Source organism: Lissotriton helveticus, chromosome 1_1, assembly GCF_964261635.1.
Source record: "Lissotriton helveticus chromosome 1_1, aLisHel1.1, whole genome shotgun sequence".
NCBI classification, from domain to species: Eukaryota; Metazoa; Chordata; class Amphibia; order Caudata; family Salamandridae; genus Lissotriton; species Lissotriton helveticus.
In genome coordinates, this window is record NC_136057.1 from 1,420,128,584 (window position 1) to 1,420,200,672 (window position 72,089).

The 72,089-nt window shown below is 44.1% G+C and overlaps 1 pseudogene across 1 annotated transcript; it reads left to right on the top strand.

Annotated features, from left to right (window-relative positions):
- Positions 1 to 21,712: 21,712 nt before the first annotated feature.
- On the top strand, positions 21,713 to 37,154 carry LOC144773217 (beta-1,3-galactosyltransferase 2-like; annotated as a pseudogene). The gene is made up of 2 exons (XR_013599929.1): positions 21,713 to 21,819; positions 32,946 to 37,154. The product of XR_013599929.1 is annotated as a beta-1,3-galactosyltransferase 2-like (transcript).
- The last annotated feature ends 34,935 nt before the right edge of the window (positions 37,155 to 72,089 follow it).

The following is a 72,089-nucleotide window of genomic DNA, read 5'->3' on the forward strand; positions in this document are numbered from 1 at the left end:
ACTGTTGTGGTCTATGTAGTGTGTTGCTGCAATGTGATTGCAAGGTGTGGTGATCCCCATGTGGATTTGGGCATCTCCTTTACTGCATTGATATGATTGCTTTCTCCTGATTATGACACTATCACAACCCTGCATCTGTCTCTCATGCAGAATCTCCAGTGGACACGGAGGAACAGGAGCCGGAAACCAGTGGTGGCGAGAGTAGCACCACAGCTGTACCGGAGGCAAGTGACACAGAGCTCACCAGCACATCTGAGGGGGACCCTAGTATGCAGGCGGAATCCGTGGCTGAAACACAGAGTACTACATCATCTGATGCCAGTGGTGATGCTTCCATGTTCGCAGGGACAGGGGATGGGGAGTCCGCAACATCATCTACCACACGGCGGCCAGTGCCCAGCCTCCCATCCACTTCATCTGGTGTTGCCCATGTCCGTGTCAGTAAGAGGGGACGAGTTACATTCACACCTGGCACCGCTGAGCCTGCACTTGTCCCCCCTGCTGCCCTCAGTGCAGAGTGTATAGAGATCCTGCGCCAGCTTTGTGTGGGCCAGACAGCCCTGCTCAATGCCTTCAGTGACCATGACAAGAAATTAGACCAGGTGGTTGCCTACATGGAGGGCATATACTCTGATGTGGGTGGGCTACACCATACAGTCCATGCTTTGTCATCCGCGGTGACGTCTGCCCTTCAACAGTCACATGCTCCCATTCCTGCTCAGGTGCCTTTGTCCACCCCCCAGTCAGTGGCCACATCAGATGACAGTGACCATGGTTCGAATGCGTCACAGACACGATACAGCACAAGGAGCACACAGCAGACACAACCCAAGCGGTCATGGCCACAGACACCATCCCCACAGAAGAGCAGAGCCACCCCAGAATGCAAAGACAAGAGCCTATCAGGGAAGAGCAAGGGTGAAAAAGCAATGAGGCTGACATCAGGCTCACATGCCTCAGAGGCATCACCCGCAAAGGACTCTACTGCCCCAAAAACTTCACGCAGAGCTAGGCGTGCAGTGTCTGTGCCCACTGAGGAGGTGTTGTATGGCAAGGGTACACCTAGGAATTGCACAGGGCCACATCCCCCACCACATCAACTCCAATTCCAAGCCAAATGAAGCAGGTGGAGGAGGGCACTGTAGGGGCTAGCCCTGGCAAAGTGGCAAAGGAGGGCAATGTAAGTGGGACACCTGGTAAAGCGGCAAAGGAGGGCACTGTAAGTGGGACACCTGGCAAAGAGGCAAATGAGGGCACTGTAAGTGGGAAACCTGGCAAGCTGGGGAAGGTGGTCCAGAGGCGTAGCCTGACAAAGCGTTCCACAGGATCCAGCACGTCACCAGAGAGAATGCCAGTGTCTGCACCTGATGCGGGACAGTTGGTGTGTGTGCCTGTTGTCTCATCCCCAGTTCCCATTAACCCCAAGACAGGGAAGCCATTTCGTAGTCCCAAGAAGTGGACGGGCACCCCTCCAACCTCTCCCACCCACACTGTGTCACAGGTCTGCCTGACTCCACCTCCACGTGCCACTATACCACCTGGTCCAAACAGACCTCCAGCTTGCCAATCCACTGCTATCCCTACATCACCTGGGCCTCTGTCTCCCCAGTCAAGTGTTCCTGCTGTCCCCGACACACAGCCAACTCCAAGTCCGCCTGACAGCCAATTGTGAGTGGCAGCCCCCCTCATACACCTGTCTCTCATACTGGTGTGCTAGTCCTGCACATTGTTTGCCACCTGGGTGTGTTGCTGTTCAGGGAAGGGTACGGTCAAACACACTCACTGTGCAACTGCTCATGTCCTGACTCCGTATTTGTCCCTGGCAACTTAAATTGTCATTCACTGCTTTGTTGTACTCTCCCCTGTGCCATGGACACTGGCCCTGTTGCTCTGCTGTGTTGTACTCTCCCCTGTGCCATGGCATGGATACTGGCCTTGTTGCTCTGCTGTGTTGTACTCTCACCTGTGCCATGGACACTGGCCCTGTTGCTCTGCTGTGTTGTACTCTCACCTGTGCATCCTCTCATGTAGTTGCTGTGCCACCTGCCATGGACACTGGCCCTGTTGCTCTGCTGTGTTGTACTCTCACCTGTGCCATGGCCACTGGCCCTGTTGCTTTGTTGTGTTGTACTCTCACCTGTGCAGCCTCTCATGTAGTTGCTGTGCCACCTGCCATGGACACTGGCCTTCCTGTTTGTACTTTGCCTGTGCAGATTATCTTGCATATGATCAGCATGTAGTGCCTTGCTCTTTTGTTCTGTTGTTCTACTGTCACATTTGTGCAATATGTAAATAAAGACAGTTACTCCTGTTGTCTGTATTATCAGTGGGCTTGCTGATTAAAGTTATTTTGGTGTGTGCATTTGTTTGCCTGTGCCCCATGCTCTATGTGTTACTTCAGCATTGCCAAGCTCTTTGGTCACATCACATTTGTAAACCGGGGTGACAGGGTCTTCAGTCCATTCAGACACTGATACTAATATCATCTGTGATGGCTATTTTACCTGTGATGCAGTTCACTTTTTAGTGGTTTGCTATTGTTGGTTACATTGTTGCCATGTCAGGTTGGGGGACACTGCCAGCACAGGGTGTGATGCTGTGCACAGTTGTACATGCTGGCTGGGCAATGTTATGATGTATGTGTGTTATTCATGTATATGTGCCCAGCTGTGTATGTGTATGGTCATTTTGTGTTGGCCCTTTATCCTGGTCCCCTGGCCTACATGAGATGTGTGCTCTTGGGTGGTGAGGAGGTGTGCAGTGTGAAGGGTGTGACTTTGTAGTGGTTGTGGATGTGTGTGTGCCTCTGGATTGTGATAGACACACATGTGTCACCCAGGAGTCGTGTACCTGTTGTTTGGATTGTCCTGCCCTATGTAAATAATGGTATGCACTTGTGTGATTTGTCTGTTGTGCACTGTGCAGCGTGTTGGTGTGTCCATGCAGTTCTGTGTGACTCTTCCTTGTTGATTTGGTCACTTATGAGTGTGCAATGTGTGTGACTTACACATCAGTTTTGTGTTTGTTTGATCATCAATGTGTCTTGAGTGTGTTTGTGTAGACTGTGTGGCCCTGCTGCTCCTCATTGGCATTGTGTTTGTGTTTGTCATGCATTGCAGGCACATGGTGCCTTTTCTCCTCCTGTATGTCATGGTGTGTGTGGTGTGATGCCATCACCTATGTGTGCCACTTGTGCCTACGCATTGTGGGTCTGCACTCCCTCTATTTTTGTATGGTACACCCCTTACATGTATACTACTGACATGCTAGTCAGTTGACTTGGATGTCAGCTGTCCCCTTGGTTTACATATGTATGTGCCTCCCCATCACTTCATTTGTGAGACTGTGCCTTGTGGTGCAATTCTTGGGCCAAGAGTGATGTTCCACTCTGGACATTGCCCCAGTGGTTTATGTGTGATGTTCTTGTGGTATTTATCAGTGAGGATTGCTCATGTGTACTTCAGCTGTGTGTGCTGCCCAGTGATCTGGTGAAGATGGTTCTGCTCTGGTATCGCAGAGTGGTGCATCCTGTTGTTGTTATTGTGTTGGATGTAAGTGTGTTGGATGTGGTATTGCTTGACTTCCTGTCTGTGCTGTTGTATTTGTGCAGTGCTGATTTGTGGTGTGTGTGTTGAGGTTGTATCAGTCATGTCTGTGTGTAGCTGTTGTGCTTGGTGTGCACAGACTGCTTGTTGTGCATACAGTGCTGTGTGTGTGTGGGCTTGGCATTGACTGATGTGCATCCCCTGATGTCCTGTGGTGTTTGTAGATTTTGTCTTTCATGTGCATGTGTGGTTGGTTTGATGTGGCAGTGTGGTTCTGTGCTGGTGCTGTTCTCGTGTGATTTGTGGTATGTTGTGTGTGTTTTGTTCTTGAGGGATGATGTTGTGCACTCATGTTGTGTTTGTGCTCCCATTGCCTTTCCACAGTTTGGCTGACAGGGTATGTCTGTTTCTGATGGGGTTTTGTGTGTGTTCCTGTGGTGTTTGTGTGTTGTTTTTGGTCAGGCATCTGTTCAGGCTTCCCTGTGTGTGTGTTCTGTTTGTGGCTACACCCAGGGTGTGTGTTTGTTTGTGTGTATATGTGCTGGTGAAGTAATGGCAGCCCACAGTGTGTGAGGCACTGGTGTTGTGTGTTCCTTGTCAGCCACTCCTGCAGTGGCTATCTCTCTAGTTGTTTGTTGTGTGGTGCAGGGTGTGGATTGTGCATGTTTGTTGCTGTGCTTGTTGCTTGTTGCTGTGCATGGGGGTGCACAGGATGGCCACCTGGCCTGTGACTTGATGGGGTGTGGTTGTGTTGTTGGGGGTTTTGTATCCCTGTGGCCTTTGTGACCTGCCCATGCTTTGGAGTGGCCCTGCCTTCTGCATTGTGCGCATGTGTTGACCGCGGCGGTGAAGTGACCGGGAACGGGACGTTGCTGCTAGTTCGCGGTCGATGTGTGTACCGGATGCAGAGGGGTGGCTTGGTGGCAGGTGGGTGATGTGTGGGTGCCCTTGTGTATGTGTTGTAACCCCCAGAGGGATGTCTGTTATGGTTTTGGACCCTGTGTCAGCCCGTGTGTTGTGTGTTGTATTTGTGTATTTGCGTACCTGGGGCGTCGTCTGCGGTGGCCCATTTGATGATAGTGCTGTAGCAGGTACATCACCGGATGCATATATAGGGCTGGGTCCATGGCGTTCATGGCCGGGTGGAGAGGACCGGGTCTCTGCTCTCGCGGTCCGCTGTCGAGTTACCGCCGTCTCCGGTTGGGCGGTGTCTCCACTGCGGTGCGTCTGCCTGTTTTGGCCATCCTAATTTGTAGAGCGGGGCGGACGTCATTCCGCACGGCGGTGAGTCTCGATTAGCTCCCACCGCCGCGTTGGCGGATGCACTTTGATGGCGGTGCGCGTCGCTCCACGGCGGACGGGAAATTACCTATGTTTTGCTATACTAATATGGCGGACGTGAGTACTGCAGTTCGCAGGCGGAAAAAGGCGTTTTTCCGCCCCGCCAGCACCACGGAGGTGCCACCGCCCGACATCCTAATGGACCCCTAAGAGTCTTAAAATTGCTAAAAATATTCTCCACTTTGAGGTGAAAAGAATCTGCCAGAGCTTCACAAAATGACTGAGAGCAATCCTTTAGAGAGTAAGTGTATGCACAAACGTGAATTGCACTTTGTCACAAAATTGCTATCATTTGCTAGTTGCTACAGAAAGGGGTCAGGAGCATTGCCTCCACTTGTGTCATTTGCAATGGTATACATACGTTCTTTTCAACTATTCTTGCACTTACCAAACATGGATTAGTGGGGTTCATTCAGCCGTTACATTCATCTGACTAATATTCTCGGTTTGGGGTACCATCCAGTCCCAGAAAAAGAGAATATCTTTCTCTCTCTTTCCCTTCACATGGGAACCTAACTAAAACCATCAAACCACCTGCCCTGACTGCTCTTTAAATGATGTGCGTCACTGCAGCCTACTAGACTTAACTGATGCAGAGTATGGCGCTGCAAGATAGTGATGGTTAGAGTCTTGGGGTATATTTACTAGTTTCACCCAACCCGGTTCAGCAGGAAAACATGCTGCACTGTGCTGCGTAGCGTGACAGGGACGAAGCAGGAGAGCACTATATCTACAGAGATATGAATATTCTCCCCTCTCCCTAGCGAAGGCACATCATTTTGCTGCTTTGCGCCACGCACCCACCTTTGCGTCATAGTGCAAGTGTGTTTGTGAGAGTCTGTCGCAGATTGTTTTCCTGGAGAGGTTCCCTTCCAGTACAAAATACAATGCCTAGACAACTTTTAAAACTTTTCCTACTTTGTATGTACAGTACATGCAAAGTCAGAAAAGAAAGGTGAAATGAAATAATTTCTCCTTTTTATGCCTGTTTTCAAACGGCGTTAATTTTTTATGCAAAACCCTGTCTCACATTTTTGGTAGATAGGGTGTTGCGTTAACAAGCATGGGTAGTTGCATGAAAACCTTCATGCTAAAAAATGCAAAGCAGTGATACTTTGCCTATTTGTATGCAATTTAAATGTACTTTCTAGCACAAAACATTGTGTGCTGGTTTATTTCACTGTTGTGATGCAAACACGGCGCAAAATGTTGGAAAATCTGCCCCTTGGTGTCCCATCTGGAAGGGTAGAGCCGCAGTAAGGCAGTTACAGAGATGCCAAATACAGTAGGAGAAGAATAACAGAGGTGGGCATGGCGGTGCAGGGACCCTTACGGAGGAGAGAACAGTAAAGGAAACTGGCCCCTACTATATAGTGAGGCAAATATGCCACTGCCCGCTGTGCCTGAGACAAATGGCCAAACTGTGATGTGAGCAGTGTCATCAAATGGACTGGATTACCAGAGACCAACAGATAGTAGCCAGAATAGAGAAATGGGACCCTGGTAATAATGTCAGTGCATAATTTGCTCAAAAAATAATAATAAGTGCCTGGGCCTTACTCAGGAGGCCAGTGCTGCTTGCACCACCCATTGCCCTGCCAGTGCTGCCAATGACAGTACCAAGACAACTACTAACCCTCACACTTCTACAAGTGTGACAATTCAGACTATTCAAGGCCCTCGAAGCTATGAAAATGGCTTGGGTGGCAGGTATAAGGCATTTGTTTTGCATATTGAAATAATCAGCAACAGTTGCATCTATAAATTAGACACACAGCACCACCCTGTGGCAGAGTGTCCGGTGAGCAGTCAATATATCGAACATAAAATATCGCCCTACATTAATATCGAGGTGACAATATCGAAGGGACATAAAATCGATGTTAAGAATATTGACGGACAGAATATCGACCCTAAGGTAAGTAATATCGATTTTTTTTATATCGAAGTTAGTAATATCGATATAAAAAATATCAATGTTACTAATATCGATGTTACTAATATCGATATTTATAATATTGTAATGTATTTTATTATGTATTTAATGTGTATGTGTTATATGTGTTTTTTTGTAAGTGTTCTACTTGTTTTAAAATATATGTATACAATTTTTATATATTTATAATGTTTTTTAAGCTATTTTAGTTTTTTAGTACCGTGGCAGGTTGTGGGCTTATAGGGGAATAGGATGAGAAGTAATTTAGTTATATTAAATTAAATATTAATTTTTAGGAATTATAAATTAATTATGCGTTTAAGTTCTGTAGCGGGTTGTGAGTTTATAGGGGAATAGGTTGTGAAGTAATTTAATTGTACTTAAGTAATACTTTATTTTAAATAATTGGTATTGATAATTATATTATTGTTAATTAATTAATAATTGGTAATTATTTTTTAATATTTGGTAATTAATTTTGATTACTTAATTAATTGATAATTATGGCAAGTGTATTATTTTATTATTGGAGTGTGTTGTGCATTTATAGGGGAATAGTGTTGGAAGTAATTGAAATCTAATTAAGTAATTTTTACATTTATTGTTGGTATTGATAATTAATTTATTGGACATTCATTATTAATTGGTAATTATTTTAAAATATACTTTTTTGGATATGAAAATTAATTTACTGTTGTTTTATCAATAATTGGTCATTAAATATTATTTATCGATACAGTTAATTAATATATGAATCAGTAAATATTAATTGGTAAATAATGTTTAATAATTAATATTGTTGGTATAAAAATCATTTAATTGTTCAATATTTGTTAATCAATAATTAATTTGTATTCGTTATTATTTATTGGTATTTATTATTACTTTATTGTTGATTCATTATTCATCGGTAATTATGTTTTTAATTATTATTTATTGGTATCTGTGAATAGTTTAGAGTTATTTAATAATTAATTCATTGATTATTTTTAAAATGTATTTTATTTATAAGTATGTTATTTTTAAATTCTACGCTATCCAACATTTTCCGTACAGTTGCACTCTCTGGAGTTAGAATAGTAATTTTTACGCCTATGGTATCCAAAACTTTCCCTACTGTTGCACTCACTGGAGTGGGAATAGCAATTTTTACCCCTACTCTGTCCAATACTTTCCCTACTGTTGCACTCTCTGGAGTTGGAATAGTAATTTTAAGCCCTACGCTATCCAATATTTTCCTTAATGTTGTTTTTTTTGCAGTTGGAATAGTAGTTTCATTCCCTCTGCTATTTAATATTGTTTGTATTATTTTAGTTAATGTACTATATAATTAATAAAGAAATATATTAAAAGTAAATTAGATTTTTTACATTTGTTATACATAATTGTTTAATTTTTATTTATGTTATTGTTTTGTGTATAGATATATTTGTAATTTATAATATTTTTTAATAATGTATACGTTATTAAAATAATTATGACAAATTATTATTAAGTATATATATATTATATTATATGTATTTATATTTTTTTAAATAATGCTTTATTAAATTATATATATTACTTATTAATTTTAAACATGATAAAACATTCTTAACTGTCTTTATTTTTTTTATAACTAATATTTAGTTTATTTTGCATATTTTTTTAATAAAAAACCCGATATTTTAATAACAATATTTTTGACGTCGATATTTTGTTTTCGATATTTTTGTACTTACCATGTTGTAGATAGAATATCGATATTCTTGACATCGATATTCTTGCTCCGATATTTTTGTATGTCGATTTTTTTACCTTCGATATTATGTAAGTGATCCAGAGTGTCCTAAGTGCTGGTGTTAACAATAACTACCCAGTGCTGAGCACTGGAAATTACCGGCTCAAATTAAGCACTGTTTAATGTACAGCTCCAAATGAACATGTTCAAATAGTTGGGCTGGCATGGCAGCAACAGCTGATATGGACACAGGAAGGCCATAAGCAGTATTAAACCACTCTGTCAGAGACTCCATTCCCTGATCCTAATTAATGAGGTACATGTGACGCTAACATAACAGTATTAAAAACTTGCTGAACAATTGGGAGCATGCAGTGTTATCGGGGGTTGGCGATGACAAGGTATCCATATGGTGGGGGTGAAGAGGGCGAGGGTTGCTAGCCAAGCATAACATAACATAACATGTGCATTTGTAAAGCGCACGTTCACCCCAGCAACGAGGCAACTTGGCGCTGAAATAACAGATGTATATTGTTACCCAACTCAATATTACTCAGGTAAGCAGGTGCAATACTTTGCATCCGTTACTTTCAATACGCACAAAGGCCAATTTTTGCCCAATGAACTTTGTCTGCTAGTCCTGCTCCTCCTTTCTCTCTCTTTCTTTCCTACCTCTATTACTTTCTCTTTTTGACGGTTCTATTGTTCCCTTGTCCTTCTTTCTATTTCCTTATCTTCTCATATCTTCTTATCAATTTTTTTTCAATTGTTCACTATATTCAACTTGATGTCTGTGTATATTGGTACTGGGTGTTTTTTTTTTTTGCAATGTTCTCTTTGTATGTATCTCATGTGTGCTGTTTTTTTTTTGTAGCTGTACTCCTGATGTGTATCAACTCCGTCTATATCTTTCCCATCTAACCCTCCATTATGTATAAGTTTGTCACATGGAAGGTTCGTGGTCTTGGAAACCCCGTCAAAAGACAAAAGGTACTGTCTCATTTATCCAAACTTGAATCTCAAGTTTCCTTTCTCCAAGAAACTCATTGTACTGATGTAGAATCACTTAAGTTGAAAAGGCATTGGGTGGGGCAAATTGTTTTTTCTCCTGCATCTAATAAAAAAGGGGGTGTTGCCATATTATTTCATAAGTCATTATCTGCACAAATTTTGTCTACACAGAGTGATAATATTGGACGTTGGGTAATGGCAAAGGTTGTTATACACAACAAGACTCTAGTTTTGTTGAATATTTATGGTCCTGTTAAACCAGATCCTAAGTTTTGAAATGACATTAAAATTTTAATCTCTTCTATTGATTGCCCTAATATTGTTGTCGCTGGTGATCTTAACCAATGGATAGACCCTTTTTCTGATAGATTATCTAAATGCAAGTTTAATCCTGATAAATCTCATAAAGCTTTTCAATCGGCCATTACCTCTCCTCCACTTTATGATGTTTGGAAGACATGTAATCCTGACTTACTTGAATATACTTATTTTTTCCAATGTCCATCATACTCGCTCTAGGATTGATTATGTTCTGGTTAGTAAATCCCTGCTCCCTTCTATTCAATCCTCAGAAATTGGTTCAATTTTTATCTCAGACCATGCTCCCGTACATGCTATCCTTGACCTTTCACTTACCTCTCCTCAATTTAGCCGCTGGAAACTTAATGTTTTTTTATTATCTGACACTGTTTACATTAAAGAAGCCACCACTTTTTGTTAATGAATTTTTTTAATTTAATAGTCCATTGGATACATCTGTTTCTAATAATTGGGATGCCTTTAAGGCCTCTTTTCGTGCTTTCCCTGTTTCATATGTTTCAACTAAAAAGAAGGCAATGCAGAAAAAATATGCTGATCAATTACATTACCTTAAATTACTAGATCACAAGTACTTCACCTCAAGATCACCTTCTACTCTCCATGAATTAATTAAGGCCAAATCTGAACTCGACAAATTAGCAACGTTTGAAGCTTGTAATATTCTTCTCAAAATTAAATCCAAATATCATGGTGGTCAAAATAAAGCGGGTAAAATGCTTGCCAATTATTTGAAAATTAAATATGAACGTAAAGCTATTGGTCCCATCTTTAATGAGTCTACTAAAAAAATGGTGTCATCCGATGAAGATATTGCAGAAGTTTTTCATGAGCTTTAGAGATCTCTCTATTCTGATGACACATTTCCCTCTAATCAAAATTTAAATACCTTTTTCTCGGGCCTCCCCTCCCTCCCATCTCTTCCTGATGAATTTAATGCATTGGAAAGTGAGATCACAACTCAGGAGATAGTCAATGCTATTAATTCTTTAAAAAAATCCAAAGCTCCTGGCCCTAATGGTCTATCTGTTGAATTTTATGCTACTTTTACCTCCATTTTTGTCCCTCACCTCTTAGCACTTCTTAACTCTTTTATTAAGGATGCCAAAGCCTCTGGCTCCTTTATGGATGCCTTAATTATTATCATCCCCAAACCAGATGAAGATCACTCTCAGTGTAAAAATGTCCGTCCTATATCTTTAATGAATTATGATTGTAAAATATTTGCCAAGATTCTAGCGTCAAGACTTGAAACAGTTATTCCTTTATTGGTGAAAACTGATCAAGTCGGATTTGTAAAGGGTAGATTGGCATCAGATAAAACACGAATATTCGCAAATATTATTTCATATGCTAAAAAATATAAATCTCCCCTTGCAGCATTGTCATTGGATGTCGAAAAGACATTTGATCGCATTAACTGGCAATTTATGTTTAAAACTCTTCAATGGTTTGGTTTTGGCCCTACTTTTATTTTGTTTAGTAAACTGTTATACTCCTGTCCTCGAGCTAGTATCTTTGTTAATAATCATTTTTCAAAATGTTTTCCTTTATCCAGAGGTACAAGACAGGGATGCCCCCTTTCACCTTTACTTTTTGTCTTATTCCTTGAACCTTTCCTGGAGCGTATCCGTATTAACTCACAAATTTCTGGCTTTATTCATAATTCCATTGAAACCAAAATATCTGCCTATGCAGATGAAATCTTAATTTACATGTCGAACCCTACAGATTCCCTCCCACCTTTTCTGGAAGAGGTCCAATTATATTCCAGTATTTCCGGTTATAAATTAAACCTCCCAAAGACAGAAGTTCTACCTTTAAACTCCATACGTTTTCAGTTTATGTTTAATGATACTAATTTTACCTGGTGTCCTACTAAAATCAAATACCTTGGTATTTAGTTTTCCTCCTCGCTGCACGCTACAGTTAAATATACGTTTAATGCATTACTCACTAAAATCCAATCGCTTCTTCATACTTGGTCTCCCCTATATCTTTCCTGGTGGGGTAGGTTCGATACTATTAAAATGATGATTGAACCTCATGTTCTCTACATAATATCTATTTTACCTTTTCGGATTCCCATCTCCTTTTTTTCTCAAATTAACTCCACTTGTATACCATTTTTGTGGAACAAGAAGCACCCGCGTATTGCTCTTACCAGGCTTATTTGGCCTAAATCTGATGGTGGTGTTCACTTTCCTAATTTTAGAGCATATCATTCAGCATTTTTAATAAAGCAAGCCTTTGCTTTATCTCATGATTTTGCTGACATCCCTATTCCCAGATGGATTGTCTTTGAACGCTCCCTACTAAAAGACTTTTAATTTCAAAATGTACTTTTTATGTTTTTACTCCCCCTGTTTTTTATCCTCCACAATTTGGTATAACAAATATCTTAAATATAAAGGCAAATCAATCTACTACAAATTTTGGAAAGAGAAGGGAATTATTTTTGTTCACCAATTGGTTTCCCAAAACTCTGTTATCCCTTTTTCTACTTTACAAGTACAATATCATTTGCCTGACTCTTGTATTCAAGAATATAATATAATTACCAACGTCTTGCAATTACAATTAAATACTTTTGACCTTCCAGATGTTACACCTTCTCTTACCCCATCCTCTCATTTATATCTTTTATTTCCCACACACAGACCTAAAGCTGCTCTTGTATGTAAGTTATTGTTGTCAAATGTTATTGAGAGACCTAAATCCCCTTCTGAAATTGCATGGGAAACTGACTTGTCCGTTTCTTTTCCACTTACAATCTGGGATAAATTGTGGTCTAAATTGTTTAAAGTTTCTGCTGCTGCTCGTAGTACCCAAACTTTATATTTCTTATATAATAGAGCTGTTATAACTCCTGTTGGTATTTCTAAGTTTTGTCACTCTTCTTCTCCTCTATGCTGGTCTTATTCTACTCATACTGGCACATTGGAGCATCAACTTTATGAATGCTCTAATGTATTTACGTTTTGGAACTCTGTTTGGTCTATTTCCATTACAAAATGTATTTTTAGGTTCTTTATCACCTGATGTTGATGTCTCATCTCCTATCTCCTTGTTATTTGATCTTTTTATTGCATTAGCTTTTAAAGTTATCTTATCATCTTGGAAAGAGAATTCTACACTATCTTCATTAACCTGGTGGAATTTTATTTGTGACGAGCATAGAATTGCTACTGTTTCCTCTATTTCTAGCTCTCAAAATGTAAAATCTGATCTTCTTTGGCTTCCCTTTTCGTTATATCTATCTACTCATACTCCTGTGCATTAAGTCTTTCTTTTCTTTCTCTTTTCTTTTATATTATTCTTCTGCAACTTTTTGGACCTTTCCTACCTTTCTGTTTCTCTTTCTTTGTTTTCTATCTTTCCCATCTCTTTCTTCTTCTTTCCTTTTTCTTATCTCCTCCAGGTTGTGCTTATATTAAACCATTATAGTATTTCTTTTATCTTATGTTTCATAATATGCTCTATATATTTTGACTTTTTTTTGTCTTATTGTTTTTGATTTTTTCTTGTATTTCTTGTAATTGAAATTCCAATAAAAACTTCTTAAAAAACAACAACAGGTGGCCAAGATGGCGACGTGATCGTACGCGTCTTGCCGGAGCTCCCGCCGACAGCCTGATTTAGCACCGGCCTTGGGCCCCATAAAGCAGTCATCGGCGCCCGAGTATACGGGGAACAGCGGGAAACTGGTGGTCGGCGAGTTTGTGAGGATTGGCTCGGCCGGCTGCTGACGAGTCGACGGTGGAGGCGGAGGCCTGCGTGTGCGGCTGGTTCCACGGAGCAGAGAAGGAGGCCTGACCTGGTGCCTGCCTGGGTGACAGACCGGAGGCACCACCGAGAGCGGGGGACTGCGAAGAGGCACCTGCTGGTGCGACCCGCGACCAGTCGCCGGACTCCGGTTGCGGAGGGATCGGCACACCGGCTGCCCACCATCTTAGGTGTGTAGGAGGCGGCGGAAGGAGAGGCGGCATTGATCACGCCGGGGCAGCAGCACGGGCTCCGGCTGGCGGCCCCCCAGTGGTGAAGCAGATCGCGGCTGCGACCCAGCAGGTTGGGAGTCCTCGGGGGCAAAACGGAAACTCCTGCGGCAAGACGGAGGTGAGCCGCCATTTTGTGACGGGCAGGCCGGTGATCGTCAGCTCCGGGGGGGGGCTGGCAGAGACTTGAGGCATCCCGGATCGTCTGCGGCTTCGGCCCCGTGGTGGCGGTCAGTGACTGGCGGGTGGCTGAAGCTGGAGGGGAGTGCCGGAGGACACGGAAAGGAGCTCTTTCGCTTTGACGACCGGGGAGCCTGGGGCGCCTGGATTCACCCGCGGGGAGACATCCCACAGCAGAGTCCCACAGAACAACGCCGGCGGTCGTGGCGGGGAATAGAGGCTGACCCCCTGGTCCTCGAGGGTCGGAATTAGATTGCTTGTGACTGTGGCCACTGGCAGACGGCAGGGGTGGCTTGGAGAGCGGACGTGAGCGCGGCTGCCTGGAGTTACGGGACCACGCACGGCGGCCTGGTGGGCCGGAGGAGCTGGGCGCCGGTGGAGGCCCCTGGGGTAACCCTAGGAAGAACATTACATGGGCCCACGCCCGCAGACCTAGCATCTAAAGTGCTCCCCCTGTGAGCAGGCGGCTGCAGATCGCCCGCCGTGACGGTGGTTTGGTGAGTGTAGGAGAAGGGCCGCATTGCCCAGTGGACCTGGACGGCGGACCAGGTGCCTGAGGTTGCCCGGGAGCACAGGGATGTCCACCGCGAGGGTGCAGAAGGAGAAAATGGTCAAAGACCTATTCGCTAAGGCCCAGGCAGGTCAGCAGGCCAAGGACATGCCCGCCAACACAGCATCGAAGACATCGGAGCAGGCGGTAGGCTTGGAGCTGATCACTGAGGCGTTCCTGGAGTCGCTCTTTACCACCCTGCGAGAGGACATACATGCCCTTCAGAAGGAGTTCGCAGAGGAAATCAAGGTGGTTCGAAGGGACGTGGATGAGATAAGAGAAAGGGTGGCGGACCTGGAGACGAAGAGCGATTCCAGAGATACAGAAATAGAGGCGCTTCGTCAGGAGATAGTTCGGATTCAGGATCAACAAGTGGACCTCCAATCACATGTGGAAGACTTGGAAACCGCTCTCGTTGCCATAATGTTCATATCCGGGGGGTCATGATGACCGAGGACACCAGGGACCTCTTCGGCTTCACCGGAGCGTTGTTCCGCCACATCCTGGGCTGCCCAGCCGAAACAGACATAAGGATTGACCACGTGCACAGGGTGGGCCTCCCGCGCGCCTCTTCAAGCCAACCGCCGGACATTCTTGCATGCGGGCAGGACTTTCGCACCAAAGAAGAGATACTGTTGAAGGCGCGACAGAAGCACCCTTTGTCCTTCCAGGGGCAGTCCCCTGTCCTGTTTCAAGATTTGTCCGCTCTTACCCTGCAGAAAAGACGTTGCTTTAAACCAGTCACGTCCTACCTTCAGCAGCAGAACATCTCTTACAGCTGGGGCCATCCCTTCTGTCTAATTTTCAAAAAAGATAACAAACTGCATCAACTCCGGTCTCTGACGGAAGCATGTCGTTTACTAGGTCTCGATCCGCCAGCTGAACCAGTAGAGATAGAGGGGCCTGAAACTGAGATGGATGATGGGAAACCACGTTAGCGCCAACAGTCCAGAAGACATCGGGTCCTAAAACCGCTAGCAGCAGAGATCAAAGACGGCCAGAGGGCTGCGGTGGAGGCAGTGTCATCTGGTGCCGAGGCGCCTCACCCCAGTTGACTTTGGGGTTAGCTAAATCTGGTGGGGTCTTCTATGTTCTAGGTAGTATGCTGTCGGCGGGAGGGAGGGCACTCCTCGATCTGACAGTCTACCCCAGTGTTGTCTTTTACCACTCATCTCCAGATGATGGACATTGTTATGGACTATACCCTTTTTGTTAGAGGGGATTTTTTTGCTGCTCACATGCGAGGATTTGGGGGTTGGTTACGGGGGAGAGGGGGGTGGGGGGTTCCAGGTCCACGAATGAATGTATGTGTGTGTGACAAGCGGCACCTGATGGTGGGTGTCCGTTGGAGGACAGATGCATCTATCCGCAAGGCCACAGGGAGTCCGGGATTGACGAGTGATCATGCCAGTAACTGAATTGCGTCTTCTTACTCTGAATGTTCGGGGCCTAAACAACCCCGTGAAGCGGCGGGTGGTCCTCTCTTTCCTGGAGAATTCAAAGGCTGACATTTGTCTTCTTAAGGAAACGCACCTCCTTGCCAAGGATTGCTTCAGGGTGAAATTGCGCTGCTTTCCGCTTCAGTTCTTCTCCTCGGGACCCAATAAGACTGCTGGGGTGGCGATTCTAGTGGCCCAACACTTTCGGGGGAGGGTTGAGAGGAAGGTGGCGGAAATACGAGGCAGACTGCTTTCCTATAGCTTTTCTCTGGGGGGTTCCTCCTTCACTGTTAGCTCAGTCTATGCGCCCAACGAGGGACAGGAGGAATTTTTTCATCAGGCACTTACTGAGGCAGCGGCTGCGCCAGACAGGCATGTTTTGATCGGGGGGGATCTGAACCTAGTGTTTGACAATCTATTGGATAGGTCCAGGCAGCGCACTACGCAGGCAGGTACATTATCCCGAGAGAGGCTGACTAGAATGGGCGAGTTGGGGTTTGTTGACTTGTGGCGCAGCTTTCACCCTGGGACCCGGGACTATTCCTATTATTCTAATGCCCACAAAACTTATGCGAGACTGGATTATTTCCTATCCTCCGCATCACTCAAAGCGCTGGCGACAGGGGTAGAGATCGGCGCGGCGGCGCTCTCAGACCATGCACCGCTATCGGTAGTGTCCTTCCCCCCTGTGACTAGAGCTGCATGTTGCTGGAGGTTGCGTGATACATTGCTACACCGCAAAGACACCATAGAGAGAATCAAAGAGGCTAATAAGGACTACTTATCACACAACCACACCGCAGACCCATCTCTGGCTACACACTGGGCAGCGCTTAAGGCGGTTCTTCGCGGGGAATTTATAGCGGTTTCCGCAGCGGAAAACCTAGAGAGGGCGCGCAAGCGCGAGGAACTGACGTTAAGGATGAGGGAACTGGAGCAGATGCCCCAGAGGACGGGGGCACCCCGGGTGTGGAGACAAGTCCGCTAGGTACGACAGCAGCTGGCGGCCTTAGATCAGGACAGGGCAGAATTTGCTGCGCTCAGGACACAACACATGTACTACACCGGGGGGATAGATGCGGGCGTCTGCTTGGAAGAGCGCTCTGGGATATTCAACAGCGGCATAAGGTACAAGAGATTGCAACACGAGACGGGGCGTGCACGAGTGACGATGGCGACATAGCAAGGGCTTTCTGCGACTTCTATACTTCCCTCTATGCGGGGGCATGGCTCGATCCGGCAGACAGCTAGGCCTTTCTAGAGTCAATCCCTCTACCGGCCCTTACCCGGGATCAAGCAGAACAGTTGGACGGTAAAATCCGACCTGAAGAGGTAATTTCGGCGATCTCACGCCTTAAGTTAGCAAAGGTTCCGGGCCCGGGCGGGCTCACTGCTCTTTTCTACAAATCCTTCTGCCACCAAGTAGCAGCATTATTGATGGCCTTATGTAACTCGTTTGAAGAACCCGGGGCGATCCCGCGGGATATGCTCGATGCCACCATCTCGGTCATCCCCAAACCGGGGAAGGACCGTACACAATGTGGGTCATATCGCACCATATCCCTCCTTAATGTCGACCTCAAAATCTACACCGGCATTCTGGCTGCACAGCTGGCTCCACTTATGCAAGGGCTGATAGAGCCGGACCAAACGGGATTTATCCCAGAGCGCCAGTCAGTTGATAACACTAAAAGGGCCCTACATCTGCTTGAGAAGGCAACACGTACTAGCGGGGAATACATGCTACTCGGGATTGATGCAGATGAAGCCTTTGACCGAGTTCATTGGCCTTATTTGGAACGAGTCCTGATAAAAGCCGGGATTGGTGTGAAGTTCAGAACCTGGGTGCTGAATTGCTATACCTGCCCCACGGCGGCGGTGAGGGTCAACGGCTGCTCTTCTCTGCATTTTCCTATTGAGCGGGGGACGTGGCAGGGATGCACACTGTCGCCTCTGTTATTCGCACTCTATATGGAGCCGTTGGCTCAGGCCTTGCAATTGGACCCGAGGGTGCACGGGATTAAATTTGGTGCGTACACGCACACGATAAGCTTGTATGCGGATGATGTCCTTCTATCCCTGGGTTCCCCCCCGAGTCCTCATTGCCGGCGTGTGTGGAGGTCCTGGAGAGATTTGCCGGAGCGGCAGGCTTTAAGGTTAACATGTCAAAAACGGAGGCTCTCGACCTCTCGCTTGACGGGCAGGCTCGAGCCTACCTACAGGCACATTTCCCCTTCCGGTGGGCGCCGGAGGCTTTCCCATACCTGGGAATCCAACTGGTGAATACTCTGCAAAACACAGTACGTCTCCACTATGCGAGGGTACGTCAGACGCTCCGCACGGAGCTCGGCAGATGGAGGCATCTTCCTCTGTCCTGGCTAGGCCGGGTGGCTGGCATGAAAATGACCATTCTGCCACAAATTTTGTATGTCATTCGCGTTATCCCGCTCCGTCCCCCGGAAGGATGGAACCGACAGACGCAATCGGAACTCGCCCAATTCATTTGGAATGGCAAACACCCGAGAATGAAACTCAGGCTCGCCATGCTGCCGCCAGAGAAGGGGGGGCCTAGGTCTCCCAGATCTGCAGCTCTACTACCAGGCAACCCAACTCCGGACCTTGGTGGAATGGAGCAGGTGGGAGTCAGAAAAACACTGGCTCTTCCAAGACCAGGTGGTGGCAGGCCGACCACTGCAGGAAGTTCCTTTCCTCCGTAGGGTGCATCGCCCTGCTAATTTATATGCCTTATTTATCACTCGAGTGCCCTTGGAAGTCTGGGATCAGACGAACACGAAGCACGAGCTGACCACCTTCCCATCCCCACTTACTCCGCTGATAGAAAACCCAGACTTTGGACTGGGAAGAGACACTCACGCCTTTGCCAGGTGGCGTCCGGCGGGAAGCAGATCCTTGTTTCACTTATATACGAGAGAGGGTATAGCCCCCTTTGAGCACATGCGGCGGGAGTACGGTCTGCCAGAGACGGAACGGCTCAGCTATCTGCAAGTGCGGCACTGGTCACTCAATCCGCAGGTACGGATGGAAGCGGATCGCAAACTTAGCCCTTAATATTGGCTTATCACTCGGACGGCGGACAAGTGGCTTATCTCAGACTTATACCGTATGTTGATGGAGCGGTTCACCCACGTGTATAATCCATGCAGAGCCCGCTGGAGAGGGACTTGGGTAGGGCGCTCAGTAACAAAGAATGGGAGAGCATTTACTACCGCACAAGACATTCAGCTTACCACATGGGCCTGACTGACACCTTCACTAAACTAGTGACGTACTGGTATTACACACCGGAGAGGTTACACGAAAAAGATCCCTTAAAAGATGCCACCTGCTGGAGGGGCTGTGGCGGGAAAGGTACGTTAGTTCACCTATTATGGGAATGTGCCCAGCTCCAGGGTTATTGGAAACTGGTTCTAGACGAGGTGGATGCCCACTTTGATACTGAAATCCCGAGATTCCCCGTTTACGTTTTGCTGGGACTACCGAGTGCCCTGACCTATCCGTTAAAATCGCGTAGGGTAGACTGATTGCCATCGCGTTGGGTTCTGAAGTTCAGAACGTTTTATCTTTTTGGTGCACCACACACATTCCTACATTCCAGGGGTGGCTGTTTCGCCTGTGGTCAGTGCTAGGCATGGAAAAATTATCGCTAATTCAATCGGGGGAGGTGGCCAAGTACGCAGAGTTGTGGCAACCATTCCTATCCCTGTTAGCCACGGAATTCAGAGAGGTAACGTATCCCCGATATTTGCGCTTATTGCGCCTGTCACAGGTTGACCCTTGAGATATTCTGGTGTGAATGGTTGTTTGAGTGCATGTGGATTCTGGACCTGGAACGGGGTGGTGGGTGGGTAGGTCAGGGGGCAGATGGGGGGTGGGGGTTGGGGGTTGGTTCGGGGCTTTGTTTTTTCCTCTCCTTGCTGATTTGGCTCTACAGTTCCCCTGGGAAGAGGTGGGCTTTGCAGGGCCTTGGGCTGTTCAATCGTACTGTCATTGCACTCTACTGCCTCTTCCGTTGTACTGCATACTCCTGATTTGTGGAGTACTATTGTTTATATGCCGTACAAAAGGGGGTGGTGATGGACGGAGCATCTGAATCAATCAAACACTCGCACCCAGTCAAAAGATCTGGGTTTAATCCATCACCGTTCTTTAGCCCACTCTGCCACCCCAGTTCAGACATGGCTATATGCAAATCAGTCTGACCCTGTGCCTCATGGGAACAGTCCAGCCCGAACTGACAAGCCATGTCTTCCCTGGGATGGAAACAAGCTTCCGAGGACCGGTTTCTGGCATTCCAGCCATCTTCGGCCCGGCTTGCTTGAATCCAGTGGCAAAGTGAGCAAGGGACTCACGTCTGAGCATACCCTGCCACACTTATGGCGGCCAAAAGCGGTAAAAAAGGAGGTGTTGATGGACGGAGCATCTGAATCAATCAAACACTCGCACCCAGTCAAAAGATCTGTGTTTAATCCATCACTGTTCTTTTGTTTATATGCCAACTGCTTTTTCAATAAAAAGATTTAATACTAAAAAACAACAACATAGTAGAGGGTATTTTTTCATTATAATTCATAGCAACACCATTACCGTTACTCAAAACAAATCTTCCAACCGTGATCTCGTATCCCTTCCCATGAAAGAGAAAGTATGACTGCACAAAGGTACAATAAAGGTGAAATCTGCAGTACAAAAGTTAACACACCAATATGCCACTAGTAACATGTTACCAAAACACATTTCCTGGAGTACAATATAAATCACTTTCAGAAAGGACTGTAGTTTGTAACGTGTGGTAACATGCACAAGGAACCCTGCTTTCGAGTAATGTATTCGTCCATGTAAAAAAAGTGTCACCTTTCTGCTAGTTACTGACATGCCAGGGAAACATGTTCAGAGAAGCGGAGAAGCTAGTTCTCCATTTCTTTGTTTAAAGATCATCTGTCCTGCCTTTGCATTCTCTCTTTTAAGAAATGATTGAGTTACTTTTCTAAACGAAAAATGTTAGACATCATAGCAGGCACAGCCCATGCAGGTAAGAGCGATGGGGCGGGGTGGGGTCGGGGTATACGACGGACAACAACGAGGGAAAATTAATTATTTATTTAATTTTCCCTCTGCGTCATCTGTCGGATCTCCCCATCCCGCCCCACTGCTCCTACCTGCACGAGCCGCTCCTGCATCATAGTGCTATATGCAAGGATTAACGATGTGGTTTGAAAAAGAGATTGAACAGCAGCCTTAATACATATAGGAATCAAGTTGAGCAAGGAAGATTGGGAGTTGACTTTTGTGAGGTTAGATCCAGAACAGGAATCTAAAGAAACAATGGAACATCACTTCTGGGAAATAGGAAGGTCTGATAGGTGGAGTTTCAGCAGAACAACTTTAGTTTTTGAATCATATGCTCATCCAGGTCAAATTGGACTTCGAGCAAGGAAATAGCTCATTAAGTATGTATTATTTATATCCCTCAAATGTGATTGGCTGAGTAAAATCAAAGGTATTTCATTGAGAATGTGGGTTTGTAGAAACATGTCAATGCTTGTGTAATTAATCCAGTGAGCACAGCAGTTAATAATTAAGTATTTCGTGTTGATTCCAGAGGACTCCTGAAATTTGTTGAGAAATGAAGACATTATTTTCTAGCACAATTTTGAAAGCCTGTACAGGGATAGCACCTGGATCTGATAGCTGGAGGAAGGAGCTTAGGGGGAACCAATGAGGGAGCGGCTCTTCATACAAGACTCCTAAGGGACACCAAATAAGGTGAGAGAATTTCCTTATGGGCTCTTGCATTTTAAGGAGATCGTTGTCATCCTCAGGTCAGTTTTGTCAACACCTGTCTAATTTGGTGTTCATGACTCTGGGAACAACGTGAAAAGGTGAAGCAGGGTTTTTGACTTTTGGGTTACATATTTAGAATGTTTAATGGAATGTTGACTTATGAATGACTAGTCAGTTGCAGCGGTGCTCTTTGCTCTGCCGGTAGCTTTCTTCACAGCTTGAATAAAATACTCAAAGATCCCTTGCCTGAGTCTTCTTTCAAATCCTAAAAGTGTGCTGCAGGTCAAGTTGTGTGTTGTAATGCTTGAAGATGGGAAATGGTGTATGAAGAAGAACTGTCTCTTCAAATCACAGTATCTGGATTGGAAGGTAATTAGATCTTGGAACCTCAGAACATTGCTGATAGGTCCTAGACAACCTCATCAGGCAGGAGACCCTCCCGTGAAGTTTCGTGATTATGGGTAATCTTTTTAGTAAATATTAGTTACATGGCATATCTTATATTACTATTTTTCCTATTATTTCTTTTTGTTTTCTGTTGATCTATTCATTGGGTATGTTTTATTTAGGAACCATAATTATGTAGGGGGATGATGTGTTAGGTTGCAATTCTAGAACTACTAATGGAATGTTGACTTATGAATGGGTAAGCAGTGCTCTCTCATTCAGCTTGAGTAAAATACTCAAATATCCTTGCCTAATTCTTTCATGAGGAGAAGGACCTGTCAGATGTGATTGCTGTGTCAGCTTGTTTTTCTATGGTGCCACTTCATTAGAAGTGTTAGAAGCGTGGATAGCATATTTTATGGAGCGAATCAATTTTCTCCTCTGGTAACCTCATTTGTATGTTGCAAACCTCCCCCTAAAAACTGTGAGGCATATTTACAAGAACTGACCCTGCAGCAACGATGCGTCAGATTTCTGGTGCCTGCCACAAATGCCCTAACGGCACCATAGATTGGCTGAATTTACAATACAGTGCTCCATGGCTCACTGATTCACGGATGCGTTGAAAATTCTGATGCATCTTTTGGTGCTAGAGTGACTCATTGTTGGAGTTGGTCGTAAGACTGACGCAACTCCAGCAATGCGTCAGAACACAGAGGCGAGTCCCATGTTAAAAACCCTGCGTCAATTCCTAAGCCTGGTTTGAGAAGGCATAAGGATGTTGATGCAGTTAAGTCGCAGAGTGACGCAGTGACAAGTTGTAAATTTCACTGCATCAGTTCTACATGGCTTTTAACGTGGGGATGTGTACACTACATTCCTATATACCTGGCGCAGGTATAATGTGATGCAGGCCTCTATAAGCTGATGCATTGAGCCCAATGCATCAGTTTGTAAATATGGAGCAGTGTGGAGCACTGATTGTGCCCGCCGCTGCGTCAAAACAATTATGCTGCGGAAGTGATAGCCGCCCCATTGTGTTTTTTCCATGGGCAGTTTCATTAGGAATTTGGGGCCAGATGTACAAACATTAGGAATACCATTTTCCTGATTTCAGGTTTCTCCTAATTGCAATTAGGAAATCGGTATTCCTAATGTATTCATTTTTGTATTCACAAATAGTGATTCTTAGTAGGTAACAACTCAACCAACCTCATGATTATTAATGATCCCAATTTACAACTCATTAGTAACTGACCCCATCACAGGGATGGAGCACTTTTGGGGTCATCAGACCACCATGTCTGTGATTGCTTTTTAAATAAAGCAATCTTTTTTTTTTAATGCAGCCCATTTCCCATAAAGGAAAATGGGATCTGTTTATAAAAAGATAATGAAATGTTTTTATAACATTTGCAAAGGAGAATGGGCCCAATGAGATCTCTTCCCATTTGCGAATGTTTTACCACAACTTTTAACCTGGTAATAAGGTATTACAATTTTGCGACCGGAATTAGTATAGTGTGCATTACTGTTTTGCACCTTGAATCGGGTCACAATACAGTAATGTACACTATACTAATTCGGTATTTGGAAGGTGCACCCTTAGCACGCTGCTCTCCAATAACAAGTCTCAAATGCAAATAGCAATTTGGAAACAATTTACCAAATTACATTTTGCCTTTTGTACATTTGAAAAGCATTTTTGCAAAAATGCTTTGTACATGTGACCCCTTTTATCCTTTCCTTACACTGTGCTTGCTACTTATTTTATAACCTCAGTGGCTTCCCCACACCAATGTATAATGCAGGGTGTCTGTGCCACAATGAGTCACTAGATGCTAAGTGCTCACACTGAAACTGTGTTGGTGTGGTTTCACAAGTTCCTTTTACTATTCCCTTCACGTTAATGTGCATATTGTTTTCTGGTCTTCATGTCTCTGAGACTTCATCATCCAAAAATGTATTTCGGGTGTCATAGACACACATAAAAAGGACAAACAGATTTAAAAAACAAATATACAAAATCTTTTAAAATAACAGAGTTTCAACAAGGAACTGCAGGTTTTAAATATGGAGGGACTGCAGAGCAAATAAATTATTCAGCAAGCATCTGAAAAAAAATCACAAGACAGCACAACATTTTTTATAATTGTACTTTCTCAATAAGGGTCCTAAAGACACATTGAAAAAAGCTTATAAAATTCGAAAAAGAAGGTAAAGTGCAACAAAGTTTGGGTGGAAACACCATCACAAGGACAAGAGCAAGTATAATAACAAGTCAAAATTGAACTAAGGGGAAGCATATTACACTCCGTATGGACCTAAATCTAACCAACAGAGTTTGGGCTAGATATATTTGGGCCAGTTAGCATTTTGAGATTCCGTAATTGCGAATCACAAGGATTCGCAATTAGGGAATCGCAAAATGCAATGCATGAAGGTGTATAGTACACCTTTTGTGATTCCTAGGGGGTCGCAAATGACCAACCGCATGAATATTAATGAGGCAGGTTGCGACTTGGGACCCCCTAGGAATCGCAAAAATCACGAGGATGGTGGCCTGCTGAGAACAGCAGATCACCATGTCTGTGATTGCTTTTAATTAAAGCAATCGTTTGTTTGTAATGCAGTCTGTTTTCCTTAAGGGAAAAGGAGATGCTTTACAAAAAGAAAAATGAAAAGTTTTCTTTTCATTCTTTAAGAGCAGGCAGTGGTCCGTGGAACCACTGCCTGCTCTTAAAAATGGTTTTACAAATATTCATAAAAAGGGGAAGGGGTCCCCTAGGGACCCCTTCCCATTCGCGAATGGGATACCACCTACTTGAAATAGGTGTAAAAAATGCAAATGTTTTGGGAACGCAATTGCAGTCACAAAACATTCATACATACGATGCAATTCGGTAATAGAAAGGGACGCCCTAAACACGCCCCTTCCTAATACCGAATGGCAAACCCATTTTGCGATTCAGTAACAGGTTACCGAATCGCAAAATTAGGTTTGCTTCATCGGAAAAGCAATTTTTGCTTCTACAAACGCATAAAGGCTTGATACATCTGGCCCTTCGTTACCAATGTCCTGATACCAATGTGAGATTGGGTTCAAGACCAGTACATGACTGTAAAATCACAGTTGTCTTTTGCAGTTCAGTGTTTTCTCTATTAAGACAGAAACACTCAAAAAAACTCTGCGTCCCAGTTTCGATTGTAAAGCAGGGTAGGTAACAGTGGGTTATGGGTGTATAAGGTGCAGCAGAGAAGCACTGCCTTCATGATCTTGCCTGTGAGTTGGTTAGAGGAAGGTATTTTGTTTAGTTGGATGTGTAGGTCATGGGCAGGTGAGTAAAAGGAGAAATCCCTTTGGGTGCAGTTATGCGCCCTCCCGGCGTCCCACACTGAGATATCCAGGTTCTAAAATCATGTGCCAGTCGGGTTACCCCAGATTCACGGATCAGCGGGGTGGATCCTTTTCAAAAACAGTTGGTCTTTCTTCGTTATGGAGGTTCTGCTCTCAAACACCGACATGCAACCCAACTTTTGTAAGTTAGGTTTAACCTAGGGCTACCAGGAAATAGAGAATCCTTTATTAAAAAATGAAACAATCCTTTATAATTTAAATGGTTCTAGGTCACATGGGGAGTCAGCCAGATGGAAATCCATAACATTCGGGTTCCAAATTTGTTATAATTCTTGAGATAGTTGAGGCCAAGTTCCCCATGAAAGAGGTAATGCAAAGCACAAGGATGTACAGATGGAAGGCGCATGCAAAAAAGAGCAGCTGATCTCGAAGCAGGTGAACCGGGTTCGAATCTCAGCAGGGACACTCAACATCCTGTGATTCTGGGCAAATCACTTAATCTCCCCGTGTCTAACAAAATTAGCGTTTCCATCTGTAACGCAGCTGGTGCTCATGCAAAGCGCTTTAAAAACATTCGGGTCGAGTTTACACTATATGAGAACTCCAAAATAAAAAAATGATCTTCAAATGATAGGATTGATGAATTAACATAGCCCCGAACACCTACCCTATGCATTATAGTTTTGCATGCATTGTGCAATTTACACATTTCTAACATAGCAACAATGGGCTTTCCTCCCTACTCGGTGGACAGTTTTCATAATGTGTCTGTTGACTGAATACATTTCTAGCGCTACAAAGAAACATTAGACTTCCAGGATATGAAAGCAATAAAACAAGTCCCAGATATGAAAAATTACTGACTTTCCCTAATGGGTTATTACCTGATTTTATATTACACAGATTGGCACTACCACAGCCACAGGACATAATTTGTGATTTAGAGACGTTGGTACTTAAATCCAAACCTGACATAAAATCAGTGAAAGATATTACTAACTTCTTCCGTGCCCTTGAGGTGTAGGCCAGTATCACTGCATCACCTGCATATCAAAGCACAGGAATACCAACCCCCTCAATCTTTGGGACATCAGTACACACTTCAGAAGATAAGAATAAATATTGTTTATGTATAAAATGAATAAAAGTGGAGCTAAAATACATCATGGCCGAACGCCCCCTTTCAAACCGAAAGGTTTTGTCAGTTTCCCATTTGGCCTAAACCTTGGCCAAGCCATCAGATTAAAATGTTAATGAACTCTGCTGTATACGTAGTGAAACAACTTCAACTGTAGATTGGTACTTCCGATTCAACAATATTAATATGACAGACAATAGGGAAACATATAGAGTCATAGTTGTAGCTATGAATCATCTGAAAAGGTGATACTGACTACTCGCATCTAATGTGGGTGCTTAGAATACTACGATTAATTCATTATCTTTATTACAGTTGATCACCTGCCAAAAATGTTTGGAGTTGGTTTAGCCGCTGTCACAGCTGCTCCCAATGCAATTGTTGGAGTTCCCTCTTTCTAATTTTCAAAGTAGATCTGTAAAGTGACTGGCATGCTGGAGCCTGTTCTCTAATTCCTAGTTTTCTAGCCAAGGCCTCGCGAAGTTGCCTAATAGCAGAGGAACAGGATGTGCCAACAGGGCTGTCTTAACAGCACTAAAGGCCCCCGGGCAAAGCAGTGCACTGGGCCCTGCCTACACAACCTCTCACAGGAATAAAAATGTGTAATAGAAAATCAGTGTTCAATTCTGGTCTGCATGGAGCCCTTATGCTCGGTGCCCCCCCTCCCCCGCCGGGTAACTGCCGAGCTTGCCAATGTGTTAAGATGGCACTGAGCACCAAACTAACCCAGGGCTACTGCCTACAAAGGGGCTTGTGCTCTTAACAGAAGAATGAAACAGTATATGACTCCATAACTTGATCAGGACTAATAGCAGCAAAGAAGGGTTAGAAAGATGCCACTAGTCTCAGACAGTTATGCTGAGGATCTGGCTGATGTGTAGAATATTGTTCCTTACAATATATTTCAAAAGACCACGTGATAGAAAAAACAACCGATAGTAGAAGCACAACCACGCCCAAAATAGGCAGGTAAAGTGGTAGTTGTGGAGTGGGCTGTTTCTTGTGCATTGACTAACTCCTGGCTCAGTATAAAATGACAGAATGATTCCCCTTGGCAAACTGTTCATATGCCAGGTGCTGGAATGTCACTGTGGTTGGACAACATGCACAAACACATGTACACATTCGTATTTCAGCATTATAATCACCACACATTATTATATTAGAAACATTCTTATGGGACAATAATGTGTCCACAATGTGGCACAAGAGTACAATGTTTGGATTATTTTGGTATTCAAAAACATTTTTATAGAAGTTAATTAAATAGAAATGAACTTCATACATACCCCTCACCAAAAATATTTGACATACATTTCTACTGAACTCAATGGGAGCAATTTTCGTGTTCAGAGAAAGCTTGATCCAAGTTGTGAGCTCTCTCTTTACTGGCCCTGAAGCTGAAGAAACAGCAGTCAGAGAAGCATAAAAAGCCATCATTAAACACAGGATTAGTGCACGCGTCTCCTAAATCAGGATCATATCAAAACGAGCAGTAAGCAGAAAATATAATCGTCACATCGCATTGAGCTCAATATCATGAGCTCCAAAGCATGGACGTTTTAAATAAAGAATACATTGTCAGTAATATATTGCACTGACATCCTTGAGGTATACGTCAAGATCTCAATAGCATCATCATATTAGTGTTCCCAGGTATACCCAACATGAAATACTGTGCTGCAACAATACTGGACTCAGCACAGGGACATTGGACATAAACCGGATATATCTGTTGAAGCTTTGTGGCCCTCTTTTCCTGACGAAGGCACTTTCCTGTGCCGAAACGCGCGTAGAAGATCACTGTCAAATATAAATTGTGCTACACCATTTTGTCCACAGAAACGATAACCTAACATAAATGATCATGAACAATGACTTTAAAAGTGCTTAATATGCATGAGATTGTACAATTGTAAACATGAATGGATCAGCATGATTCTCTCTGTTGCATTAATCTCAATAAAATAATGTTTGTACTTTTCGAAGAAACATAGTTATGTTGGTTCGTTCTTCCCTTTATTTGTCAATTGCATTATATCGACAGTAATATGAATGTTTTGTATATGTTGCCTAAAGTATTTACATTGACATACTCTAGCCCTGCCTTAAGGAACATTGCCTCTTAGCTGGGGGTATCTTTCTTCACATTATATTTAAACTCTAAAAAACACGGCAATTCTCCAGTTATAGTAGTTATAGTTACAGTTGTCTCAAGTAACTATAACTCATGCCCAAGGTAATTATAACTCGCGCCCTCGCCATGCACTGCTAATTTCCGCACATATTTAAACTTTCATGGCATCTTTTATGACATCATTGATTATATCACTGCAACATTTGCAATAAAACTGTTGATGATAAAACTGTACATGGGTGGGACGAGAGAGTTATTGTTACTTTACTGCATGCAAATAAGTATTGTCAGGAGGCTCTACTCTTGTTCAGTACGTAGATGATTTGTTACTAGCATCTCTTTCTCATCAACCCTGCCTGCAAGATACCATTACATTACTGACTCACCTAGCTGATCATGGCCATGACCTTTCTAAGGATAAATTACATTGCTGCCAGTTGAAAGAGCATTGATTAGACCATGATATTTCTCCCAGGGCAAGGCATATTTCTGCTGATAGAGGGAATGCACTGATGGCAGTTTCTTGAACAGTGGCTCAATCTCATATTCGTTCTTTCCTGGGAATGGCAGGTTACTGTCGTCAGTGGGTTCCATATTATGCTGCGTTTGCCAAACCTCAGTAGGGCCTTTTCAAATTGGCCATTTCTGACCCAGTCACTTGGACAGCAGAGGCAGAGAAATCTTTTATTGCATTGAAACACCAGTTTTAGCCCCTGCACCAACATTAGGTCTCATTGACTCTAATAACTTTTTACCCTCTATTGTCATGAGAAAGATTCCATTCCAATGGGAGTCTTGACACAGAAACATGGGGATTAGAACCACCCAGATGCTTACCATTCCACTATAATGGATCGTTTAGCTGTCTTTTTTCCATGATGCTTGAAAGCTGTTGCTGCTGTGGCTGAATTAGTGCAAGTGGCAGAAAATATTGTTCTTGGGGTTCCCTTACCAGAGTAAGTTCCTCATACTGTAGTGTCCTTATTACTGAAAAATAAAAGAACAGTACTACTGCTGGATTAGCCAAACATAAGTTGATTCATCATGCATGTTCCATCCTCATAATACTCTTTATTTCGTTGAAAAAAAAACATAAAAGAGATGCATAATACAAAATATAATGTCTGTCATAAATTTAAAATTAAGTTAAAAGCATGATCTGGATCATTTATAAGACAAGAGTACACAGTCAACAGACCAGGGGTTAGCCTTTATTAACCCCTAAAATGGATCCGCAGCACCCCCTCCCCCCTCCCCCCAGCGCCTTGAGAATCTCAATTATGAGTAGTTGGGCAATATAACCCATGATTGATTGAATTATTGATAAACGCAGCTGGGGAGAGGAGACTGAACTTCATTTATTCCTTTTTTTGTCCGGAAATTACAAAATCAGACATAGATGGCTGGTCCAATTGTGCAGGAACTTAGGCACACAGCACTGTAAAGAAGCATTCACGGCTCCTAAAGTACAATATTGAACTCCATTTTGTTTATGCTGTATCCCGTTTTTTAAGTTCTATATGGTGGGCACGAAAAGTCTTCTTAGGATCCAGTAACGGATGTAATATTGACAGATCTTTTTATTCTCTTTAAGCTAATGTTGTCCATTATTAAATGCTTTATAAAGAAAGCTGGCAAAGATATGCAAGAAATACAGTAAACCGTGATCAAGCAAATGCTAGCAATACAGAAGGAACAGGAAATAGAAGAAAAGAATGAAATAATGGTAATCTTTGCAATCAATGTAATTTTTAATGTATCAAATGGGGGATCGTGGAAGTAAACATTACAATACAGTGCTGCATTCTCTATTGCTTTTTTATTCTCTCTTTTAATAAATTGCTGAGTTGCTTTGCTATAGGAAAAATGTTAGACATGTTAGTGCTACATTCAGGGATGAAGGATGTGGTTTGGAACAATAGACTGGACAGCAACCTGCAGCGATATAGGAATCAAGTTGCGCAAGGAAGAGTGGGAGCTGACACTGGTGACAAATAACCACTGTACAGGTATTCTGAGAGACAATGGAACAACATTTCTGGGAAAATAGGAAGGAGAGGGTACTGGTCCGCAAAACAACTGATGTCCTAGAGCATAAGGTCATATGGGTTGAATTTCAGCAAAGTAACATGCATTTTTGAATTTCAGGCCAGTGAGATCGAGTTGGACCGTGGTCAAGGAAATGATTAGTTAACAATGAATTATTCATATCCAGAAAATGGAAAACATATTTTACTGCCACACTGATGTAGAGTTCCTTGTTCTTACCCCCTTCCGCGCTCATGACGAGCTGAGCTCGTCATGAGTTGCGCCGCTCGCATGCTCATGACGAGCTCAGCTCGTCATGTAACGCGGCTTTTTTTAAAACGCGGCACACAGCGGGAAAACCGCTAGCGGCGATGCGGTTGAATAACAAATAATAATCAATTTGAAGGGTGATGTGGACATGCACATCATGTATTTAGTAATGAAACAGAACTAGTGCCACATGTACTTGATGTTTATTAGCTGTGAAAACTCATGTTTTTTTTATTGAGTATTTGAGAATGTATAAAAATGTTAATGCTTGAGTAATTGAGAGAGCTCTTAGAGTGATTCTTACCAGAATGAACTCCAATGACCATTGCAGTTTTTATTAAAATACTTCATGCTGTTACCAGAGGACTCCTGAAATGTATTGAGAGAGGAAGATGTTGTTTTCTTCTACAGCAGTTGTGTTCTTTTATAATTACTGGTGGCTAGCAAAGTCTTAACTAAGTAGGCATAAGAAGCTTAGAGACAGTTTTTTTATACATGTAGTGCAGGCTTTTCATTTTATAAAGACATAGGGGTCTATTAGGATGGCGGACGGATCGCCACCGCCATGCAGTCGGTGGCGATCCGTCCGCCAACCTTGCCTGTCCGCCACCTATTTCCCCCCCTGCCATATTACAATGGTGGAGGGACCGTGGCGGATGGGAAGACCGTCAGCCGCTTTTCCGCCACAGTCGCCTTGCGACCGCGGCGGAAAAGCTCTAATATGGTGGCGGTGTCTATCAGACACTGCCAGCCATATTAGAATGTGCTGGAGGCTATGCCTTTCCGTGGCGGCAATGCCGCCACGAAAAGGCATACGGTCCTTGCTTTGGGGCCCGTTGCGGGCCCCCAAGGTGAAGGGGGGGTGGGCGGTGCACATGGGGGGTACTTTTGGTACCCCCCTGCGTTTCAAAATACAACATGGCAGGCACCGCCCAGTGCCTGTCATGTTGTGCTTTGAAACGCACAACATGCAATTTTAACACTGCGGCGCAGCACCGCCCGCCGCAATGTGGCGGGTGCATCCTAATTCCACGGACGGGACCTCCGGCCCTGTGGCGGACGGTCCCGTCCTCAGACAGGATGGCGGACGGACTTTGTCCGTCCGCCATCCTAATGGACCCCATAGTAAGTCATCTATGACAATAAAAATGCTCAACATCTCCCCAAACCACAATTACATAAACCATATGTTGTAAATTGGTCTTTACCAAATTTAAATTATGCTGGTGTCATTCAAGTAATTTCAGGAATTTTGTGTTACTCTTTTATGAAATTCTCAATATTATGCCATATTGCATAATTTTGCGGTGTTCGCAGTACAAATTTATAGCAAAAGCACAGGAACAACAGCTTTTGTTCACAGTGCTCTTAAATGCATCTTCACGCCAGAATTTGCCACAAGGATGCATTTGGCACTAATATATGGCTCGAAATGACAGAATTTTATTTTGTGCAATTTTGCCATAATTTCCAATGACGCAAAAGTAGATTATGCCAAATTTCTCACATACCTAATTTTAAAGTAAAAGTTTCCATATTTATTGATTTAACATCCACAGTGATACAGTGCAGGGCATTCTGAAACAAAGGGACTAGAGTTAGAGTTTGACAGATTGCCTAGTCCATCAAACCGTAGCAGATATCCTCATTTCCCAGAACCATTATTTCTCAGCAGCAGCAAGCCTCATCTATGCCTGTTGGAAAATTGTGCTCGCTGCTTGCTTGTATTATATCTGAATGTCTGTCTTTATACTTCCCTTGTAACATTTTTTTCTTTTTATGCACTGTAGATACACCACCAACCTGAAGCATTCTGACAGAAAAGGGAAAAAGGAGCCTGTGTCAGTAACAAATTCAAGAAATGTCCAAAAAGGTCTACATCGTAGTGGTTATGGTCGTCTCATTTTTGGTTAGCTGGCAAAGTTACAGCATACACAAAGCCAAATCGATAAGTACACGTTTTGTCACACCAACCGTCGAGGTGCCGATGGAACCACCACAGAAGAAGTATTCATTCCTTTTTGATGAGGCTCACAAGTGCGTGGGCCGCACACCATTCCTATTGCTGTTAATACCCTCCATACCAGAAGAAGCTGCCACCCGGGATGTAATTCGGAAGACGTGGGGTAACGAGACATTGATGCCTGGCGTTGACATCATGAGGATGTTTCTTCTTGGTGCTCCTCAACCACTGCCGTCTTTGCTGCTAAGCAGGTCTTGTTGAGGAATGAGAGCGCCACGTTCGGGGACATCATACAGCAGGACTTCATGGACACATACAACAACTTGACCTTGAAGACCACGATGGGCATGGAGTGGGTGGCCAACTATTGCCCCAATGCAACCTATGTCATGAAAATTGACTCCGACATGTTCTTCAATCCATTATTCCTGGTGAACCATCTTCTCCAGCCAAACCTTCCTGCTAAGAAGAACTACTTCACTGGCGATGTCATAAGGAGGGCCAGGCCTTTTCGTAACCAAAACTCAAAATGGTTTGTGTCAAGCGATGTCTACCCCAAAGATGTTTACCCCACATACTGCTCAGGAACAGGGTATGTGCTTTCAGGTGACCTGGCTGCAAAGATTTACCACATTGCTCCTGAAGTGACACCCATCAACATGGAGGATGTATTCATGGGATTGTGCTTAGAGAAACTGCAGATACAGATCACCAATTCCCCAAATTCTATCTTTAATATGAATCGAATAGGGTATGAGCGGTGCAAGTTTACCAAGTTGATCACAGTGCATCATTACACAAAGGAGGATATTGAACATCTCTGGCCAGATTTTGTGGATGCAATAAAGAGCTGCTGAACTTTGCACAAACAAAAAACAACTGGAGGATACTATTTTGGCCAAATATGAGACCTCAAAAAGCCATGCCAAGCTAAAGGAGTTAGAAGAATCTGCACGTAGGCTCTACATTTGGACATCAGCTGGTCAGATTGAAAATTGCACTTTCAATGAATTACTTATAGGTTAATGACTTATGCACTTTCAGGGAGATTAGACAACACAACAATATTGGATGGAAATCGTCAAATCAAACTGAACATTGGTATCTACTCAGAATGAATTTCAGCCGTCTTGGTCACGCCCTAATAGGGACAATCCAGCCTGAATCGCCAAGCAGTGCTGAATGAGTACACGGGCCCCCAAGATGTGTTTCAGCCATTCTGGGCTTCATCAATGAAGTGCATCAAGGAAGACTCTGTACATAAGTCATGGATGGAAATGCTTGAATTAATTTTAAACCCAGATAATTAATTACTCAGGGTTTATTTGATTCCATCATTTTTTATTCATTTTTATGGTTGGAGAAAGGATCCAATCATATCAATTAGCTCCTCCCTGAAAGGGGGAAGTTAAGAAAGAACTGATAAGCCATGTAGGCCATACTGAACAGGATCGCAAGCAAACCCAGACATATGTCAATTCTATTGCCGCATCTTGCCGCAATGTGGCATGAGCTTGAGAGATATGTGTTGACATACATGTGTCACTTAGGTTCACTCATTTAGGCAGCACACATAAGTGATGAATCGAAATGCTTGATCCTATCTAAATCGCTGGTAATGACTCAGAGACATGCCATTTCATAATCTAAATTCATCTGTGACATTACAGATAGGGACCAACTATACAAAATGTTCTTGGCCCCTTTCCTATGGCAACCACCCAACTCAATTGCTAGCCCACCTTCGCCTCTAAAAGGGATCACAAGCAATCCCTGGCATAATTCAGTTTTATTTGGGCTCACTGGTGATGTACAGCTTGAGCAACAGCAGCTAGTGACTTTCAAGGCTGTGGGGTATAAAACTTGTGGGTGAGTGTGACTCGGTGAGGGAAGCGAGTGATGCCACTGATGTTAGAGGGGTTCGAGAGGGGGGTCATTTTGAAGCTAATTTTGTTAAATAATATTGTGATAAAAACTATAAGGTTTATTAAGCAGTTCTGAAGGTGTAGTCTTAAAATATTTTAAATCCTGAAAGAGTGCCCCATACATTGCAGCATTAAATATTTTCCACAGTTAATGTAGAGTGCAAATTGTTCTGTGCCACAGTTAAGGTTTATGGGGCTAGATATCCAAAAATGGGAATAGTGCTTACCTAATTGCAATTTTTTGCGAATTGCAATTATGAAATCACTATTCCTATTGTATGAAAATCTTTTGAGTTTCATTACCCATCGCAAATTGCCCTACCTCATAAATATTAATGAGGTAGGTACCAATTTGAGACCCAATTGGATTCGCTATCATTACAGGGATGGTGGCCTGCTTGGGTCAGCAAACCACTATGTCTGTGATTGCTTTTATATAAGCAAATCTTTTTTATTTTTTTAACACAGCCTGTTTTTCTTGTAAGAAAATTTGAAGTTTCATTTTTTAAGTGAGGCAGTGGACCATTGCATGCTCTTAAAAAATATTTTTCCAACGGGTAAATTGCAAATGCTACTTGACTGAGTTTCAGTCGTAAAACATTCGTATATACCATTCCAATTCAGTATTAGGAAGGGACACCCTCAACACACCCCTTCCAAATAACGAATCGTAAAACCCAAATTGTGATTTGGTAGCAAGTTACCAAAAAGCAATTTGGATTTTGTACATCACAAAACGCATTTTTCCACTCACAAACATTTCAATGGCCGTTTGAGTGTGCAAAAATGCTTCATACATCCAGCCCTTAATTATCTTACAACGGCGGTTCTCCAGCAGGCATTGCCAAACTTTGCTTTAATCTGTGATAGGGATGGGACTTCATCCCTCAGACACCCTTGCAGCAGGCGGTGCCAGATGGCTACACATTATGCTTGAAAGTGCCATAAGGATCCTGCAGCATGGGTGTCAACAAAAGCGGTTTCCTCAGCCTGCATTGACAAACTTTGCTTTCCCCCATGACTGGGGTGAGACTATATCCCCCAGCCACCCTTGCAGCAAGCGGAGCCAGAGGACTATAGATCACAATTAAAATAGTCATAAGGATCCCACAGAGGGACGCACCCCGGCGTGTGCCTGGGTGAAGACTGGGCCAATGCTGGGCCCATCTTCAACCATCATCACATGGAAGAGACTGGGCTGTGCCACCCCTCATGGCAGGGGCTAGTAGTAGTATTGGTGAGTCTATATGTCAAGTTTGCTTTTTCTCCGCTGCCTTGGCTTGATCCTCTGTGCTCCCTGTGCACCTTAGTCAGGAATCATGGGTAAAAGGAAAGAGATGGGGGATAAGGACAGTGGCACTGCATAGACTCACTCGGGCACTTTGCTTGATTCATTTTTAGCCTGTGCTGTAGGTGTCATTGCTAAGGAAATTGACTTGGCAGAGAGGCGGTTGTCCCTCAATCAGGGTGTGGGTCTGAGTAACCCAATATCGAGTCTGGGACCTCATCTCCTCAAAGTCTCTGTTATTGGTTCCAGTAATTTTGACAGTTCGCCTCTTGTTGCTGCCACAGCTCAAGCCCTTCTCTTCTCCCCTGGTAGTCTATCAAAAAGCCTTCTGAACTGCGTTGTTCCTACAAACACTAATTTGTGCCGTCCCTGAGGTAGGAAGAAGAGTAGCAACTCCCATATTGTGGAACTCACTCCCCTCAGATATTAAATCTGCACCAACCCTCATTGGCTTCCGTAAGGCTTTGAAGACCTGGCTCTTCAATCAATAAGTTCATGTCCTGACTACTGTATTTTAGAGTATCTCACTGCGCCTAGACACCTTAGGGTAGTAGCTGCGCACTAAAAATCCCATAAATAAATAAATAAAATAAATAAATAAATAAAGAGGAAAACAAAAGAGGGGGTTGTATCTTTGTCAGCTTCAAAACATAGATCAGCTGTTCATTCCACAGACAATTTCTGCACTCTGGCAGGGCCCACTTCATTGCAATCAGAGGCGACACCCCCAATCACCTTACTGATTCCCCCGTCAGCACACGTGTCTCCTCCCTATGGCTAGACCTCATCCTTATCTCACTTACCAATAAAGTGGGTCTTTGTCCACTGTGTGGTATATAAATAAATAATACCGGATCTATTTTTGAATGAATGAATGAATAACAGATAGCTCAATAAAATAAGAGTCAAGATTCGAGGTAGTAGGAGTTTCTGCAGGTTTATTACAGCATAAGGACAGGATCAGGACAACCTGCATAGAACAGAGGTGACAGGGCCCAGCAGGACAACTGGGGCCCAGCAGCTGCCGGGGCTAGATCTGGGATGAGCGCGCTAACTTTTAATAACAATACATCAACTTATATACATAGCGCAAACACATAGCATTACATTGCAGTAGGCGTAACAGTGGGTGGAGCAGAAGGCGTGACGCGTAGCAGTCGCGAAAGATAACAGTAAAAAGAGGTGTAACTGGGAGTATACATAGACATGTGATGCAAACGTAACAGAATATGTCATGAAATGGGCGGAAACTTTGGAGGGGGCTACCTAAGGAGCCGGGACCTCTAACCTAATGGTGCGCGTAAATTGGCAATGACGTATCACTAGGAGAAGCTGGGGGCTATGAACTCTGTGCTAGGAGCAGAGACTAGAGTCTGGAGGGTCGGAGCGACATGTACCTAAACCCTATCTGGTATCTGATGTTTAGGGAACATGTTGATATAAACTAGAAGTCATGAGGGGAAAAGCTAACTTGACTCTAAGACTGGACCATGCATTATTCTACATGTAGTGCGTGATGAAGAATATTAAATGACCATTAAATACAGTATTTCTCTAACGTGGAGCCGCATAGGCTAGACAATGACGGAAACTATTGATGCAGTTCAGTAGCTTAGGAATGCAAAGAAGGAGGACTGAACTGATAGCTGGAACCATAACATACTTTTGGCAGACTCAGAGGCAGAGCCAAGCTGCACCGGGCACTGCGAGGCAGGAAGTAAGTGAAGGGTCGAGGATACAGGTGGGGGCTGTATCGCTCCTCAGCGAGGCTTTCAGGAGACAGGAGCTGAATCTGATGTCCGGGCCCTTTTGAGGCCTGGAAACGGGGACTTTATTATGGAATAACGTGCACACTGAGAAACGTGGCAACGTAGCTTTACATAGGCCTGATATTCGTAGTATTCACGAGGACTGGAAACTAGCATACCAGAGGTGGACACAACTGTAATTGCGTCATTAATCAGACATGGGGAATAACATATGCATATTGGTCATGCACACATAACGTATGATGGATGAGGCGTAGGGACACAGAACATGGCAAAATTTACTTTTCCACATTCCCTCCTTGTCACTACGTTTCCATCAGGAAACATCAATTTTCATGATACCATCTATCATTTCATACAGTACCATTTGCTCGTCTCGAATTGTCTTGGAACGGGATTTAGAACGGGGCTTGAGACTAGGAATACAAGAGGTAGCACACATGCTGCAAATCGCAGGGCCACATTGTATACAGAGGCAGCAGCTAAATATGATCGCTACTGCAATACCTAGAAAGGACAGGACTTTCCATCCCCAGGCGGAAATTATGTTCCAGAACCAACCAGACCATGTCCAGGTGCCTGGATCTTGGTGTAACAGATGGGCAATTTTATGGAGTCTGGTTATAGCTGAATAAACAGACGGCGCGTTATTTGGAATGAAAATGCAGCAACTAGATCCGATGACTCTACAGGCCCCGCCCCTATCGGCCAGTATGACGTCAAGGACGAGACGATTTTGCAAAACGACAAATCTCATAGCAGATTGTTCTTCGGTTAGGTTACCTAGAGCAGAGGCAGTCTCATTTACTACAGCTTCAAGGGTTCTTGTTAACCTACGGATCAGTTTACTATTCTGGACAGGTCCTACAAAGAAGAAGAAACCTTTATTGAAATCTGTATACTGTTCTAGAGTAGTTTCAGTATAATCGACAATTGGGGACTCCCTTCTATGTCTAATGTGTACTAGATGTGTGTTTCTGTGATAATCAGATGGAGCTAGGAAAACAGGTGGCAGTAGGAAAGCAATGTAACAGGTTCCCTCCCAATCGAGGGGCAGACGAACATATGCGGTTTGACCACAAATAAAATAAGAATGACGTGAAGCTTTGAAAACAGATTTCCCACTGTCACTGTACTGGATAACAGTAGTACATTCACTATGACCTACGTGTACGGAACCATAATTACGGACACATAATTCGCCTTTGACAGGTAGTACTGAAATAGCAGGTAAGTCTGGAGTAGTGTCAGACTGAACATTCAGGACCATGAAATTCGACGAATAATTACCTAAATTATATACTTCATTTTCTAGATCTAAACCTGTTCTGTGGGGGAAACCTTGCTTGTCTGGAAAACATGTACTGTTAAGAAAAGACATATCTGTTGAGGATGACGTTAACGTGGACCATGCTCCACACGAACCATTGTGTGAAAATGGATAAGGAAAGAGTGGCAGAACTCCCTTCGGTGTCTGAAAAGGGGGGAGTCGACCACACACCCAACAATTAGTGGCATTGCTGGTCTGGTGTGAGTAATGTAACATACGGATAAATGTGTTGTTGCGCATAGCGAGGCGGTATGAATATTCGTGAGGAGGCAGATCACTAAACGTGTGCTCTACTGTAGCATTAGCAGACATATTTACATGAGGAACTGGAAGATACAGATAGAACGCATAGCTGGTGCAGGAAATCATTATGCTGATGAATAATATGAAACTCAGAAAAACGATACATTGAATTGAACTTCGACTGACTCTCTCACTATGGGGGTCTATTTTATACATGTCAGAAACAGTCTAACCGTTTCACCTAGGGGAGGACTTATACAATCAAACTGACTGACTTATTTTACTAGACCTGAGCTTTAACTTATACTCCTGCTGCGGAGTTTTCTCTAACAAGGGAGGGGTTGTAATAATGTCTTTTGCGGGACAGTCCTTTAAAACAATGTTTTGGCAGTCTTTAGAATCTTGGGAATCCTTGGAAATGTTTTTAGAAACCGGTTTCAATCCATTGAAAAGTTTTACATGAGAAAGGTGGATCCATCCTTTTCTGCCTTCCAACTTGACGGCAGTACGGGTGGTCAAGAGGACCTGACGTGGCTCCTTCCAACGTGGTTCCAGCGGACTTGATCTGTCAAAATTTCTGATCATCACCAAGGAGCCTGGAACGATCTCGTGCGGTGCCACCTCGGTATTGTCTGGAAATGCGGCGGCAACCTGTGAACGACATGAGTTGAGGGCAGACATCAAGGAAGCTAGGTAATCTGTCAGCATATTACATGAAACATCGGTAATACTTCGGGGTCTAGGAGTACCCCACATGTTAGGGGGGCGGCCGAATACGACCTCATACGGGGACAGACCTGATCTGGAATGTGCGACCATGCGCATATAAAACAAAGCGACTGGCAGAGCTACTAACCAGTCCACACCTTTTTCTTTACAGACTTTGGCGATTCGAATTTTCAGAGTCTGATTATGTCTCTCTACGAGACCGGCTGCTTCAGGATGGCGTACACAATGGAACTTCCACTGGTACCCTAACAACAGGGAAACGTGCTTCATTAACTCTGAGGAGAATGGCTGACCGTTATCAGAATATACGACTCTAGGGAGTCCATACCTAGGGAAAAATTCACGAACCAACTGCTTGGCAGTGGTCGTGGCTGTGTAATCTGGGACTGGGTATGCTTCTGTCCACCTGGACAAAGCGCATACAACTACAAGGACATACTTGAAACCTCGACATCGCTCCATTTGAATATAATCCATCTGGAGGACCTCAAAAGGGTGGTCAGGGGGCTGGAAACCACCTTGTTCCACCGGGACACTTTTACCTGGATTAAACTGACAACATATCATACAGGTACGGACTTTCTGCTTGGCTGCAGCTCGTAAATGCTTGTTGAACCAAATGTTCTGGATACTGTCTAACATAGCTTTTTCTCCTAAATGTGCGGGACTATGTGCGGTATTGATAATGACTTGAACCATAGAGTCGGGGAGAAACCATGTGGCTCTACCCTTCGTTAACCATCCTTGATCTGTCTGGACCCCTCCTTGTTCAGACCATTTCTTGATTTCATCGGGGGTAGCATGTAACTGTATATCTATGACGTCTTGTGTAGGGTCCTTAACTGTCATGCATGTAATCGGATCTGGAGTATGTGTCATGTTAACTGGAATGTCTGGAGTCTGTGCTGTAAGCTTGGCTGTGCGGTCTGCTAGATCATTACCTTGGGAAATAATGTCTGTAACTTTCGTATGTGCTTTGCATTTCATGATAGCAATGGATGTCGGTAAATGTATGGCATCTAACAGGGCTTGAATAAGGAGACCATGCTGAATCTTGGTTCCATGAGAAGTCATGAAACCTCTCTCCTGCCAGAGCACTCCGAAGTCGTGTACAACTCCGAATGCGTAACGTGAATCTGTGTAAACATTAACTTTCAGGTTCTTGGCGTGTATACAGGCTTGTGTCAGAGCGACTAGCTCTGCTGCTTGAGCAGACAGGATATCAATACGGTGTGTTTCAATAACTTCGGTGTCAGTAGTCACTGCATACGCGGCGACTAGTTCTCCTGTACTAGTTCTCATACATGAACCATCCACATAAAGTGTCAGGTCGGGATCTGGTAACGGAATGTCTGTCAGGTCTTGTCTTGGCTTTGTCGTAATGTTGACTACTTCCACACAATCATGTGGGTCTGGATTTGAATTAACTGATGGTAACAGTGTAGCAGGATTCAGGACGTTGCAGCGTCTAATTTCTATGTGTGGCTGGAACAGTGTCAATTCATAACCTGTTAAACGTGCAATTGTCAAGTGCTGTGTTTGTGTTCGGTTTAAAAGAACTTCTACTGAATGTGGGACTTGTACTGTCAGGGAATGCCCTAAAACTATGGAATCACTTTGTCTGATTGCTAGTGCTGTGGCTGCAACTGACTTGAGGCACGCAGGCAACGCCTGGGCGACTGGATCTAATGTGCTCGAAAAATAAGCACAGGGCTTGTATTGTCCTGCTTGATCTTGTGTGAGAACAGATAATGCTGTACCTTCGCGTTCAGTAACGAAAAGTGTAAAAGGCTTACTGTAGTTCGGTGTAGCTAGAACTGGAGCTTGACATAGGGCTTTCTTTAACTCGTTGAAACTAAGTGTATGGTCAGATGTCCAAGGGAGGACAGTCGATACGGCTGCCTCCTGTGTCGTTAACTGTATCAGTGGCTTGGCTAGAAATGCATACTGGGGAATCCATTGTCTACAATAAGAAGTAAGGCCGATAAAGGCACGTACCTCCTTCTGGGTTCTGGGCTGGGGAAGACTCGCTATTAACTGGATACGGTCGGGTGTCAACTGCCTACCCCTCTTGGACAGTAAGTGTCCTAAGTATACCACTTGCTGGACACAGAATTGAAGCTTCGAAGGTGACACCTTGTGCCCCATCTCGGCAAGGAAATACAAAACTGTCAGTGACGCTCGCTCGCAGTCACGTTCAGAACGGGCTGTGATCAGTAGATCGTCGACATACTGGAGCAGGGCAGTGTCAGTTGGCATGTGAATGTTGTCTAGTTGTCTCTTGAGTGCTTGACTGTAAATACTAGGACTTTCTGTGAAACCTTGAGGAGCGCGTGTAAACATATAGCTCCTTCCATTTAAACAAAATCCGAAAAGAAACTGACTGTCTGGATGAATTGGAACACTAAAAAATGCATTCTTAAGGTCTATGACAGTGAAAAACATGGCTTCGGAATCAATAGCAGTTAACAGGGAAGAAATATCTGGGACAACTGGGTACTGAGGAATAATACATTTATTAAGCTCTCGTAAATCAATCACTAATCGATATACTGGGGGTGCATTTGGATCAGTACGTTTCATGACTGGAATGATCGGAGAATTGCATACATTGGAGTCAGTTTCTACAACTACTCCTTGAGCCATGAGCTCGTCAATAATTTTGGATAAGGCTGCTACAGCCTCAGATGGCAATCTGTACTGTCTGATTCGGGGTAACACTACACCTGGCTTGAGAGTCACACGATGGGGTGTGATTTGCATGTAACCTACATCAGTTGGACCTTGCGCCCATAAGTGCTGTGGAACATTAGACAATCTTGAATCAAAATCTCGTAATACATAGTGACCCTTAAAGTCACGTAAGAACAATCGTATTCCCTCTGGGGAACAGCAAATAACTGCACCTAATTCTTTCAGTGTCTTAATGCCTAATAGGTTTTCTGGACATGACTTAGTAAGTAACAGATCAGTAGTACGGGACAATGGACCTACTTCTAGAGTGACTGGCTTTGATATCTCATTAACTATTGGCTTTCCTGAAAATCCAAGGGAAACATTTCTTGAGCCTGAGAGCGGAGCCCCTGGAACTTCGGCATGACTAATTGTGGTCCTACTTGCCCCTGTATCGATCAAAAACTTTCTGTCTTTCCCTAATACCTGACTGTGAACATAGGGACCTTCTTGATCTACAGGTATCTCGATGAGAGGCAAGCCTACCTCCCTCTCTAGGCTGTTTCATGAATATGGCTGGTACTCTGGATACTCTGTCTGTGCATACTGGTACATCTGCGATGTAACGTGCTGTGTTGCAGCAATAGGCTGCGGTGCGGTAACTGTCTGTTGTGCATTCTGTGACTGAGGAATCTGTGAAACTTGTTCTTGTCTAGGCGGACGTGGTCTTTCTTTAGTCTTACCAGTAGCTATGTTATGTTTCAGAACTGCACACTCGTTTATAAAATGACCTGGCTGTTTACAATAATTGCAGTTCCCTTTAACGGGAGCTGCAGGATGACTGGCTTGATTCGGACCCCTCTTCTGACTGTCTTGAGGAACAGATTGTGCAACTAGCACTTTCATTTTTGTGTCTTTCATACGTTTTCTTTCGTGTTCTTGCTCTTCTCTGATTCTATTCTGGTGATACTGGAGCATCTGGAGCATCTGGGACGGAGTATTTGCTTGCCAGGTGCTTTCGACTTTCAAAACTCGATTTTTAATTTGTGGGCTTGAATTCTCGACTAATTTGGTAACGAAAAGGTGAGGGTATGACTCACTACTTGTCTTGAGACCACTGTTGATACTGAAACATTTCTCAAATCTAGAATAAAAATCACTAATATCTTCATCTTGTTTCTGTTTACAGGCTGAGATTGCATCCCAGTCTTCTTTTCTCGTTGTCAATAATCTGGGTAAAACTTGAATCAGTAATTCTGGTAATTCTTTACATTTATCTCCAAGACCGGTACCTGGTACTCGTGCCTTGTCTTCAGCTTCTAGAGCTGCCCAATCGATCTTTTTCTCTCCCACCTCCCATTCCTTTTCCTTTAACTTTTCATACACCCCTGCGGGTAACAGGACCTTTAACATTTTAATGATATCTGGGTAAGTGTATTCTCCCATACGGAGCATGTCTTTTAATTCTCTATGGAACCCTGCTGGATCTTTGTCATGACAGGGAATTAATTTCTTCATTTCAAGAAGTTCCATCTTTGATATTGGAGTGTATACAAACACTCGTTGCATTACGCCACCCGCCCCTTGGACTGGGTGGACTTCTCGTAACGGATTCTGTCTGTCTATGTAGAATGATTTACTTTCTGGGGGTGAGACATGAACAAAATGCGGGTTCAGAAACGTTCTATATTTGTGACGCTGTTCTAGAATGACACTAATTAAATCGGTACCTAGACCTCTCCATCTATACTGGAGTAACTCGTTCAGGACATCGTGTAACGGACCTGGATCAGAGTGCTGACCCTCATACAGAGTAATGAGGTGCTGGATCATATACATACCCACCAGTCGTTGCTCGGCTGGGGGCAGTTTCAGAAACATTTGTGCCACTATTTCGTCTGGAAAAGTGGTAGAATCAGTAATCCATCGGACTGCTGATCGGGCTAGTTCTTGTTCATGCATAGTACTTAATTCACTATAACCGATTCGTGATTTCAGAATGTGGTCGGTAGCTTGGAATACTTGTTCTAGGGAACCTTGTTCTGGCGCTGAATGATGAAAAATAGACTTGGGTCGATCTGGAAATCTGGATTTTCCTACATACGCTATTCTGGCGGGATTCTCGTTCTCTTCCTCTTCAGGATCAGAGATACTTTCTTTCTCGCTTACTTGTGCTGCTTTACGCTGTTCGTGTATCTTTATTATTTCTTTACGGATTTTCTTGTACATACTCTCCATAGCACCGACGGTCTTGTGCTTACCCTCGGCTATATTATCACTCCACCTTGTCAGGATTCTCATTTCGGCGGGATCTTTAGACGGATAATCTTGTTCTCTTATTAGACAATTGATCAGGAACTTTAATATCATGAGCTGAATCTCGGCTTTCCTTTGAGACATGGCATCACTAATACTTTCTGGATCATCCCCTGTACGGATGAAACGATATATTCTGTCTAGATATTCTTTCATGTTCGGCAAGGTGACTAGATACTCGGTCACTCTCCTTACACGTAAGGAATATAAAACCATATTATATTCGCCTGGAACTGGATCATAGACACATTCGTTAAGGGTTTGCCTGATTTCTGTAACAGACTGATGTTTAGGCATGCGCTGTAACGCTTGAGCATGTAATTCGAGTAATGTTAAACGCTTGTGTGGCGGCGGGGTTTGAGGAAGACCTCCTCCTGCGGCCCCTAGACTAGAATCGTCTACTGACATTCTTCGTCCTGGCAGGGTCGGTAATTGTAACGTGGGCTGGACTTGTATGGCGGACTGGGCCGGGGGAGCTGTTAAGGGCACCCCGGTGTCTGAAGGAGCAGGAAGTGCCTGATTTACAGGGACTGGCGGAGCGCGAACAGGATTTGCATATTCTGGAACTGTGTCGTCCAGATAGGACGAAATAAAAATATCAGCTGCGGTCGGTTTGTGACGTAGCTTGGTCGGAACTAATGGTGGCGGGAAATTACTGGATGCCTCTGGGGTCGCTTTTGGCACACCTTCGGCAAGAAGAGGATACATACCCTTAATGAGGGCATGCCTCTGTCTGTCTGACTGTTCGGCTTTGACTTGTTCACCTATCTCGATTAATTCTCTTTCTTGGGCTCGTTCCTGGGATTCTCTACTTAACTCTGACTTTCTGACTTCCTTTTCCGTTCTTCTATGCGCTTCCTTGCGCCATAACTCGATGGCATCTTTCTGTGACTGTCTGGCTTTCTTTTTCCATAATGCTTCTTCTACTCGCATGATACATTCGGCATCCCATGTACCCGATACGGGCCATCTATACTTTTCTTCTAACTGTTTGGTATACTCTACCCATAAATCTAGATACATTATGGCGCTTATGCCATGTTTCTGATACATAAAGTGACCTGGACTGTCCCTAGGTGGGACAGGAACCGCTTCCTCTAACAGACCCTTTCTAGTTTTTATCTGACGTAACTTGGAAAATATAGGCATGACTGGACTGTAATCTGGACACAATACAATACACAATAAAAACACGAAATCACATCACACTCATACCACAACATTAAAATACATAAAGAACATTATAAATAACAGTTCGAACAGAATATTACCTGAAATACTGAGAACAGAAACAGAACAGAATTTCTCGAGAACGGAACAGACTAGAGTTACTGGATGCACTGCTGTAACAGTACGGAACATACCGGTCCCATAAAGGAACGCATCAAGACCCGTATCCACCTAGGTGAACACTTCGTTTGTGAGTCTGGGCACCACCAACCCACGGACCAGGAGTCAATTTAGATTGGTCCTGTCTAGATACTACCCCAGCAATGGTACTCACCGGGCAGCACGGAACGGAAGGCCTCGGACTGGACTGGACGACGGACGACGAACTTCGGACTTCAGTTACAGGTGGGCCTCCGGATACCTCGGACCTTGGACTCTCGGCTTGGGCTCTGGTCGGGACTCGCCGCGTTCCTCCACCGTCTCGTTTGGATGCTGGACCGCCTCCTCCGTCTCCTCCGTGGGCCTGAGGGATACTTGGAGCAGAAATATCTGCCAGTGCACGGTATGGTTCCGTCACGACTGCAGAGGGTCAGGGGGTCGGCGTGGCTTCACCGACGCGTGGGGAAAGGGCAAGTCCCTGTTCGGGCGCCATTATGTGGTATATAAATAAATAATACCGGATCTATTTTTGAATGAATGAATGAATAACAGATAGCTCAATAAAATAAGAGTCAAGATTCGAGGTAGTAGGAGTTTCTGCAGGTTTATTACAGCATAAGGACAGGATCAGGACAACCTGCATAGAACAGAGGTGACAGGGCCCAGCAGGACAACTGGGGCCCAGCAGCTGCCGGGGCTAGATCTGGGATGAGCGCGCTAACTTTTAATAACAATACATCAACTTATATACATAGCGCAAACACATAGCATTACATTGCAGTAGGCGTAACAGTGGGTGGAGCAGAAGGCGTGACGCGTAGCAGTCGCGAAAGATAACAGTAAAAAGAGGTGTAACTGGGAGTATACATAGACATGTGATGCAAACGTAACAGAATATGTCATGAAATGGGCGGAAACTTTGGAGGGGGCTACCTAAGGAGCCGGGACCTCTAACCTAATGGTGCGCGTAAATTGGCAATGACGTATCACTAGGAGAAGCTGGGGGCTATGAACTCTGTGCTAGGAGCAGAGACTAGAGTCTGGAGGGTCGGAGCGACATGTACCTAAACCCTATCTGGTATCTGATGTTTAGGGAACATGTTGATATAAACTAGAAGTCATGAGGGGAAAAGCTAACTTGACTCTAAGACTGGACCATGCATTATTCTACATGTAGTGCGTGATGAAGAATATTAAATGACCATTAAATACAGTATTTCTCTAACGTGGAGCCGCATAGGCTAGACAATGACGGAAACTATTGATGCAGTTCAGTAGCTTAGGAATGCAAAGAAGGAGGACTGAACTGATAGCTGGAACCATAACATACTTTTGGCAGACTCAGAGGCAGAGCCAAGCTGCACCGGGCACTGCGAGGCAGGAAGTAAGTGAAGGGTCGAGGATACAGGTGGGGGCTGTATCGCTCCTCAGCGAGGCTTTCAGGAGACAGGAGCTGAATCTGATGTCCGGGCCCTTTTGAGGCCTGGAAACGGGGACTTTATTATGGAATAACGTGCACACTGAGAAACGTGGCAACGTAGCTTTACATAGGCCTGATATTCGTAGTATTCACGAGGACTGGAAACTAGCATACCAGAGGTGGACACAACTGTAATTGCGTCATTAATCAGACATGGGGAATAACATATGCATATTGGTCATGCACACATAACGTATGATGGATGAGGCGTAGGGACACAGAACATGGCAAAATTTACTTTTCCACAACTGTTGTATTGGTGTAGGGGATGGCATCTGCAAATCTGTTGTCATATTGGTTGGGGCTGGTTGAGGTTTTGAAGCTACCTGAGGCTGCTAGGATCCCTTGGTTGAAGTCTATAAAAAGTTGCCTAAAGCTGGGATGTGAGGCTCTGTGGACCACCCATGAAATCGCACTCGAGATCTCGAAGTCGACCCTTAAGGGTTTACATCGGCGCTTTGTAGATACTGTTCTCAATAGGAATGGGAGGTTGGGTTCTCACACTACTGCTTTCCTTGAGTTTAAAGATGGTTACTTCTTTTATGTTGATTCGGATGAGATTGAGTCCCCTCTCGCCAAAGCACTTTATATAAAATTTTGGTTTGGGTGTTTTCCGATCAGGGCCGAACTGGCCGTAGCGGGCACCGGACATTTCCTCGATGGGATGCCAGTGTGGGGGCCAGTTTTGAATCAATGGGGGGGCACTTTTGTTACCAGGGGCCAGCCCCTTGTAACAAACATAGTGCAGTGTCCCTCCACCCCTTCCCCGCCATGCGGCCAGTCCGACTGAATTGCCAGGGCCAGTTTCCGTTTCCCGTCGGCCCTGTTCCAATTCGTTCAGTCACAGCGAAATGGCAGCACATCTCTGTTGATCAAGATGTATCATGTCCTTTTTACCCTTTGGTCACAGAATTAATTGACTATATTGCTATTTTTTGTACAGGTTATCATGAATATAGGAAGAAGTGGATTTTGCCGCTTTGTTGTAACTTAGGGATTAGAGGTATGAGATCTGCAATCAGGATTTTAAGAACAAATGCCTGTGGGCTGGTTGTATTCGCTGTTCCCATTTTCTGTTAAATACGTGGAGGACTAGACAAAAGAAGTTGGCCTCTTGAAGAATGTCGCTCTAAAAATTGATTTTTATATGTATTTTAACTGATTTTCATTGGTCAAAAATTTTAAAACTATGAATGTAACTATTTATATTTATTTATATTTTGCCATTGAATGAATTGTATGTGTTTTAAATAATTCAAATCACCTGATCTTAATGGGTGTTTATTGTATTGATATTTTCTTTATATTTTTTTTACTATGTGATTTTATGGCAATTTTGCTGAATAAAGACTTATGATGATGATTAATTATTTTACATGCACATATGGCTGTCTCTGCACTTTATCTGGATGACTGTCATACTTCGATCCTCAGTTTTATTGGTAAAATGTCTACAAAGACATAATACCTGCACCTAATATATTGTCTGTAGCAAGTACACTGTCATCTCATCTCAAATCTATCTGTATACCAAAATGTAGGAGGAAAATCCAAACGCATGCCTGATGCCCCGCCTGCCAGAGTTTTGAATATTAAAGTAGCATGAAAAGCAGGGCCGGACTGGGAACCAAAACTGGCCCTGTCAAAGAGCTCGGCCGGCCCCCCTGAGAGCCTCCGAGCTATTTGCCAGGGCCGGTTTCGGCCTATTTTGTTACAGGGACCAATTTTGAAGCTATGCTGCAAAAGCAGCCCTGTAACAAAACGTCAAAAAAGGTTTCGGAGGCACCCTAGTACTTGGAAAAGGGATGGGTATAGATACTAAAACAAAAACAAAGTTCCCTTCTCCTTCTACTCTGAGAACAAGAGGATTAGATCCTCTAATTAGATTGGTTAGTTTGATTAAGCAAGGCCATACACTAAAATGTAATAAGACAAATGTTACCAGGTTGCTAAATTTACAGACAAATATATAAAATCATACATAGAATAATACATTTCCAATTAAACATATAAATTCAAAGGAATGTATTATCAATGATATTTTATTAAAAAAATATTTATACAATTAATATTGACAAAGTTAAAAAACATATTAAAATCATATACTCATCATATATCTTTCAAAAGGAATATAATGTGTACAATGAATACACGAGGAACAACTGTCGACGCAGAGTTTTGGTGCTAGGGCGGATCGTCACCTTCTTCAGGACAATAGTTCAGTTTTTAAAAATCTGAATAGAATATAAAAAACTTTGTTAGATAAAAGATTCTGGAACAAAAACAGCACCCAGGGGCCCAAGATCGGCCCACACCCTAGCGGCCCACCAGGGAAACGCCCGGTGCCCACTACAGTCATTCCGACCTTGATGAAAAGCACTACATTTCATAGAATTATAAGATAGAGGTGGGCTTGAGCCAGATGCCTACTTCTTACTCCTTTACCCCAAAATGAGCTTAAGCTGTGCGTGATTTCAGTTTGCCAGCCATGCTTTATACCCTTGTGCCAAGAATTAAAAGGTACTTTGATGTAAAATAGGAAAAAGAGATGCCCATCTAGTGGCTGAATTGCACAAAGTGAAACAAGAAAACGTGGGGTAATCTCTGCTTCCCTGCTTGACCAATATTGTGTGATCTTAGGCAAATGTTTTATTTTACTGAGCATTCTTTTACTTCGTTATCACATGAGAGCACCTTCAATTTCATTACATGGGGTTTGGCCGAGATGGCTACCATCTAAGATGCCTCTTCTGCCCCACCACCCTCCGGTCAAAAATAACACCATAATGGCAAGGAGAACGGGGGACAGAAATGCTGCAACTGAGGTGTGAAGGCCCCCTGCACTGCAGGACTCATCCTCAGGACCTGTAGGGCCTGCGTAGCTACCTGTTGAGACAAGCATGCCCTCTCCCAACCATGGTATCTACGAGGAGAGTCACCGAGTGGTAGGCCTGTTGGTGCGAATGAGGGCAGTCCCTTGAGTGGTCCCCTTAGGCCCTGAGGATCAGCCACCAGGCAGCCTGCTCGGTCAAGCAAGGTATGGTGACATCCTTGAGTGTAGACGGAACACGCAGTGGGTCAGGCTGCTGAAATCTGAGGCCTGTGCTGTCGGCACCGCTGACCACTGCACTCAAAACATCCTACCAGCCAACAGAGACAGTAATCATATGTCTACTTCCAATTGTCTCTTCCAACAATTGCTATCCATCAGTAATCCAGTACTAGCAGCATGTCTCAAAACAACAGTCTCTGTGAGGTGGCGTCTAGCTAGATGATTAGGTCCTGGATTTGATCAACAGATATACCTTTTGGATACTCAATACACTAATTCACATCATTATTGTTCATGTCGCTGGTCATTTAAAGTTTTTAACGGTCATTAGCCCTGAGGAAGTACGTGGCTTATACCTTAGAGGACGAAATACGTGTTGGCGGCTAGACCTTTGCTTTGAAGAAGTGCTACAAAATAAAAAGAAGATTGAGGAGATCAACTTGTCTTTGAGGACTTTTTATTGTGAATATTAGCTCAGGATATACTGCTTGTTTGGTTTAATGGTATGGTTTTCCACACCATCTGGTGAACGGTGGATGGCCGTTACCTTATCATTTGAGCTATAATTACGTGGATTCATCTTACTGCTTCACAACTGTGCGCAATTGTCACCCGGCCATCCTTTCTTTTGTACAATATTACTATTTTTCCACGTGGGACATTTGTGCCTGTTTACGAGGTGGGTGATATCGTTTTATTTCCAGTGCCTCCAACTCTTGCCTTCTGTTGGTCGGCCACTTTTTCAAACGCTCACATGCAGCGCAGCCAACGCGCTCACTCTCACCTTTGTCAATTCGGATTCTTCAAGCCTGGAAGTTCCGACATCTACCCCTGCATCTTTCTTCTTCACCCGACGTCGCCGCAACACGAAAGAAGTCCCACTTGGCATTGTGGGAGGCATTGTGACGTCACACGCACGGCGGCCATCTTGGGTGAGCCTTGAAGAGGATTTTCCCCCGACTCCAACGGCTTTTCCTGCGACGCTACAGTCGGAGATTCAAACTGCAAATTTTGGCAGTTTCGCCCTCATTACAACTTTCTTTTTGCTGAATTATTGTGTGCGACGTTAAGATCCTTGATTCGCACACCTGTTCACCTATTTTCATTGTGCAAGTGAGTCTTATGTATCCTGTTGTGACACCTATTCTACAGGGACTTACACACCAATTTACTTATCTTCTACATTTATCTTACATCATTTTGAAACCTTATTTCTTCGGTGATTCACACACCATTTCCATACTTTTTGTGATATATATATACATATTGTTTCTTCTTGCCGTTTTATTTATTTTGTTCACTATGGCAAGCAGTCAAGGTGTGATTCAACCTGCACCTTTCTTACAAAAGCCAGGCAAACCTGATTTAAAGTGGACAGAATGGCTAAGAGACTTTGAGAACTGCCTTACTGCCATTGACGCTGATGCTTACTCTCCTTAAAGAAAATTAGTTTTACTGATTAATCATCTTGGCATGTCTGGCCACAGGGTTTTTGGCAACCTTCCACGTATTCCTGCCCCTACATCTGAAGATACTGTTTGGAATGTTTTTATTGAAGCTAAGCTGCATATGGGGAAGCAATATTCTGATTCCTCAAGTGTCCTCTTGGAGAGGTTAAATTTTGCTATGTGTAAGCAATCTTTGGTAGAATCCGTAGATGAATATGTGGCAACTTTAGAGTTTCAGCTGAGAAATGTGAGTTTCTCAGCTGAAATGTTGATACATATATAAGAGATCAATTTGTTATCTATTGCTACTCCAAAAAGATCCAGGAGCGTCTGCTCACTTCTCGTAATCCCACTTTAGCTGAGACGATTGACATTGCCATAAGCATTGCGAGGTTGATTGTTACATCTAAAGTTTTGTCCAGTCATTCAAACCAACCCACGGTTCTCCCCACACAATCCACCATACATCCTGCTACTGTGAACTTGGTTTCTGATGAGAATACTGTTTCTGCCTTAAACTCTAAGCAATTTTCTGAGAAAAGGTTTTCCAATGAACAATCTTTTAGGGGTCAATTGGTTAGTTTCCATTTTGGTCCCAGGACATACATAGGAAATAATCCTAACTGTCCAGTTGTAGGTAAGAAATGTGTTAAATGCCGCAAATTTGTCCATTTTCAAGCTGTGTGCAGGGGAGGCAAGAACGCAGTTTGTTTCCCAATTTCAAAATATAGTAGTGTGATAGGCTCGAGAGAAATGGGCAATAAGCGGGTCTTGGTTAGAACAGGTTTTATTGTATCATACAGATGATCAGTACACGTTTTCCTTAGAGGCACAGTCCGACCTGGAGATCGACTTCTAGTGGACCTCCTAGGGTGAAGCTTGGTTGGGTCGAGTCGGCGATAGCCTTCAGGACTCCGTCGGGGCGTTACTTCCTCCGTGTCCGTCTTGACTCTCGGGACAAACAGACAAAGATAACGTCTCGTGAGAGTGGTGTTCGTAAGTGTACAGGTGATGGGGAAAAGTGTGAGGAAGCAATAACCCGTGCAACACTCTTTTTTCTACTCCGCTCTGCACCTCAACACTCTTCCCCCACGACTCAACTTTGCTCCGGGTGAACAAGCGCACCTGGCTCTGGCGTTCTTCCGCATAAGACGTCTCCGCCTCATCGCACAGACCCGCCCATTCCTCAGCTGTCTCAAAATTAAAGGGCCAGTGTATCGCCTCGTCCTTCTGGGCGCTGGGTCCGGTATCGACGGGCTGTGAAGAGTAGAAGAGGGGGGCTGAAGGTGGTAAGACCCCCTGCAATGTCCCGTGGTCATGAACAGGAGTATACGGCGAGCCTACGCCGTTACAAGTAGTTACTGTTGATGTTCCTGAACCCATACTACATTTTGATGAACCCATTAAAGGACCGTTAGTTGACATTTCAATCGATGGTAAATCCATTTTAGCTATGGCTGACTCAGGAGCTCCTGTCACTATTTTTGCAGATCGCACATTTTACAACTAATGGCCTAGGGCCAGATGTAGGTAATTCATATTTACCACTTCTTAAATACCGAATTTTACCGATTCGGTATTTAAGAAGTGGTAAATATGAAGGGGGGAGATGTAGGTATTTCCAGATGTGGAAATACCGAATCGTTAAGATTCGGTATTTACCGAATCTGGAAATACCAAATCGGTATTTCCTATTGATTCCTATGGGCTGTGAAGCCCATAGGAATCAATGGGCAATACCGATTCTGTAATTACAGAATCGGTAAATACCGATTTTAGCAAGGGTGCAGGGGGTGTCACTTTGACACCCTCTGGCACCCCAAAAATAGGCATGTGCGCCATGTGGCACACAGACATGCCCTAAGGGCATGTCTGTCTGTCACATGGCTAGGTGTGCATGCACACATGTGCATGCACACCTGATTTCGGTATTATAACACCCAATTGGATTGGGTGTTAAAATACCGAATTTGTAGGGCCTTTGGGACTCAGAAGAGTCCCACCTACATCTGAGATTTACCGAATTGGTAAAAATACTGATTCGGTATTTTACAGAATCGGTAAATTTACAGAATCGGTAAATTTACCGATTCTGTAAAATTGTGCTCCTACATGCCAAATCTGAAATACCGGTCGGTAACGGCCGAAAATACCGATTTTTGGCCGTTACCGACCGACCTACATCTGACCCCTAGTGACTTACGGCTTCTGACTCCTGATATCAGTCCCAAAGCTTTTGGAGAATAAGATATCGATCTATTTGGTTATTTTTGGGATAACGTGGAGTGTCTAGGCAGATCTGATAAAACCAACATTTATGTTGCACTTAAAGGGACATCATAGGATGGAAATACCTTGCTCTCCTAGGCATCATATTATGTCCTGGGCAAGATCCTTCCATTATTTTGGGTGACCTTCCTACTAAAGTTCTATCCGTTGATCAATTTGACTCGACTATTGATAATTTAGTACAATCATTTCCTGATGTGTTCAAGAATCCCGTGGGTTCTGTTAAAGGTTATGAACATTCTATCATGCTTAAAAAGAATGTTGTTGCAATTGTACATAAGGTTAGACCTGTACCTCTCAGTGTCAGAGATGATTTAAAATTGCTACTATCAAATCTTCAATCCGAAGGCATTATTTCTCCAATTGATGCCTCAGAGTGGGTTTCTCCAGTGGTTTTAAGGAGGATGTGGACTGGCGATCTCAGGTTATGTGTAGACTTGAGATCTCTTAACCAGAATATTCTCGTTGATTGCCACCGGTTACTTCGTATTCATGAAATGCTCGCCAATATCGGGAAATCCACGTTTTTCTCTACAATTGACCTACATTCCGCATACCACCAGATCCAGCTTTCGCGAGTTGTCAAGCGCTCACTGCTTTTGTGACTCCTTTTGGTGCCTTTAAATATTTTGGGCTACCCTTTGGCTTTGCTTCAGCCGCAAGCATTTTACAAAAGCTCATGGACAATCTTTTTGGTAGTCTTCCACAAGTACAAGCATTTCAAGACAACATTCTAATCCACATGGAAACCGAGGAAGAACACTTGCAAGTTCTAAAGAAAGTACTTAACATTCTACAAAAAAAAGTATGACAGTTAAAGCTAACAAATGCAAACCACTCATTAGTCAGGTTGAGTACCTTGAACATATGATTTCAAGCGAAGGTATTTAACCAAAATTTTGTAATGTTGATGCGATGCATAATGCTAAATCCTCCAGTTGATGAAGATACTTTACGCTCCTTCCTTCGACTCTGTGAATACTACACCCGGTTTGTTCCTGGCTATGCAGAACTAGTTCAACCTCTCAGGTGTCTTATTAAGGAGGGCACTAAATTTGTATGGACTGACTCACTTCGAGATATCATTGAGAAGGTTAAACTTTTGGTGATAAACGCATCAGCACTACATCCATTTGTTCCCAATAGCAGTTCTTTGGTAATTGTGGAGGCCAGTCAGAAAGGTTTTGGGGCAGTTTTTAGGCAGTGGGTGGATGGTAAGGAGAACACCATTGCCTTTGCATCCTGTGTCCTGACACCCACTGAATGTAATTATAGCGCAATTGAACGTGAGGTCCTTGCTATTGTTTCGGCAGTTCAGAAGTTTAAAACATACATTTGGGGCACTCGTTGTGAAGTTTTCATCGACCACAAGCCTTTGGTATTCTTATTGTCTGTCAATGGGTTGGGAAAAGTAATGAATGCCAGTATTTCCTGATTTTGGTTGCTATGAGACCACTTTCTTTGCTGTATTTTGTTATAAAGCGTGGTTGGCCTTGTTCTACATCCTGCTTGGCTTTCTTTGGTGTTCATGTTTCTGCTCTTGATTTGCTTGCGATTCTTCTTTTGCTTTTCTCCAAACTTCTTGTATTGTGTCCTCTTATGAATATGTGGCAACAATTTTTTCTCAAGTTTTTCTCCAATTGTCCATGCAGACTCATCGATTGTATGTGATGCAAGTTCTTCTTCTGGTGTCAAGTCAAGTCAAATGATCTTTATTCGGATTGTAAAACATCCATAAAAGTACACATAAAATCCAGCAAAGATAAAAACACAAATAGCATCCCACTTGATTACAAATTCATAACGATATACAATTTTATCATATGCAAAAATACAGTCATTAGTGCAAAATATGCAATGTGCAATAGGCAATGTGCAAAATGTGCATAGTGCAAGTGTTTCAATCAATTAACAGAGAAGCACAAGACCGTACAGCGGCTTTAAGAAAGCAACTCACTCTAAAGATGGCCTCGTCTGTTTTTAACATTAATAAGTCTTTAAGAGCCAATTTAAAATCGGTCAGAGCGTTTTTCCTACAGTACGGCATTAGAAAGTGCAAAGTGTGCATTCTATAAAAACCACAAAAGAAAATAAAATGAAGCAGACTTTGTGTGCCGCCTAAGTTACAGGGACAGTTTAGGTTTTCCACATGTTTGTTGAAGCCTAACGGGAAGCAGAGTAGATTTATAATACTTCCGTCCCTAAACCGAAATAGCAGACTCCTGTTCCATCTGCCAAGCTTCAAGCGGAGGTAGCCCTGAGGCAGGGCAGGGGATTTCTCACTTGTCTCCATGAAGGAGGTGTATCTAATTGTAGAGGATTTTACCAGATCACGCGTTGATCTCTCCTTGCGATAACGAGCATAGAGGGCCTTTTTTGTTAAATTCTTATGCGAGTGATCAATAAGTTGTGGGGTAGTAAAAAGATGGCCCATCCCCACACTCGATAGACTATTCTCCACAGCTTTAAGCCAAGGTATACAATTAGCCCTCTCGCAGTTTAAACAGTCCATGATAATATCACGTGACAGGGAGGCAGCAGGATTACACCAGATTTTTATCCAGAACAGTGGGGGTCTGGATCTTAAAAAGTCTTCTGTATAGGGGAGGTTTAGTTCCCTATGACAGATGTAAGTTGGTGCACTAATGACCCCCCCAAAATCTTCCGGCAAAATCTATTTTCTTCGGTCTGTAATTGGGTACAGATAGAATGACCCCATACCTCAGCACCATAGGTTCCCACGGGCAGGCATTGTGTTTTATAGATTTGTAAAAGTGACACAATCACATCTGCCTCATTGGGTTGACGAAGGGAGGTTAGAGAATTTATGGCCTTGCTCATTTTGTTCCTTGCTTGGGCAACGTGAGGTTGCCAGGAGCCAGTATTGGAAAATAACAAACCAAGATAAGGGAAACTGCAAGTGCTTTTTAAAATGTCATCTCCTGATTGAATATGGCTTATTTTATAACTTTTGGAGCCGCAAGACATTATGAATGATTTTTTTAAATTGGTATGAAGGCCCAAATCTGCCATATACTCAACAAAACCAGAAATTAAGATTCGCAAGGCATTAGGTGTGCGGCCCATAAGGACCGCATCGTCAGCATAGAGTAATGCAGGGACAGATTTGCCATTAACTTGCGGGACATCCTTAGTTAGTTTGCTTAGAGAGACGCTCAAATCATTTATATACAAGATAAAAAGCAGGGGGGCCAGGACACAACCCTGTCTGACCCCCCTGCCAATTAAAATATCATTGGAAACTTCTCCATCATTATTAATGCGTACACAAGCTTTTAAATCGCTATGAAGGTGTGCCAAAAAATGAACTAAAGTTTCATCTAAACCATAATCTAACAGGACTGACCATAGGCGGGAACGGTTAACAAAATCAAAAGCAGAACTTAAATCCATAAAACCAAAATATACAGGTGATTTTTTAGCGATCGTATATTTGGCCGTAAGCAAGTTTAGGTTCAAGCACTGCTCCACCGTACCCACTTTACTTCTGAAGCCGAGCTGGCAAGGGTGTAAAATGGTATTTTCTTCTGCCCAGGTGCTAATTCTATTAAAAAGGACCCTGCCTAGAACTTTTAGTGTGTTGTCGATTAATGATATTGGGCGGTAGCAACCAGGATCGAGTCTGTCACCTTTTTTAAATATGGGTACAATAGTGCTACAAGACCATGTTTCCGGAACAGTGGTGAGGGATAAATTATTGAAAACGTTGCATAACAAAGGTGCCCAAAAGTCAGGTTCAGATTTGAGTTGGTCGATGGATAGGCCATCTGGACCAGGGGCTTTGTTACCCGCGCTCTCAATGATAGCGTCCTCCACCTCAGACAACAAAATATTTAAGGGCTTTATTGCTGGAACAATTTCAATTAGGTTGCCAGACGCAGGAGCATCATAAATCCTGGAAAAATGGTTCACCCACGCATCCCCTGTTATGTTGCAGTTGATGGGGGAGATATTGAAGCCCAGTGATCTAAGATTCTTAACGCCCCTCCAAAACTCTGCAGCGTCTCGTAAGGCAGCTGCATGAACGAGGGAATCCCAGTGGTCTTTTAATAGCTCTGCAGATCTAGTTTTTAGACAGTATTTATATCTAGATCTCAAGGCCCTTACCAGGGAGGGGTCACGCGGTACAACAGTAAGGGTGGCCCTAAGTTCCCGGTTTGCTTTCGAGCATGCAGTGTCAAACCACCTGGGATTGCTATTAGTATAGGCTGGAGCAGGTTTGGAAATTTCCGTTTTTATTGCCTTACATAACTCACCAAATGAGTTAACGATATCGAGCCCCGGACTGGAGATTGATAGACATAATGATACTAGGGTAGGATGCTTTTTGATGACTCTGGCCAAAACATCCTGGTTGTCTATCCCCTTCCAGGCCACCCTTAACCTGTCTGTCGATACCGTTAGGTTTTTGGCCCCTATTTCTATTCTGTTCCTTGGGGTATTAGTTGATTTAAGGCAAATTAAAATTGGATAGTGATCACTATACGGGGACAATATAACTTCAGATTTCAATAAAAGATCCTCGAGGAGGGATGAGATAAATACATAGTCGATGGTGGTAGAACTCCCACGCCCGATATAAGTAGGGGCGGGTACCTTATTCACACTATTATCCGATGTCTCCATTACATCAACTAAGTCACGTGTTGCTAGCAAATCTAATAGTTCTTCTCCTCTCCTACAGGGTGGTGTTCTAGGATGGATGTGTGCGTTGAAGTCGCCTCCCAGACAAATACCATCAAAGCTGCCATATTTTTGACCATCCACGACTTCATCAATGAAGTTAAACAGTTTCAGGAAATTGGTGTTAGGATAGGTTATGAAATCATTGTTGTAAAAATTAATGAGGCATAACTTTAACCGACCTGTGTATTTCAGCACCATAAAGTTGTTGTTATTAGTTGGCAATAGTTCAGTTTTAACTCCGGTTGTAATTTTGGCCCAGATCGATAAGCCCCCGCTGGGGCGACCAGATGGAGGAGAGGGGACGATCAAATTATGGCAGCTATAGCCCTCTAGTAGTAAGGATCTTGTGCACCAGGTTTCCTGCAGCATTAAAACGTCAAAGCCGGTTACCCAGTCAATCCAAGACCTTATGTTCATTTTAGCATTAAGGCCAGCAATGTTCCAACTCAAGATGGATAGTTCATCATGGGCTGTGGTGGAAATGTGTCCCTGGGGACCTTTTGTCAAATCAGATAACAACCTACACGTACCAGGAGAATTCAACAATGTTACACTGGAGCGGATTGGTTAAGTGCCTGCAGGGACTTCCCTATTAGTATAATCACTGGCTAAGGTGAGAGAAGGAGTGTCTGATGGTCAGTCCAGGCTCCATGTGTCAGCTAATGCGGTGAATCTGTTAAAAAGTGGGAAAGGCGATGGTGCTGGAAAAGGAGGAAAGGACGGTGGGACTGAGAAAGGTGGAAAGGGCGATGGGGCTGGGGAAAAATGCCTGGGTGGTGACCTGTAAAAATAGCCCAGGGGCAACAAAGTGACAACAGTAGATGGTCCCGATTGGGTGCTGTTATGATTGAGTATATATTTAACAGTACCAGGGTACCTAAAATTTAAAACAATACAATCCCCATTGAAGTCTTTCCGTAAGGGGCCTACCCAACTCACACGACGGGCAGACAACATTTAATTTGTGATATCATGACCTACCCCTTTATGCTTGGTCAGCCAGTCAATACACTTGTTGTTCAGCTGGACCCAGGATTCACCTTGTCCTGCCTTAAGGGATGGGACGCCTGCCAATACTAGGACGTAAGGGCAGGCGTCAGGTGGTAAATGAAGGGTAGGTTCTTGCGATTTCCTGGGTCTGCTGACTGCTGGTTGATCATTCCTGGCGTTATTACTATTTTGGACCGCCGGTTTTACAGTAGTTGTATTTTGGCCCTCCTGTCTTTTGCCGTTGGGTACAGTAGTAGTGATATTAGAGGGACCTGGAACTACAAGGGGGGTAGGCTTAGCTTTGGTGGCAGGTTTAGTTTTCCCTAAATTGGTAAGCCCAAGTGTGTTGTTGGCTGTTGGGGTACTGCTAGTAGGTTTGGAAACGTCCTTAGTGCTGCTGCTAATACTAGGCGCACCACACAGGATGACCTTGCTTGCAGACTCCAGGTCTTTCAGGAGGCGGTCACCCCTAAGCTGATCAACGCTGATTGCCCCTTTCCTTTTTACCTCTTCCTTTTTAACTAAATGTTCTAATTTATCTAACCTTTTAAAAACATTATTAAATTGCTTGATCATTTGACATTCCAATTGTTTAAAAATAGAGTCTACAATTGTCTCAATAAAATTTCCATTGGGCTTGGTTTGAATGATGCTTTCAGTCAAGAACTCAGTCTGTGTGCCCAAGGAATTATGATCATCAATGGAGGCCGTTATGGGAGAGGCCAGTTTATCAGTTTGCGGCGTCTCAGTGTTCACAGTATTACCCTCAGTCTGTTGCCCTTTCCTTCTGGTCCACATGCTCTGCGGAGTTGGTTGATTCTTGTTACGGGCTGGTTGCTTCCTTTTGTTGACAATAGATTTCAGGGGGCCCCTTTTCCTTTTGCCCTCGATGGTATTATTGTCCACGGACGGGGGTGAGATGATAAGCTGTGCAGCGCAGTCAGGCTGTGGGTCTATGTTTATGACCAGACTGCTGTCCCCAGGCAGCATTTCCAATGATGTTACTATGGTAGAGGGTTTCAGGATGGTAATTGCAGGAGATAAGGGGCAATTTGATCCGAACGGCCCTTGCGTTCGGATCAAGGACATCTTCTGCAGTCAGTCAGAGTCAAGAAGGCTCGCTCTGGAGGCAGACGTTTTCCTGTGCAAGTGGCGTCGTTATGGAATTCCCTGCCCCTTAAGATCCGTTCGGAGTCCAATATCCTTCCTTTCAGGAAACTTCTTAAGACTCATTTGTTTCCTGTGTAGCCTTGAGCAGTTGTCTTTTCTTTTTCTTCTGTTTCGCGCCGGGATGCTCCTGGGTAACTGAGCGCGCTATAAATTTTGTATAATAATAATAATAATAATTGTTAGAAGGGCTCGCTAAGGGTGAATGTAGATCGATAGTGCTACAGCCCAGTGACATCCTCCTTTCTGTGTTAGCTATTTCCTCCTGAACCATTATAAGAGCATTTTCGAGTAGACAATCAAAAGAGGGGGGTGGGGTAGGGGGGCGAACAGAGGCAGGTATTGGGGTCATGTTGGTACGCTTCCCCATGTTGGATTATCCCCTGCTCACCTCTAGTTGCAGATGTTGGGGATATGGCCCAGCCCAGCCACTTCCTGCCTCTGAGGGCCACAGAGGGCCCGCCCTTTGCCCGGGCTTAGCCCGGCGCGTCCCGCGCGCGTCCTAACGGGACGAGGGAGCAGTCACAGTCTTATGCGCCTCCTGGCGCCGAAAAGCGAGGGGGGCGGTGTCCTGGCTTCAAGGCTGCTGGGAGTTGGAGTTCCCAACCCTGACCGGCGGAGCCAAACCCGGCCAATCATGGCGTGCTAGCAGGCACGGCGGAGCTGAGCCCGGCCGCCTACACGGGAGCTGGAACCACAGAGACGCCTCGGCGGAGCAAGGTAGGCTCGGCCGGCGTCCAAACCCCTCACGAAATGCCACCAGGTCCTCGGCAGCAGTCACAGTCTTATGCGCCTCCTGGCGCCGAAAAGCGAGGGGGGGCGGTGTCCTGGCTTCAAGGCTGCTGGGAGTTGGAGTTCCCAACCCCGACCAACGGAGCCAAGCCCGGCCAATCAGGGCGTGATAGCAGGCACGGCGGAGCTGAGCCGGCCGCCTACACGGGAGCTGGAACCACAGAGACGCCTCGGCGGAGCAAGGTAGGCTCGGCCGGCGTCTAAACCCCTCACGAAATGCCACCAGGTCCTCGGCAGCAGTCACAGTCTTATGCGCCTCCTGGCACCGAAAAGCGAGGGGGGGCGGTGTCCTGGCTTCAAGGCTGCTGGGAGTTGGAGTTCCCAACCCCGACCGGCGGAGCCAAGCCCGGCCAATCAGGGCGTGCTAGCAGGCACAGCGGAGCTGAGCCCGGCCGCCTACACGGGAGCTGGAACCACAGAGACGCCTCGGCGGAGCAAGGTAGGCTCAGCCGGCGTCCAAACCCCTCACGAAATGCCACCAGGTCCTCGGCAGCAGTCACAGTCTTATGCGCCTCCTGGCGCCGAAAAGCGAGGGGGGGCGGTGTCCTGGCTTCAAGGCTGCTGGGAGTTGGAGTTACCAACCCCGACCGGCGGAGCCAAGCCCGGCCAATCAGGGCGTGCTAGCAGGCACGGCGGAGCTGAGCCCGGTCGCCTACACGGGAGCTGGAACCACAGAGACGCCTCGGCGGAGCAAGGTAGGCTCGGCCGGCGTCCAAACCCCTCACGAAATGCCGTAAAAACGTATGTGATGCAAGTTCTTCTTCTGGTGTGATGTAACCTTTCGGTGCATGAATTTTGGCCAATTTTAGCTTGCACGCATATTTATACAGATCAATTCTGACCTGTGTTTGATTAAAGTGTTTTTCAGGGCAAAATGAGAGGCCTTTGTTTAAGAGGGATGATTCTTCTTCAGTTAGTACATGGTGTGATAAATTGACAATTAAGTTTTCTACGTGCGATTTCTTAGAGGGTAATACCTTCTTTCTTTTTGCTCTTCTGGTTTTTCTTGATTTTGTGCATTGTTTTTGGTTCCTCTTCCTCGGCTCAGATTTGATGCTCTTCCGCAACCCCTTCCTCTGGACAGTGCCTTGTCCAGATTCATGAGTCGCATTTCCTCTAAAAAATCACACAGGGTATTTCCTCTTGCTCCATTAGTTGCTTCACCCTGACTTACTTCAGATTCGCTTGTGCTTACCGGTGTCCCCATTTGTTGTTGATACGGAAAGTTATTTTTCAGGGTGTCAAAACGTTTTGCAAATGTAAGAATCCTGCCTTGTGCATAATCCCTATCTAAATTTCCTCTGTTAACGTTCTTCAATCTCAGTTTCATATTTTTCAAGTCTGCCATCCATTACCTTTCGCAATTTAGCCACATCATCTTTATTTGCTTGTTGTTTAAGTGATTTCTCTATTTCTTCAATTTTATTGATAATTTCCACTATTTCCATTTTCACATGTTTTATTAAGATGCACATCATGTTTAAAGAGCACTTAAGATTTATTTTCTACCCATTCATCAAGTAACTCTTTTTTGGTGTCCGGATGCATGGGCATCGTAAAAATCCTTCAACCTATGGGTATTCGTTTCACTTGTATGTAATTTTCGAGAGCGATGACTTCCCAGCTCTTATTTATTTCCTTTTTGTATTGTCTTTCCACTTGATTAAATAGTTGTTTCAGTGTATCCGGCGGTGTTACAGCTACATTGCTTGTGCTGACCATGGCACTTTCTGTGCCTCCTGCAGTTTTAAACATGTTTGCTTCTTTGTTTGTGCGTTTGGCAGCTTGTGCTTCCATTTTCACAATTCCTTTAATCAGCTTTGCTTTTCAACTGGTTGCCTGACGCTTTGTTCACTTTTCAGTTTATTTAATCTTTTCGATTTCCTCGCTTCCCAAGTCACTGCCTGTTGTGATTCACTACTGTCATTCTGTTTACGGATCAGTTGCATTCATGAACAACAAACAAGCAGTTTCATTTCACTGCTATATTCATACTCATACATGCCAACATTTCAGAAGAGCAAAGAGGGAGATTTTTTTTTAAAAATCGGGAGAATGGGGCTTCAAATCGGGTTACTGGCGTGTATGGGCTTTGGAAGTGTGCTGCTGCAGGATTGGACATTTGAAACACAAATGTACGTTTTTTTCTTACCTTTTACAAGCATGGAGCGCAATGGCAGGCTGAGAGGGTGATGCAAGTGTTGTCCCCCCCCGCCCCTGTGTGACACCCCAGCCGAAAACAGCTTCCTGTGCACACACACGCCCCCCCCCCCCCCCCCCCACTTCACAGGTCTTCAAAAGACTATTGCCTTGTTAATGACCCTTTGTTGTTTTTTCACCCCATCGAGAGCCCCTGCATGGCCACTTTGACTATTGCTGGAAAAATTAGCACTTAACACAAAAGCCCTGTCAACAAACCCCGAGGAATCGGGTTTTTGCTTGCAGGAATCGGGAGGCGGGAGACTAGCCTTCAAATCGGTAGTCTCACGCCTGAATCGGGAGGGTTGGCATGTATGTTCATACTTGCCACTCACCTCCAGGGAGACTCCCGACTTGGCGGCGACCTCCGACCCCGTCACACGGCGCTCTACCTTCCGTCGATTTAATTTTCTGAAACTTCTTCCACAGTGAAATGGGCGCTATGGGATCATTTCAACCTTGCCAAACAATGTGATCCTCGGATCCTGTGCGCTCCGCAACGGGTGCTCTGCTTAAGGGCAGGACCATGGCCCAATAACGTACATTTTGAAACCAAAGACGCGGCACTCAGGACTTAGGATTTTTAGCTTAATTTAATAAGACTTCTGTACTCATACCAATGCGTTTCAGCCTGACCTCGGCTTTGTTCACGGTAAGTGAGCCCTCATTTGTTTCTAGTATTTATCCCATTTTGCCTTAATGTGGCATTATGGGATACGTAGTTTATACAGTTATTTATACATATTTACAATTGTTACTGCATCAGGCGTTAGCATAACATTTCAACCCTTATTAGAAATTGTTCTGTCTGGATAGCAATGTTACTTACAAACCTAATTTATATATCCAGATATTCCAAATAAGGGTATATATATATATATATATATATATATATATATATATATATATATCTCAAACCAGGGTGCCTTGGATCTTTTAGAGACGTCACTCCAACGAGGTAGTAGGTTGCAAACCCTTTATTTTCAAGAAGCTGCGCATTACAACTGTTAAAAGCAAGATCCCGACGCGTTTGGCAGCTCACGCTGCTTCTTCATGGGACGGCAATCCAACAAATTGACTGGTACCTGCAGCCATTATTTTACCCATTGGCGCATGCTCTCTTTTGTGAGGTGCATGCTACTACCTACTACCTACTACCTCGTTGGAGTGACGTCTCTAAAAGATCCAAGGCACCCTGGTTTGATGTTGTACGCGGTTCGCCTTAACCGCGAGAGATGCACCGCCCGCCGTGAAATATGGAGGCGGGTTTGCTTGTCTGTCATCGGGCGGCCTGTGTGCGGCGCGAGGAAGCTGTAAATTGGAAGCTGAACATTACGCCTGTAGCCCACTGGAGGGCTGTAGAATACAATTATGGCAATAATATTAAAGAACGGATTGACGGACTCCATTAAAGGGGAACAAGCATACTGCAACCACCAGCATGCACCTCACCAAAGAGAGCATGCGCCAATGGGTAAATAATGGCTGCAGGTACCAGTCAATTTGTTGGATTGCCGTCCCATGAAGAAGCAGCGTGAGCTGCGAAACGCGTCTGGAGCTTGCTTTAAACAATTGTAATGCGCAGCTTCTTGAAAATAAAGGGCTTGCAACCTACTACCTCGTTGGAGTGACGTCTCTAAAAGATCCAAGGCACCCTGGTTTGACGTTGTACGCGATTCGCCTTAACTGCGAGAGATGCACCACCCGCCGTGAAATATGGAGGCGGGTTTGCTTGGCAGTCATCGGGCGGCCTGTGTGCGGCGCGAGGAAGCTGTAAATTGGAAGCGGAACATTACGCCTGTAGCCCACTGGAGGGCTGTAGAATACAAATATGGCAATAATATTAAAGAACGGATTGACGGACTCCATTAAAGGGGGACAAGCATACTGCAACCACCAGCATGCACCTCACCAAACAGAGCATGCGCCAATGGGTAAATAATGGCTGCAGGTACCAGTCAATTTGTTGGATTGCCGTCCCATGAAGAAGCAGCGTGAGCTGCGAAACGCGTCGGGAGCTTGCTTTTAACAGTTGTAATGCGCAGCTTCTTGAAAATAAAGGGTTTGCAACCTACTACCTCGTTCGAGTGACGTCTCTAAAAGATCCAAGGCACCCTGGTTTGATGTTGTACGCGGTTCGCCTTAACCGCGAGAGATGCACCGCCCGCCGTGAAATATGGAGGCGGGTTTGCTTGGCTGTCATCGGGCGGCCTGTGTGCGGCGCGAGGAAGCTGTAAATTGGAAGCTGAACATTACGCCTGTAGCCCACTGGAGGGCTGTAGAATACAATTATGGCAATAATATTAAAGAACGGATTGATGGACTCCATTAAAGGGGGACAAGCATACTGCAACCACCAGCATGCACCTCACCAAAGAGAGCATGCGCCAATGGGTAAATAATGGCTGCAGGTACCAGTAAATTTGTTGGATTGCCGTCCCATGAAGAAGCAGCGTGAGCTGCGAAACGCGTCGGGAGCTTGCTTTTAACAGTTGTAATGCGCAGCTTCTTGAAAATAAAGGGTTTGCAACCTACTACCTCGTTGGAGTGACGTCTTTCAAAGATCCAAGGTACCCTGGTTTGACATATATATATATATATATATATATATATATATATATATCCAACCAAGGTGCCTCTGAACATAGAAACGCCACTCCACACAGAACAGGTTAGCAAACCTTTTGTTTATTGCATCTGTACTTTAAAGTCCGGTATTTGAGTCCCCGACGCGTTTCGAAGCAACATGCTTCTTCCTCATGGGGTGGGCAGCAGTTGACAAAATCAGCTACAGCGTAATTTCCCCTTTCAAGTATGCTATCTCCAGTGATGCATACTGGGCGCTGTAGTCATGCAATTCTTCTCTTCAGATAGAGTTCGTCAAAAAGCTTGTAATTAATTCGTGCCTTTTATTAATAGTTTTCACAGCCCTCCGGTGGGCCCCAGACTCACAAGTGCAGGTGCCAATTTAGAAAGTTCTTGTGCGCTGTATCCAAGCTGAAAGTTCACAGCGAGGCAGACCCATTCATGGTAGCTGGGCAGTGCGTTCCCCGCGGCTGAGGCCGCGGCGTCACAAATCCAACCAAGGTGCCTCCGAACATAGAAACGCCACTCCACACAGAGAAGGTTAGCAAACCTTTTGTTTATTGCATCTGTACTTTAAAGTCCGGTATTTGAGTCCCCGACGCGTTTCGAAGCAACATGCTTCTTCCTCATGGGGTGGGCAGCAGTTGACAAAATCGGCTACAGCGTCATTTCCCCTTTCAAGTATGCTATCTCCAGTGATGCATACTGGGCGCTGTAGTCATGCAATTCTTCTCTTCAGATAGAGTTCGTCAAAAAGCTTGTAATTAATTTGTGCCTTTTATTAATAGTTTTCACAGCCCTCCGGTGGGCCCCAGACTCACAAGTGCAGGTGCCAATTTAGAAAGTTCTTGTGCGCTGTATCCAAGCTGAAAGTTCACAGCGAGGCAGACCCATTCATGGTAGCTGGGCGGTGCGTTCCCCGCGGCTGATGCCGCCGCGTCACAAATCCAACCAAGGTGCCTCTGAACATAGAAACGCCACTCCACACAGAACAGGTTAGCAAACCTTTTGTTTATTGCATCTGTACTTTAAAGTCCGGTATTTGAGTCCCCGACGCGTTTCGTAGCAACATGCTTCTTCCTCATGGGGTGGCCTGCAGTTGACAAAATTGGCTACAGCGTCATTTCCCCTTTCAAGTATGCTATCTCCAGTGATGCATACTGGGCGCTGTAGTCATGCAATTCTTCTCTTCAGATAGAGTTCGTCAAAAAGCTTGTAATTAATTTGTGCCTTTTATTAATAGTTTTCACAGCCCTCCGGTGGGCCCCAGACTCACAAGTGCAGGTGCCAATTTAGAAAGTTCTTGTGCGCTGTATCCAAGCTGAAAGTTCACAGCGAGGCAGACCCATTCATGGTAGCTGGGCGGTGCGTTCCCCGCGGCTGAGGCCGCCGCGTCACAAATCCAACCAAGGTGCCTCTGAACATAGAAACGCCACTCCACACAGAACAGGTTAGCAAACCTTTTGTTTATTGCATCTGTACTTTAAAGTCCGGTATTTGAGTCCCCGACGCGTTTCGAAGCAACATGCTTCTTCCTCATGGGGTGGGCAGCAGTTGACAAAATCGGCTACAGCGTCATTTCCCCTATATATATATATATTTTTTAAGTTGAAGTATACCATTATAAAGTTATTATTGTAAAAAGTTAAAGATCGACGAAAAAGTGCAATTTATGATTTGCACTAGCAGTGATAGTGTACCATAAAAACAACTTGGTACATAATAGGACAATAATATGTCTGACACTGCATTCTAAAAACCTGTGGCCTTTAGTGTGCATTACAGTGATAAATATTGAATTTTAGATATTTTCCAAAGATAAAAACGTAATGACAATGCTTTAAGAATCATATATGGTATACATAAGAATGTCTATATGAAATGTTTTTTGACATATCTGCAATTTTTAATCATGCACTTGCACTTTTGAAACCATTGTTTTTAAGGAAAATGTTATTTGCAAACTTGTATCTATTGGTTCACTACAAGATGGCCATGGAAAAATGTAGGGTGGGTTAGTCCACTCTTGCTCTCTATGAGTAATGCGGATGTTATAATGGTTTCCTTCTCACACACTCGTTGACACTGATGAAGCGAAAGGCGAAACGTCTGTCGAAGGGGGCAGGGGGTCTGCCAATAAATCTTCTTCACGAACACGACTTTGGAGTGCTGCCTGTTTCGTTTGACTCGACGAAAGTGTGAAAGTATATATATATATATATATATATATATATATATATATATATATATATATCCCAGCAAATCTCCTCTCTCTTCAAAAGAAGTGCACCAGCACAGGTCGTGTCATGTAAAAATTCGTTTATTCCATGGAACCCCACTGCATGGATCCCGTTTTTTGCGCAAACAAGAGTTCCCGCGCACTCTCAGCTTCTTACACCAGTAACGACCAGTACTCCAAGCATGCATACTGTTGCTATATTATCATAACAGCTTGTCCAGCAACACTGCTCGATGCGTTTCGCGACCCACGCCGCTTGTTCACGAGACTGTTTGTAACAAAATGTTTGTTTGTATATTTAAATAAAGTGCGAAGTGAAACAAATGTGTATAACACAGGAAGTGACTTGATACGTGTCATTTCCTACACTCACCGCTAAGCATTGTGGTATGTGTAGTCCATAGTTATTTTGCCAATTCGTATGTCCCACAGTAATGCGTGTGATGCAGGGGTCTCCAACCAGTAGCTCGGGAGCTACTGGTAGCTCACCAGCACCCTCAAAGTAGCTCACAGAGGGGAAGCAAACCAAGCCAATCTGGAAGATTCTCTTTATATTGTAAAAAGCAACACTGCTCATTCCACTACCCTTAAGAGTTACAGACAGCCAAACCAATAGCAGTGCCATTTGATAACACTCAAACACACACTTTGGTGGCCTATCAATCATTCAATCAGGGATTTATAGAGCTCACTACTCACCTGTGAGGGTCTCAAGGCGCAGGGGGAGTGTGTGTTGGGGGATTTGCGCACCTCAGGTCATTCGAAAAGCCAGATCTTGAGGCTCTTCCTGAATGCTTTCAGTGTGGTGCTTCATCTGATGCTGAGGAGTAGTTTTTTCCAGGTCTTGTCTACGATGTAGGAGAAGGGTATGCCTCCTGTACTGGTTCTGTGGATGCAGGGGATCTCGGCCAAGACCTGGTCAGCGGAGCGGAAGTTTCTTTTGGGGGTGTAGAAGGACATTAATTTGTTGAGGTATTGGGGTCCGGTGTTGTGGAGACCTTTATAGGTGTGTGTGAGCAGCTTGAAAATCACTTTTCGACGGGGAGGCAATGGAGGTCTCGTATATGCTGGGTAATGTGGTCTTGTCATGGGATGCTGAGCATGAGTCTAGCTGCGGCCTTCTGGACAGTCTAAAGTTTGTAGAGTAGAGATTTGTTCATTCCGGCATAGAGGGTGTTCCCATAGTCCAGCCTGCTGATGATGGGTGCATAGGTGATGGTCTTCCTGGATTTGGGGGGTGGGTCCATTTGAAGGTCTTGCTGAGTAAGCGGAGGGTGTTGAAGCATGTGGAAGATGCAGTATTGGCCTATGGGTCTGCCACATGAAACATCTTTATCCACTTTAAATCTACCTAAGTAAGAGATTGGCCATATTATCCACACGGCTCCATCAGTCGCACGGTATGTGACATCAAAGAATAGTAGAAACAGTACCCAGGGATGACCCACCAAAGGGTGTGACTTCAAGAACTAAAGTGAAAATATTTTACTTGGGAGCATGATCAACCAAAGAGCTGAAGAGAAGAGAGTATGCATCCAGGGCAGGGAAAATTAAAAACATCACATTCATTTTTGTGTGGGTGTGTGACGTTGTGTCCTTCCTAAATAAACAGTGTGGATTCCTTAAAACTACTCCTAGCATCAAGGACTACCAAATATGTATGCTGGTCTATACTGGTCTCCATCAGAAGAGTATTATCACTGATGCAATTGTGCCCATTTATGTATAATTGTGCCATAGCTATAATATTTTTGTCCTTGACTATTTGGGGCACATAAGTAGAGTAATTACATACTTGCTGCCATCACTGACATATTAAGAGCATGACTGATCTGCTTTTAGCCATTCCTGACAGAGTGGCAGCATCTTCTCCCATAATAATGGCCATAACTGATATATGTTGAGCATCCAGCTGTGGCACAGTAGTAGCCCTGGTTTAATGGTGGGCATTATTAGCATAACAGAGCCATTCTTAGTGTTATGGTGAGGAACCATGGCCTATGATTCCAATACCTGGGTATTTGAAGCATCATTTGTCCATGAGAGGCATTTTTACATGGCGGTACTCAATGAAAAGTAAAAGCCGATGTTTAGGGACTGTCTATTCTCTAACAATGAAAACTGATTTGATTTTTAAAAGAATAAATTATGCTTTTTTTTAAAAGGTTTTTCTTCTGGAAAATTGAGTTTGATTGCTCAAAGCTGAAAGGGATTTTGATAGAAAACTATGTGTATTTTCAAAAACTAATATGCGAATGAATACATAATATTGCAATTCTAAAACACATTTAAAGTTGTTGCCTGAATGATAATACAATTTGAGTTAGAGAGACTTACTGCTGTGGTACTACCCTTTGTGGCACACAGCATGTGATGATTTCAATTTTACTTCATTACAAGCATTTAATATTGATAAACGT